Source organism: Eschrichtius robustus, chromosome 11 (assembly GCF_028021215.1).
Source record: "Eschrichtius robustus isolate mEscRob2 chromosome 11, mEscRob2.pri, whole genome shotgun sequence".
Lineage (NCBI taxonomy): Eukaryota > Metazoa > Chordata > Mammalia > Artiodactyla > Eschrichtiidae > Eschrichtius > Eschrichtius robustus.
The window spans coordinates 111,917,411-111,983,866 of NC_090834.1; the positions used below are offsets into that span (position 1 = coordinate 111,917,411).

The following is a 66,456-nucleotide window of genomic DNA, read 5'->3' on the forward strand; positions in this document are numbered from 1 at the left end:
CTGCCCACCAGAAAGACAAGATCCAGCCTCATTCACCAGAACACAGGCACCAGTCCCCTCCACCAGGAAGCCTATACAACCCACTGAACCAACCTTACCCACTGGGAGCAGACACCAAAAACAATGGGAACTGTGAACCTGCAGCCTGCGAAAAGGAGACCCCAAACACAGTACATTAAGCAAAATGAGAAGACAGAGAAACACACAGCAGATGAAGGAGCAAAGTAAAAACCCACCAGACCAAACAAATGAAGAGGAAATAGGCAATCTACCTGAAAAAGAATTCAGAGTAATGATAGTAAAGATGATCGAAAATCTTGGAAATAGAATGGAGAAAATACAAGGGACATTTAACAAGGACCTAGAAGAACTAAAGAGCAAACAAACAATGATGAACAACACAATAAATGAAAATAAAAATTCTCTAGAAGGAATCAATAGCAGAATAACTGAGGCAGAAAAAACGGATAAGTGACCTGGAAGATAAAATAGTGGAAATAACTACTGCAGAGCAGAATAAAGAAAAAAGAATGAAAAGAATTGAGGACAATCTCAGACATTGTGGCGCGCGGGTTCCAGAGCACGTAGGCTCTGTGGTTTGCGGCACACGGGCTCTAGTTGAGGCACACAAGCTCAGTAGTTGCGGCACGCAGGCTTAGTTGCCCCGCGGCATGTGGGATCATAGTTCCCTGACCAGGGATGGAACCTGTGTTCCCTGCATTGCAAGGTAGATTCTTTACCACTAGACCACCAGCGAAGTCCCCAGCCTCCCATGTTCTTAGCTGAACCTGCCATATTCTTGTCCTTGTCTTTACCTCAAGTTCATCAAGCAACGGGTGTTGAGAACCTAGGTGCTAGGCCAGAAGGCAGAGCCAGGCAGGAGCTATAAACCACGAGGAGCCCTGGACCTCAGTGGGAAGGTGCAGCCGGTGCAAGGTGACAAGGTCCACGCTCTTGCCTCTTAGTGGAACTCTGCCACCCATCAGACATGCCACCATCAGTGAGGCACTCCTCTCCAGGGACTTTTGCAAGTTTCTTTATTGTCAAGTAACCTATGGCAGGCAGCCTGTAAGATGCACCCCTGGCTGTTGGTAGCCCCTGTGTAGCCCCCTCCCGTGTTGAAAGGTGCTGACTTGTGTAACCAATGGAATATCTCAGAAGTGGGGGAGCAGGACTTCCAAGGTTAGGCATAAAGGACAGTGTGTGTCTGGGATCACCCACCATGGGGGCCGCCACGTTGTGTGGATATTCAAGCAGCCTGTGGAGAGGCCCAACTGGTGAGGAGCTGAGACCTCCAGCCAACAGCCAGCACCAATTGCCAAATATACAAGGAGCTGCCTTGGGAGAAAGGCCTCCAGCCTCAGTCGAGCCTTCGGATGATGCAGCCTTAGCCAACACCTTGCCTGCAACACCATGAAAGACACTGAGCCAGAACCACCTGCTAAGCCACTTCTGGATTCCTTAACCTCAGAAATTGCGTGAGATAATGTTTATTGTTGGTTTAAGCCATTCAATTTAGGGGTCACTTATAACATGGTGACAGATAATACATAACCCTGCCCTTCTAGGGATGATTTTATGACCCATGAGTGGGTTGCAACCCAAAGTCCGGAAAGCACTGGTGGAAAGCTTTGCATCTGGCCCAGCCCTGCTTCAGGACACAGCCTTTCTAGTTATTTAACAAGTACAGCAAGACGAGATGAAGCTCTAGGGGAGGTGGTGAAGAGCACAGACGCTGGCACCACGTGGAGTTTGAGTTCCAGCTCTGCAACGTATCAGCATGTAACCTTGGGCAGGTCCCACTGTCCTTCTGTGCCTCGGTTTCACCACCTATAAAATGGGGGTGATGACGATCGTATTTAGTAGCTGGGCTATTGTGAGGGTCAGAGAGTATATGTAAGGTTCTCACAGCGGTGGTGGGTGCAGAGTAGGAGCTGGAATAGTCAGCTGCTGACACAGGGCAGACGGTGTTCTGGGGCTGGGGATACATCCGGGAACAAAATAATCAGAAATTTACCCTCACTGATCTTGTATTCTTGTGGGGGAGACAGATAAGCAAGATAAATTGGTAATTTATATTCTGTAACTGGAGAGTAGGTTCTATGAAGAAAAGCAAAGCCAAGTCCTGGGATGAGTGTGTGAGGAAGGCTTCCCTGCGAAGGTGATATTTAAGCCACGTCTAGAAGGTCGTTGAGGGAACCAGACGGATGCCAAGGGGAAGAGTGTTCCAGGCAGAGGAAACAGCCTGTGCAAAAGCCCTGGGGTAGAAGAGTCCTGGGGCCTTGGAGGGCCAGCTAGGCGGCCGGCATGGCTGTTGCCGGGCAAATGTGGGAGAAAGAGCGAGGCAAACCTTAGGTTCTGGAAATGACGTTGGTTTTCATTGTGAGTGACAGGAGACCTTGAGAAGTTCTGAGCAGAGCGGTGACATGCTCTGACTTTCACACCTTAATAGGACAAGTCTGACTGTTGTGCTAAGAACAGGTTGGGGCCGAGAGGCCAGAGGCCGGGAAACCAGTGCTGGGGCTCCTCTTGCTGTCGAGAGAGGGCGGGGCTGGGACAGGGTCAGCACAGAGATGGGAGGGAGTGGTCAGGTGCCGGATGCCTTCTGCAGGAGTACAGGCCGGTTGGGTGAGAGAGGGATAATTCCATGTTCGGGTCTGGACTTGCCATCACCTGAGAGCAAATTCTGGGGGAGAGGTGGGAGTTGCTGATCCGTGAAGTGTGAGAAGCCTTTAACACCCTAACCCTAACCCTAACCCACGTAACCCTAACCCTAACCCTAAGTCTAACCCACACAAGTGAGATAGGGAGGAGGCATCTGGACACGTGGATGGGACTCAGGCCAGAGAGGCATCGGAGGGGGACCAGTGCTTATGGAGGTATTTAAGGCCCCGAGGCAGGTGAGGCTCCCTGGTTACCTGCCTCTCACCGAGAGCTCTCTTCACATCCCTGTTTGTCCAGGTGAGTGAGCTGGCCCTGCACAAGTCTCCAAGCCCTGCCTGTATTCCCGGGACAAGGAACTGGGCGGCATGAGCAGCTCTGTGTGCGGGTCACTGGTGGACAGTCACACGTGGGGCACTGCATTTCTGGAAGCTGAAGCCATCCCGTCCCTGCCTCCCAATCACTGTGGTCTCCCCACGTGACACTCCAGGGCGTGCTTTCGACATCTTTCCCAATAGATGTGGAGATCTGAGTCTGGTGAGGGGCAGAGTGGTTTTGCAGGGTGAGAGCGACCTGCCCTTTCTAGAAAAGAAGCGTGCGGTGTGGACTTACATCTTGATTTTGCACATTCTCTTCAACTCAGCCTCTCACCCAGAGAACCTGGTTGGGTCACTGCCTGGCCTGCCTTCTCATGATCGAAACACCACCCACATCCAGACAGGAGAGCGCCAAGAACTGGAGGAACACCCCCAGGCCTCTGTCCCTCCTGGGATAGCTCTCCCTGAAGATAGCAGTGAAGCCAAGCCCATCGCCGTGGGCAGCGCATCTGCCCTGGACCATCCTTTCCCCCCACCACCTACGCCAGCCTCACCACGCACAAAGGTGGAGCTCCGGGCTCCCCAGTGCTTGCCCGGAGAGGGGGCACTGGGTTTCATCCACGTGCAGAGGAGGTGAGGGAGGGCAGATAAACCTACCCTATTGCACGGGGCGCCCTGCCTCACTGTGTTAGCTGAGCACGTGGAACAAAACAGGTCAAAGCACAGCCCAGCTCCAAGACGCTAACACACGAACGAAACTTGGCAAACTGAGAGGCAGGTCCAAGGTTCAAACCTAGAGCTCTCCCAGGAAATCCGGCTGAGAAACCTCACACAAGGCAAGAAAACAATAATCACCCTTATTTTTCAAACAAGGACAACGAGGCACAGAGAGGGAAGTTGCCTGGCCGTGGTCACACAGCTGTTGAATAGGGAAGCCAGGGTCTGAGCTCACAGCCACCACCCTCCAGCCTCCTTAAAATGAACTCACACAGTGACTGGGAGGAAACGGCAGGGCCCACCGTACTCAGCGCCATCCCGGTGGGAGTTCACTGCTCTGGCCTGGTACTCAAGCCACTTGTGTGGCTGGTGACAATACAAACACCTGGGACCCCCTTTGACCCATGAGCTCCATGGGCAGGGGTGGGGCACCAGCATTGGAAAATCACGGCTCTAAGTTGGCCCAGGTGGGCCCCAAGCTCCAATCCCCTCCTGGCTGTTCAGGAGGTCGCCTGTCTTTGCTCAACCAGTTCCAGATTGAGCAGGGGAGGCGTTGCCCTGCACCTGCCCTCCCTGCCCAGGGAGCGGGTCTCCCAGCATATCCCAGTCCTCAGTTCCTCCAGGTGTGAAGCAAGCCTAGCACTGCCATCTCTGTGGCTTCTCCGTTCTCTTGTTGGGGGCAGGCAGCCAAACTGGGATTTCTCCCTTTGGCAAACAGAATGGATTCTCACACCCAGCACAAGTGCGGCCCCAACAGAGGGCCAACGGTGGGGAAAGTGTGGACCCCTCGCCTGAATCCCGTGATCGGTACCCAAAGCTTTGAGGCAGGACCCAAGCGTCTGATCCAAAGTTCCCTGGGCATCCCTTCTACATACCACAAACTGAGCCCTTGTCTATGGCCAGGCCCCATCGGGAGACAAACCACAAAGAAGTCTGAACAGGGAAGGTTTAAAACGGGAACATCTACTTTATTGTGCTTCGCAGATAATCACGCTTTTTACAAACTGAAGGTTTCTGGTGACCCTGCGTCCAGCAAGCCCACCGGTGCCATTTTTCCAACAGCATTTGCTCACTTTGTGTCTCTGTGTCACATCTTGGCATTTCTGGCAGTACTTCAAACTTTTCATTCTATTTGTTAACGGTGATCTGTGATCAGGGACCTGTGATGTTACCATGGTCATCGTTTTGGCATTTTTTAGCAATAAAGCCTTTTTTAATCAAGGTGTATACACTGTCTTTTAAGACAATGCTATTTCATACTTAGAAGAGTACAGAATCGTGTAAACCAAACTTTTATATGCACTGGGAAGCCAAAAAACTCGTGTGATTCGCTTTATCGTGATAATCGCTTTATTGGGGTGGTCTGGAACCAAACCTGCAAAACCTCCCAGATACACCTGAATAAAGAATTATTAACTCGACTAGGGCAGTAACGTCTAAAGAGAGCTGTCAAGAATACCTGCGGGGACTTCCCTGGTGGTGGAGTCGTTAAGAATCCACCTGCCAATGCAGGGGACACGGGTTTGAGCCCTGTTCCGGGAAGATCCCCCATGTCACGGAGCAACTAAGCCCGTGCGCCACAACTACTGAGCCTACACTCTAGAGCCTGAGAGCCACCGCTACTGAAGCCTGCGTGCCACAACTACTGAAGCCCGCGCGCCTAGAACCCGTGCTCCACAGCAAAAGAAGCCACCGCAATGAGAAGCCCACGCACCACAACAAAGAGTAGCCCCGGCTCACCACAACTAGAGAAAGCCCTCACGCAGCAATGAAGACCCAACACAGCCAAAGATAAATAAGTAAATTGAAAAAAAAAAAACCAAAGCAAAACAGAATACCCGCGGGTCAAGGAGCGTGCCCAAGGTAAGAAAACACGTGAAGGGTGTCCCCTCCCCAAGGCTGGGGTTCAGGTCTCCTTGGGGAAGGCTTGGGTGAGGCCCCCGGATGGTGTGGCCAAGTTCTCTGGGTTGCCTGGGCCAAGTCTGTAAAAGAACCAGAACCAGAAGATGCCCCTACTCCTGCAGCGGCCCTCAGCGCCCTCTACAGACAAATGTAACGAGGTGCACGTGCAAAGGGGAAAAGTCTGAAGGGCACAGCTCACTACCGCAGAGCAGGTGATGCAGGGTGCACCGGGAGCTGAAAGGCAGTCAGCTGGTAACTGGCACAGCTTACGTGTCCACTTCTACTTTATTTAGCAAGAGTAAGGGCAGGACTGACCACGGGGGCTGAAAGACATCCCGTTCAGTGTCGGACTCCTGCTGTCTGGGCAGCGGGGCGGCTCAGACCCCAGAGAAGAAACAGCGTCATCTGCGAGCAGACCAGGTCATCCTCCCACCCTGGGGACACGGCACAGAGAAAGCCGGTCACCTCTGCTGGCGAGAAGGCCGTCGGCGTAAGCCCCCGTAATTCCGCTCAGGACACGTGCCGGGCTGTTTGCCTTTTACAGATGGGGACGCGGAGGCTCCTGGAGCGTGGAGCCGAGATGCTGCTGGCCCGGCGGCCCTGACTCCGGCGTCCTCACTGCCCTGCTGGGGGCTCCTCCCGGGCCGGCCCTTTAGAAGATTCCGGGCAGCAGGCGGTAAGGCACGGCAGCTGTGTAGCGGTCCCAGTCCCGGCCGTACTTGCTAGCGCAGCGGTGCTCGTCCCGCAGGCAGCGGTGGGTCAGCAGGACGGTCATGTAGATGATGTAGAAGTAGGGCAGGAGGTGGCCGCCGCCGCAGGCCAGGCAGTACGCCAGGCTGCCCATCAGGTCGCCGGTGTAGTTGAAGTGGCGGGCCACGCCCCAGAAGCCGGACACCAGCAGCTTGCTGTGGTGCTTCTGCTTATCGGCCGACGTGAAGGAACACTCGATGACCTTGGGCTTCCTGCCCCAGATCAGGCAGCGCCCGTCCGTGCGGCGGAAGAGGTCCTTCTGATGGTTGGCCATCCGGAAGATGTAGTAGCCCAGCAGGCCCAGCAGCAGGACGCCCAGGGAGTAGCGGGTGGGCAGCTGCACGGGGTGGTACACCAGGTACAGACCCTGCAGGGCGAGCGGGAGAGGTCAGCGGGCTGAGCGGGGCCGCGGGCTCGGGAGCACGGCCTGGGTTCAAACCCCTGCTGTGCGCCTGACCGGCTGCCCCTGACCGGCTGCCCCCTTGCCCTGCCTCGGTTTCCTCTCCTGTAAATAGAAGCACCTGCCTCGGAGGGTTGCCGTGGGATCAGACAAGTAAATATGCAAATGTGCATATCCACCTACCTACCCACCTAGCTACCTTCCTATCTATCTATCTACACGTACATACGTACATACACACATATATCATATATAGTATACATATTATATAACAATATTAAAAGTATTATTTGAATATAATATTGTGATGGTTAATTTTATGTGTCACATTGGCTAGGCCATGGGACCCAGACACTTGGTCAAACGTTGGTTGTTATGAAGGTATTTTTTAGATGGGATTAACGTTTCCAATTAGACTGAATGAAGCAGACCACCCTCCGCAATGTAGGTGGGCCTCATCTAATCGGTGGAAGGCCCTAAGAATAAAAGAATCCCTGGAATAAGAATGAATTCCACCAGCAGACGGCCTTCAGACCCAGCTGCAATACCAACTCTTCCCTGGACCTCCAGCCTGCCGGCTGCCCTTAAGATTTTGGATTCAAATGGACCACAGTCACGTAGTCAAATAAACACACATATGTGTGTGTGTGTGTGTGTGTGATCTATTGCTATTGTTTTGCATGCCTGGAAAATGGTGTTCACAGAATCAGGGAACCAGTGAGCCTGCAACCAGCCAAGCAGAGGAATGAGTCCAGAGGATCCGTCCAGAGGATCCAGCGTGGGGACCGGAGTCCATAACTCCTGGCCCCCGGCCCAGGGCTCTCTCCCCTCAACCCCGCTCACTCTGCTGTGATCTTCCTGCTTTCCCAACGCTGCTGCTTCAGGATGCTGCACAGGGAAGTCAGCCAGGTAACGGGGGCCCGTTATCACCGCCTGCAGGACTGGCTGTAACCACCCACCACATGCCCGTGCACGTCCTGGCCAGCCTACAAGGTCTGTCAGCACTGGTCCTCTCCACTCCTGCACAACCTGTTTATAAGGCAGGCCACCGCTAACCACTCAAGTGCCCGAGAACCTGCTCTTTCCCCCACTGCCACACCTCGTCACACCTGCTGACAAAACGAGCGGGTGGGCACCTGGCCAGGCCTTCCAAGCAGTCACCCTACCCAGGAGCCCGCCTGCCATGCAGAGGAAAGCAGGGCTGTTCTCTGAGCTGGGAGGGGTGCGGGGGGCTTGACGATGAGGCCTCTCCCCTACTCCCCAACAGCCTCAGAACACGGCGGGTGCAGGAACGAAGATGCCCGGCCCTAACGGAGGTGACGTCCGCCCTGCTTTTTCAGAGATGCTCAGGGACGAGCTCAAGGCCCCCTCCCCCGGCTGGCAGCCCTACAGAGGTGCAAACCCCGGTCCCTCGGGCTCCCCAGTCGAGGTTTCTACCCTCGACTCTGCAGCGTGTGCTGAGGCTCTCCTGGGGACCCGGGCTGATTCATTACTCGTGGGAACTCTTCCCGGAGCCTGTGCCCCCCAAGCCCCCAGCGTCCTCTTCTCGCCTGGAACACTCCCCTTTTGTAGGCCTCCCACCCGGTGCTGGCCTCGGACCCTCCAGGCTCCAATTGGGCAAGGCTTCCTGCCACCCCCACGTCCTGTGTCCCAGCCACGCTGAACTGTCTTGTGCCTTAAATGTCCCCCTCTGCCCCCCCTACCCTGATATATTCCCCGATCCACCTTTCTGGAATGCTCTTACCCTGACTCATCATTCTGCTCTCAGCCTGGCTGTGGTTGCTCCCAGATGCTCTTGCTGACCCCCACCTGCTGGCTGGGGGCTCCTCCTTGGCCCTCTCTCAGGGGTCAGCACCCCACCTCCTGTCAAGCTCCCCCTCCCCGCACTGGACTGCCTGTGTCAGGGACTTTCCCTCCCCAGCTGTGAGCTCCGAGAGCGCAGGGCCCCCCCGCATCTCTTCCACTCTTGCGTGTAGATACTCAAAGCTTAAATGCAAACGACGGTAGGAAAGAAGGCCTCTCGTCCTTTCAGCATTAAGATTTGAGCACACATGAATACAAATACCCACCTCCATCCACCCAGATCCCCCAAATCATTTCTTTTGACCCAAAGTTTACTCCGTATCATCTTCTTCTCTCACTCTTATGGGCTGAGCTGTGTCCCCCAGATTCACATGCTGGAGTCCTGATCCCCAGCACCCCAGAATGTGACTGTGTTTGGAGTTGCGTGTCTTTCTTTCAAGAGGTGATGAAGGTAAAATGAGGTCACTAGGGTACGTCCCAATCCCGTAGGACTGGTGTCCTTATGAGAAGAGGAGAAAAGGACACAGACACACACAGAGGGACGACCCCGTGAGGACACAGGGAGGAGACGGCCGTCTACACGCCGAGGAGAGAGGCCTCAGGAAGACCAGCCCTGCCCACACCTGGATCTGGGATTCCAGCCTCCAGACGGGGAGACAATGAACCCTGTTGTTTAAGACGCCTGGTCCGTGGTATTTGTTACAGTGGCCTGTGCTGACTCATACACTAAGCCTTCTCTTCTTCCTAAAACAGGGGAGCAGCCTCCCGTCTCCAGGTTCTGGCGCCACCCCACCCCCCCAAAAAAAACAGACACTTGGGTGAGGACAAGGCTCGGCATGTGCTCCGCTGTGTCTGCTCCGAGGGCAGCACTGGGGGTGCCTGGGGACCTTACAGCTCAGCGTGCTGCTGCGCTGGGCATGCGTCACGGGGGGCTCCCTGCCCCTGCTCCTCACCTGCAACGTGTAGAGGTACGGCAGCCAGACGCAGTCCCCCCAGCCCAGGTACCACCCAAAGTGGTCATGGCAGATGTCAATGGTTTTCAGGTACCAGGTTTCGTTCCAGAAGAAGTCCAGCACATAGATGGCCTGCAACACAGGAGCGGCCGTGTACGGACCACAGACACTGATGGGGGCCCTCGGGACACCACACTGCAGTAGGGGCGGGGGGGGGGGGGGTCACTGGGTGTCCCTGAGCTCCTCTGGTGACGTGCACCACGGGGCTGCTGCTGTACTTCCCGCCATGCTTGGGACATGGTGGGGCGGGAGTCCTTGTCCTCAAAGCCTGCAGTCTGAGATGACACGTTGCCCAGAGAGGGGTGCCCGGCAACACCCCAGACGCTGATTCCCAGGGCGGTGGAGCTGGGAGCAGAGATGGCTCAGGGTGGACGGGCTCAGGACAGGGTCCTTCCAAGAGACATCAGAGCCGTGTGGCTGGGACCACTGACACACCCGAACCGTGAACAGATGTTCACGTGGGCCACGCAAGTCCCCAGGGCCAGTGCAGCACCCGGCAGGTGAGGACACGACTCCTTCGCCTCCCGTTCACTAGCCGGCTCCTCAGAGACACGTGGGAAGGGGGCCGACCCGTTGTAAAGGCGGCAGACCCCTTGTAAAGGCGGCAGATTATGGTCTTTTGAAAACTATCCGGCTTTCAGGCTTCCCCAGCGCCCACCGGGTGTCAGAGCTCCCACCCCCCCGGGCCACAGAGAGGCTACCTGCAGGACGTTGACCAAGACCATGGAGTTGGTCACGTGGCCGTAGAGCTCCTGCTGCTTGGCTGCAAAGGACAGGTTGATGAGGGTCCAGGCGACGATCCCGGGGCGTCCATTGAAGAAGAGCTTGAAGTCAAACCACTTCCCAATTCGGGGGTTAAACTCAACGCCCATCATGTAGTTGTAAAAGAAATTGCCTGTGAATTTGCTTTAAAATACAAAGAACAGATGCGTGTCGTTAACGAGCGCATCTCACAAGTGGCCTACTTGGCCACTAAAAGCACGCTGCTTAGAGCCGGGTGCCTGGCTCCAGGGCCCACACCCATCCCTTGCTGGGCAAGTTTAATGTTTCGTTACCCTGGTTACCTGACCCATAGCCCTCTCCAGGAGTGCTCAGAGAATCAGCCACGATAGCCCATGTGGAGACCTTCATTAAGTATAACTTGCTGTACATACACAGGGATGTCTGTGCTAGTCAGAGAAACATATTCTCGTGTCCATTACCCTCAGTTAGGAAAAGTAGAAAGAAGCAAAATATACAAAGTCTACGATAGGGGATGTGATTATAAAGCAGAGAAAATGATTTCCATGAGTCATAGAAGACCAGCCTCATTATTTGATAAAAAATCACACAAGCTCAAAGTACCACCAACCAAACACATTTCCTAAGAGTTTAGGTGTAACAGTTAAAGGAAACACACCTTATTTCCATTTGGACCCCCAAACTAAAATGTAAGCACCCCGAGAATAAGAATCTTGTTTACACCTAAAGCCCCACTGCCTACACCTGTCTACAGGAGGAACCCAACAAACATCTCTTGATGAATGGACGGATGGAAGGAGGTGGGGAGGGAGGGATGGGGGGATAAGTGGATGGATGGATAAATGGATGGATGGATGAATGGGCTGGATGAATGGATGCATGGGTGAATGGATGGATACAGGGAGACAGGAAGGGAGAGAGGGAGGGAGGGAGGGGTGGAGGAAGGGATGGGGGATGAATAGATGGGTGGGTGCTTGGATGGGGAGATGGATGGATGAATGGATGGATGGGTGGATGGGTGCACGGGTAGGTAGATGGGTAGGTGGATGGATGGATGAGTTGGATGGGTGGATGGATGCGTGCGTGGGTAGGTAGATGGGTAGGTGGATGGATGGATGAGTTGGATGGGTGGATGGATGGACAGATGGGTGGATGGGTGGGTGGATGAATGCACGAAGAACTGGATATATGGACAGATGAAGGAGAGATGGATGCATGGTTGATAACTATCCAACCCAAGGCTCCATGAGAATGGACACCAATCAGTAGGGCTCTCCCTGGGAAGTTGTTACACTAAAGCCGCTGAGAAAACAGGACTCCTCACTAAGACTGTTTCAGGCCACACTGACGTTCCAGAAAAAGAGGTGATGGACCGCCTTTGCCCCCGACCAGAAGCTGCCTTTTTCACCCTCCTGCTCCCTGACAGCCCTACACGACATAGCTCGGCCACCAAAGATGGACTCGGCCGTCTTCAAGTGCATCCTCCCTAGGGCGGGAGAAGCCACCCAGACACTTGGAAAGGACGCTCCCCAGAGCCCATCAAGTTCCCTTAAGCTCCTCCTTCAAGGATTCTCCATCCTCAGGGCTCTGCAACCTCCCAGCCCAAGGTAACAGAAAAAGGCACCTACTCTCCATCTTGGGCTCGACCGGCCGCTGAGGACGTACCAGTCTCGGGCATCAGTGGGGAAGAAGTAGCCCTTGATCATGGCGAAGGTGGAGACGGCGTAGCCCAGAATGTTGGCACACCAGAGCAGCGGGATCCAGTTGTCAAAGATGACGGTGGGAGAGAAGCAGGCGAGGAGGTAGCAATTAACAAACCAGAGGAGATGCGTGATGAGCCAGGCTTGCAGGCCGTTGATCTCATACTTGTTGACGATTCCTGCAGAGGGAAGAGGGAAGAGTGGAGGCGTTTTCCCAGCTGTAGCAGCTCCTGGCTCCGGCCCTACCGCCTTTCTGGGCCTCAGCTGCCGGGGTCCCCAGACCCCAGGCTTGACAGCCGGCCAGCTGCTGCTGCAATTCGGGGCCCCTAGGGTCCAAACGCCAGCAGCACACCTCACGCTGTGAGCCGGGGACTAACCACTCCTGCTCGCTGAGTTCCTGGAAGGGTGAGAGGGTGCAGGATGTCCGGAACCAGCCAGAGGCTGAGTCACCAGCCTGCAGTTTGCCGGAGGCTGGGGCTGAGCCACAGCAGAAGCGGACGAGGGTTCCCTAGGGTACCTGGCGGAGGGCCCAGCAGCCTCCCTGAGGGACCAGGTGCTCTCTGTGTGCTGGGGTGGGGTCTCAGTGACTGTGGGGAATGAATGGGCTGGGCAGCCCCAAGGGCCCCTTAACAAAAGCCCCGCCCCACCAGGTGCCCCTCGGGGGCTTGCCGCCGGGGAGAAGCTCCGTGAGCCCAGCTACACAGCCAGTGTGGGGCAGGGGGTATTCCGTTCCCTGATTGAGAAGGTGACTTCCCACCTCGAATCTGGGGCGGTCCCGGGGTGTAGAAATTCCCAAGCAAAGTTTTTACTTTGTCAGGGGGCAGCCTTTGGGATGGAAGCTGCACGGGGGCAGGGGTGGGGGCAGGCCCCGTGAGATGAAGGGACAGGGCGGAGCTGGCACAGGTGGTGGGGAGCAGGGGCGGAGCCCAGCTTACCTGCGGGAGTCATGGCGCCCTCCTGAACGCCCCCCACGTAGCCCGGCAGAAACTTGTGGCAGAAGTCAGGAAGCAGCATGTACAGAAGCACCTGAGACACAGAGATTTCCAGCTAAATTCCCTGTGAGCTGGAGGGCCTTGCTTTATTAACCGAGATGATAAATGGGGAGGCACCAAAGGAATGGGAGAAAGCCTACACAGAGCCAGTTATTTCTTCCAGAAGAGTTTATAGCTCCGGGAGCTCTGGTTGCAGGCTGACTGCGGGCTTTGAAGGGGACCCTGAACAGGAAATCCATCACTACTCAGAGCACCCAAGCCGTCTCCCCACGGGACTCGGCCACTCCCCTCGGGAGAACCCACTAGTTCGCATTCCGTACGACTCCCCCTTTGAAAGTGTTCACCGAAAGTGTTCAGTGCACTCCCAAGCTCGTGCAACCCTCCCCAATGTCTAATTATAGAACAGTTTCACCCCCCCAAAAGGGAACCCCACGCCCACAAGCAGTCACTCCCTTCGGCCCCTGCCCACCAGCCCCTGACAACCACTAACCCACTTTCTGTCTCTATGGATTTGCCTATCCTGGACTTTTCATATTAACAGAATCAGACAGGATTTGTCCCTTTGTAGCTAATTTCTTTCACTGAGCGTCATGTTCTGAAGGTCCATCCACGCTGTAGCCTGTGTCAGACCTTCATTCCTTTTTATGGCAGAACACCATTCCACCATGTGGATGGATCACATTGTGTGTATCCATATCTGTAGATGGACATGTGGGTTGTTTCTGCCTTTAGGCTACTGTGACTCTCGCTGCTCTGAATCACTTTTTACCCAAAGGGACCAAGAGACCTGAAATGAGAGGGAATCTGAAGCTCAAAAGCTGGGAATGTGGGGAGAAACAGCTAGGAGTGGTCAAAGCCTTCCTTCAGGACAGGAAACCCCGGGGCGGGGAGGGGAGGCATCTCACAGCACCGTTTCCCTGGAAACCTCCTGGGTTCAGATAATAAACATCGCCTGTTCACCAAATTCATGCTGCAGACAGCCTTCTGATGAACTCCTTCTGGCTGGGAGGCCAGTGGGGTCACAGCACAGCCAAGGCTGTCCTTGGACAGGTCTGTGCAACCACCTGCTGGGGACACAGCCTTGGCTTTGCTGAGACCGAGAGCGGCCCTCTGGGGCTGGGTGCTCCTTCCCACAGGCAACCCTAGGATAAGCTTCCCATTGTGCACGGGGCTTCCCTGGTGGGCCACGCCCTCACGCGTTCCCACGGGGTCTTGCTTCCTGCTCAGCAGGTCCCTGCAGGGCTGGGCACACCCCTGAACCTCGAGGAGGCTCAACAGAAAGTGAGTCGGACACTGAAATGCCACCAGGCGCCCTTGATCCGAAGACAAAGCTAAGTCTGCCAGGCTGCAGGTGATCCCCTGCTGGGTCCCGGGCACGAGGATGCCGGTGTGAGCCAGGACCCCACCCCTGACAAGGGGCCAGGACTATCCCGGCGGGAGGGGATGCTCTTGCACAGGCAGAGCCCCGCCCATGGCGGCCGGCGGCCGGGAGGGCTGACCTGGAACGTGACCCATGCCACATAGATCTGGGCCGCTTTCGTTGTCACAGGTGGCGTCTTGGCCCAGATGTCCGAGAGTCGAGCCCGCCCGGTGGCGATGTCCGCCAAGGGGGCCGTCAGGGAGCAGCTGTACTGGTCGCAGGCCATGATGAAATAGTACACGATGAAGGGTGCAAACAGCAGCAGGAAGATGACGCTGGCCAAGGAAAACCAGTCCACCTCCCTGTGGGGCAGACGGACGGCAGGAGGTCACGTGGGGCCCTCCTGACCCTCTGACCTGACGCACGGGATGCTCTGCTCCACGTGCAAACCCGCCAGCACTTCCCGAGAGAAGGCAGTGCAAAGGCCCCCACTGCCTGGGGAGGGCACCCCACCTGCATGCTCCACTGCAAGCAGTCTGAAGGCCGACAGACCCGTGGGCACCCCCAGAGAGCCCAGGGCCCAGGACACGAAAGGCAGAAGGCCTTTCACAACCCAGCTGGCCAGAGGCTTCCCGTTCCGGGCCACGGGGGACATTCACCAAGTCCCCAGCACCCTATGGCTCGACAACCATGACCCCCATGTGCTACACAGTGAGGGCGGTACGAGGGCACCAGCTGTCCTTGGAATCAGTTTTTAGTTTCTTCTTCTTGTAATTCCTCACTCTCTAAAAGGGGAAACTGCTACTAATGACAGTCTTGCTGATAAAAAGAATTTTTTTAATAGGTTCACGAAATCCCAAAGGCTGGCAACCTCTCACTGAGATCCCACTTTACTTTCTAGCTGGGAAGATGGGTGAGAGCCTTACCAGGCACGGCCCCACTGCCCCTGGGTCGCAGCCTTGCCGAAGGTGATGTTGCCAGGACTCTTGGTTTGGGGATCGTTGGACTGCGGTTTTGCAGCCATTGGGCCCTGAGGGAAGGAGACACCCCGTTCAGATCGCCCCGTGACAAACGGACACTGCACCTCCCTGCCACTGTTCACAGGCCCCACAGGGCTGGTGTCCTTCATTCACCTACTCTCTATCTTGTCCTGGATGGGAGATTCCAGGCAGGGAAGAGATCAGTGCATCTTAGACTCACTCCTGGAACCCACAATAACCTCCCACATGGCCCTACTTCTGCTCTTGCTTGTCTCAATTCATTTTCCAACGACAGCAGAACATCCTTCTTACTACGTGAACCCGGACACCTGTGGCTCAGAACCCTCCCACAGTGTGCTCCTGCCTCCCCTCCTCCCCACTTCTGCCCTCTGCTCCAGGCCCAAGAAGGTCTCTACTGATCCTTTTTTTTTTTAATTTTATTTATTTAATCTTTATAAGCAGGTTCTTATTAGTTATCTACTTTATACATATTAGTGTATACATGTCAATTCCAATCTCCCAGTTCATCACACCACCACCACTACCTCCACCTCCCCTGCCACTTTCCCCCCTTGGTGTCTGTACGTTTGTTCTCTACATCTGTGTCTCTATTTCTGCTTTGCAAACCGGTTCATCTGTACCATTTTTCTAGATTTCCCTACCGATCCTTAAATGTGGTCTATCTTGTTCATGACACCTGCTACTTCTCAGCTTAGAACACGCTTTACAGGTCTCCTCATTCAGGTCTCATATAAAATGTCCCCTCCTCAGTATATGACTTTTTATTTTTCCTGGAGTTAATGGTTGCCTCACTTTTTCCATTTGCTAAGGTTTCTATGCATCTATCACTAATTTTCTTTTCTGAATGCTCTAACAGAGCTATCATACATATTAATAATTTTTCTACATACTCCAACACAATTTATCATTTCCATTCCTCTCTCCCACCCATAGCCACTCATCTTGCACCAACATACAAGCCAACCAGTGGTCATAATATGGGGGAAGCGGTGACATCCCCACGTCTAGAACAAGTTCACAATTGTCAAGGTTCAAAATATCAGGCATTAAAAAAAAAGATGATCTTAAAAGCTTTCAGAAAAAATCCAGGATTAAGAATCACGCTAGCAGCAAGCTGGATTCTAGAAAACAAGGGTGGAAAACTTAAAATTCTGACGGAAACTTTTTTCAACCTACAATTCTATTCCCAGGTTAACTATTCTTCAGAGAAGACACAGGATCCAAGAAAGCTGCTAAAGAAATGCCCAGTGAAAGGACAAGACGAAGTCCCAAGATAACAGCTGTGCAGTGGACCAGACAGTAACCAGTCCACACTGGCACAAGATGGATGGCTACAGGGGTGAGGGAGGAATGGAAATGACACATTTTGTTGTGTTAGAGTGTGTAGAAAAATCACTGATATGTATGATGGCTCAGTTAAAACATGCAGAAAAAAAATTAGTGATAGATACATAGAAACCTGAGTACATGGAAAAAGTGAGGCAACCATTAACTCCAGAAAGATTAAAAAGCCATACAAAGGGGGAAAAAAACCCAAACCATAATGATAGTACATTACTTGGCTTAACAGTAAGTAATAATAACTTTGCCAGAACCATGTAAACTCTGATTATTGACTGACTACTAGACGTATAGAAGGAAACGTGTAAAGTTGGCAGTGCTGAAAGGAAATCGTTTAGATAGAAGCAGGCAAAAACAACACAAAAGTAGCTAAGAGAATGAAAAGTATTTGCTTCTGGGAAGTGAGACTATGAGTTACGGAACTGTTCGTTTTATATATAAGCCTCTTAACACTGATTTTATTCTAAATGCGAGCATGAATTACTTTAATACAACTGTATAAAAATTTACAATTTTTCAATAATGAAAACTGCAGCCACATCACTTAATTTAATTTACACAGGTTAGTTTATGGAGCACCTATGATGTACAAGGCAGGTTGAAGAGTTCTTTATGGGCGGGGACCACCCATCTTTACAGCCCCAAAACACAGAATACCGAGCCTGGTACATAGCAGCTACTCTGATCTAACATGCTGGAAAACTGCAAAAGGGCCAGAAATCTATAGGCTGAGAGCTAAATGTGGAAAGCCAAAAGGAAGCAGCGTATCTTCTAGGGATTAAAACAAGCCCAAATAATTATTCTGAGCTTATAATAGCGTTCATTCACCTCTCTGTCATAAGCACTGAATTTTTAATAAAGGTGTAAGTAACATCCTTGGTGGCAGATGGCTGAAAATAGGGCACAGGGTGGTATTCTGGATGTAATTTATTTTTTTGCTAAGAATCAGACAAGAATTGATACCGAGAGCTGATGGACCAGCTGCCTTTACTTTTCCAAAGCCGAAAAGTCACTGCCTTTGCCCAGGAGCAGCGGTGCTGAGACGGACTTACCTCCAACCTCTTACCAAGCGGTTTCATGGCAGAACGCAGGTTTTCCTTCTTGAACTGCCCCCTTTCAAGTCGCTAGATTCCCACGCTCCACAAGGCCTGCTTGATCCTTTTCAACCCGCTGAACAAAGTCCTGCCGGGGACACAAAGAGACTCAGGGAGACACAGGGAGATAAGGACCCAAATGATATTTTCTCGAGGCCCACCGTTGGAACCAAGTGAAAGGCACAAGCTCAGCGCCCAGGGGTTCAAAAGCACAAGAGGCCCCACGAGTGGGGATCCCCCAGGATAAGGCAATCTTATCATGCAGCTTCTCTGCCTGGCACCCACACTGTCTGCCAAAGAGTAAGCACCGATTAACAACGGGCAGAGCTGGATGGAGGGCTTCATGGAGGAGCTGTCTTGCAGATGAGCCTTAACACGGCAGACACACAGCTGGTGAACAGCAATAAGCCAAAGCTGCCTTCTTTGCAGACTCACACCAGGCAGCGCACGTGCCTCTGAACCGTTTCTACAAGCCATTTGTGCCATCGACCCGGATCAAGCCCCGCTAGAGCTTGCACAATCCCACCGCACGTTGTTCTAGGAGCCAGTGAGATCCCAAGAATACAGAACATCACTGACAGTAATCTGGGCTCGGAGGCTGGTTCTCAGCAGACTTACAGGACCCGTGACCTTCCTGAGTGTCTTGGGGCATCAAAGTCCCCACACACACACAAACACACACGAGGTTCTGCGCTTGTTGTTAAAGCTGGATAAAGGAGGTTTCGTGTCCACACCCAGGAAGGAGCCAGGGAAATGCCTGGGGGCTTTCTGGCACCCTGGTCAGCTCCGTGGACCAGATTTTGAGTTCCACAGGCCAAAGACAAAGGGACGTTTCTCCTGAGGGTTTGGGATGATGCAGAGTAAGTGCCTGACAGTAAGCGCCCATTTCAAAAGCCATCCATCTTGAATAAACACACAGCCACCAGCAGAACCACCAGATAAGGACCAAGGCGCCCCCCAACCCACGAAGGGCCCTCATTCAGGAAGTCCGGGGTAACCTAGCGACTGACAGCTTGAGTAACCGCCCTGCTCCCTTCCCACACCCTAATTCCTGTTCCTATGCGTTAAATTCACCAATAAAGAGTGACCCCGTGAAACCCTAGACACCCCGCCCTCACGCCCTCATAAAGGCAGAGCCCAGCCCCACACCCGCACCCTCTTTCTACCCACAATCTGGCTGCGTGTACCCACAGGACCTGTGAGCAATAAATCTCGTTCCTCAACGTTCCATGATGGTTTTTGCCGAAGGCGTCCTGCAATCATAATAAGAACCTCGAGGGCCAGTCTGGCCGCTACGTGGCCCCGGCGGGGGAGACGTCTGTGGGCTCCTCACAGCAAAGCAGTCCGGGTGAGTGCCTCCAATGTTCTATAGCTGAGAACATCACCATCGACAGCTCGGGGCCCACACAACAGAAGGCTTAAGCCCCGTGGCAGTTCTTTCGGCATCTTGAGGGTTTGCTATTTGGAGACGCATCAGAGACCCAGGACCATGGCAGGGATGGGATGGCATGGCGAACCCCCAGGAGGCCCAGATGTCACCCTCAAGGCTGCAAGTTCTCCACTAGGCTTGGTTTCCTCATCCGCAAAGTAACTTACGCTGTCAGGTAAATGAAGTCACGGGGCCAAGAGCTCAGGGCCCCACCCAAGCCCCATCAGAGTCCGCCCCAGAGAGTCGGCTACTGCCGACACCGCCACCAGCACCACCCAGGCCTCAGGAAGGCTCAGCGGGGCTCACGCAGGGCATCGGGGTGAAGTCTGGCCTGGCAGAGGTCTAAGGGGGATGCGCCTGCAAGGCCCAACCCCAGACGGTTCTGTTACCCACTGCACAAGTCATCACTCCTCAACGTAGTGGTTTAAAACAACAATCTTTCGGGACTTCCCTGGCGGTCCAGCGGTTAGGACTCCATGCTTTCACTGCTAAGGGCACAGGTTCAATCCCCAGTCAGGGAACTAAGATCCCACAAGCTGAGGGGTGCGGCCAAAACAAAACAAACAGTCTTTCGTCCTCTTTCATTGTTCCTGTGGGTTGGGCATCTGGGGAGGCTGGCTAAGTAGCTATGGCCTGGGGTGTCCCGGAGCAGCGGTTCATCACGTGCTCACTCGGTGTGGGCTAGCTTGGGCTTCCTCCCAGCATGGCGGACTCAAGGCAGTGGGAGGAGGTGCCCAAGCTGCCTTTTCTGCCCCGTGTCAGCCCAGCACATTCATCTGGCTACGCTGAGTCACAAGCCCACCAGCTTTCAAGGGGAGGGGAAGCAGGCTCTGACTCCAGATGGGGAGGCAGCATGGTATTCAAAGAACGTATGAGATATTGGATGATACAACCTATCACAGGTGGCGACTATTTATTGAGCATCTACCAACTCCAAGCACCCATTAGCTCATAGAATTCCCACCCCAATCCTGGAGAGTTGCCGTCATTAGGCCCATTTTACAGATGAGGGGGTTGAGGCGAGGAAAGCGGAGCAAGTTGCTAGCACAGACCTACAGGGACGGAGCTGGGTCTGTGGGCACGCCACCCTCTGTGACACACTTGGGAGGCTGTAGAGTAAAATTCAGAGTAGTGATGACAATAGCCAATCTTTCTGAGTGCTGTGCTGGGTACTATCCTAACATACATACAGAAACATTTAGTTGGAATGTTATCGGAACAGCAGGGGTTCTGTTTTGGAAATCTGTTAGTCCAAGGAGTGGTAGACACTGAAAAATACAGACATGCCCTAACTTGGACTTAAAGGAGTGATACAATTCAGAACCAGTGAGAGTTGGGCAGCTGCTCTCCTGGTGGGAGAACAGTTTCAGAGGCCAGGTAGACCTTCAGGTTGACCCAGCATTTACTTGTTCGACTTTTATCCTGGGACATATACAGATGGCTGTGTAAACCCACAGGTGCGAGAAACACTGACACACCGGTACAGTGGAATACTCAGCAACTGTTAAAAAGAATGAGCTTAACATGGAAAAAAGTTCCCTGGTATGTTACAGCACAAGGGCAAGCTACAAGACGGTCTATCACTAAAAAGCTATTCAAAAAGCCGTATACCAAAACCCTCAGTAGTGTGGGATATCCACGTGGGCTTTTTCTCCACCCTTTTCCTAGTTTTTCTAGCGGACACTTGTATAATAAAATAATTTAACAATGATGAAATGAGTTGTTGTAACAGCTCTTGGAGTCCTTAGATCCACAATTCTGGGAACATCTGTGGCTCTCTCTGGGGTCAGGGAGGTCATCTGCTCTCAAGGCATAGGGGAGTGATTTTGGGGGTCATTCTTGGGTTTACCTGAAGCTGTTTTGCATCCCCCCGGCCCTCTGCCGATGGTGCAGTCACTCCCTCAACTGGCACATGCAATTCACAAGCCTCAACTGCCAAATGCAGAGGCTGCTCTTGGCTCTTTCCAGTGCTTGGCACTGGACAGCTCTGGCCTGGCTTCCCTGGGGAGGGTTGAGGTCCTGGCTGGGGCACGGCAACCCGCTCCTGGGGCACTTCTGAGGCCTCCAGAAATACGTGTGAGCCCTGGAAGGAAATTTCAGAAACACTGACCTCTAATTCTAAAGGATAAACTGCAGCTTTGACTGCAGATACAGGGTTTCTGTTTTTTGAAAGTTGCAAAATATACGCTCACTGTAACACCATCACTGCAACGTAAGTTTGAAAGTCAGACAACAAATCCCCTCAATCCAGCCCCTGGAGTCACTGAATTTTGATGCGTATTCTCCGGATTGTCTCACGAGCTACTTGTCACACGATACACACCCACTCTCCCTCCTTTTTTTCCCCCAAGATTTGTTTACCTCTAAATTCTTTTCTAAGTTCACTTCTTCACTTTCTCTGATCTTAGCAAGCAGCTTTCTACTAGGTAGATCTGCTACATAAATAGGTAGATCTGCTGCATAAATCTGCCACTTTTTATTTTTAGCAGCAGTTACATAAAAGGATTTTGTGGGAAGTTTTCCAAGAATTAATTGTGCATGGTTGTTTCTGGGTTTCTGCCTGGCAAACCGTCCTGGTTTCTGAGTGGCGAGTGTCCTGCAGGCGGGGTAACTCCATCCTCCTCAGGCCTGATCCTGCCACCTTCCTCGGGACCTTCAGGGTGCCTGGGGCTGCTCAACCACCACCTGGCCTCTGCAAACCCCAAGCTTCTCAGCTTCTCATCCCCACCCCCACCCCCCCAACTAAATGCAGGCATTGCCGATGGGGCTCTTCCCCCAAAACCAAAGTCATGTCGCCGGTATCTCTGGGTTTGAACCCCGGCTCTGCCGCTAAGTACATGACTCTACATGTCACTTCACCTCTCGGGAGCCTCAGTCTCCTCACCTGTAAGATGGGGGCGATGCCAAGTACACAGGTTGTTCTGAGAATTAAGGTCAAAGCACCCAGCCCAGTGCCGGACACTCAGGAAACACCCAGTAAATGAGAGGTCTCACACACCACTTTTGATAAACACGATTCCTCATTTCCAACTTTCCTGTCTCCTTTCTTTACCTTTTGTCGGGAATCTCACCAGAGCAATTCCTACCCTTAAAAACCTTTTTCATAAAATTATAAAACGTCCAGCAAAGAGGCAATACATCATTATTTAAGTTAGTCGGGAAGGCTGGAAAAGAAAAGAGGGCGCGTTTGGTCTTTTGTGAGCACTCCCTGCCCTGCCCGCCGTGCATCGACCCCCCCCACCCTCACCCCATTAATCTATTCCTAGTAAAGCAATTCAGAGTCTCCTGCTACCTGCTCCCACCTTCTCGGTGACCAAAGACAAATTATCCGCGTTCCCTCAACAGAAAACTGCATCCTCTCACGCGGGGCACCCGAGGAAGGAACCGGCCCACCCGGCCCAGGAAGCACCCACCTGGCTCCGCCCCGCCCCGGCTCCCCCGGGATCTCCCGACCACCGGGGGACGGAGCACCTCCGAAAGGCCGGCTTCGGGTGGCCAACCTGCGCCCCTAGATCTCCGGCCTCTGCCCACCTGAGCACGCATCTCCTCCTCGCCAGAGCACTAGTCCCCCTCCACGCTCCTGCGCGCACCCATCCCACCCCTGACCTGCGCACGCCCCCGGATCTGCTCGCCCCCCGCTCCCCTGCGCGCGTCTCACACTTGCGCAGCTGGCCCGCTTACCTGAGCGCCAGTCTCCGCGCACGGCTCCGCACCCGCTACTACCCGTGCGCTCCAAGCCGGTCGCCCCAGGATGTGGCGTAATGGCAGATGACCAATCGGAGACGGGCCCTGTGAGGCCCGGCGCCCTCGCGCCCCGCGATTGGCCGCGGCGCCGCGCCCCACCCCCTGAGCTGACTCCGGGCCACCGCGCGCTCCACTCGGCAGCCGCGGGGCGCGAGATTGACGGCTGAGGGCCCGCCCCGCGCACAGCCTCCCTAAGGGCCGGGGAACCCCGCCCAGGCCGGGGGGCTGGGGGGCTGGGGGGCTGGGGGGCTGGGGGAGGGGGTTCGTCCCCACCGGTGGTCGTGGGCAAGCGGCTTAGCTCCCCAGCCTCAGTTTCCTCTTCTGCCAATGGGGCTTCAAAGGCGCGCAGCCCACGCTGAGCCTGTGGTGTACAGATTGCCGGGTCCACAGCAACCCACAAAACAGACCAAAATCCCTGCTCTCGGGGCGCACGCGCGGTAGTGGTGGTGCGTAATCAATAAACAATCAGGTAGGCATATAGGGTGTCAGATGGTGGAAAGTGGTGTGGGGAAGATCAAAGCAGGGTGTGTGGGTAGCAGTTTTATTCAGGGGTGTCAGGGAGAGCCCGCGGCTAGGAGGCCATCACAGGCCTTCCCCAGGAAGGGAGCGGGAGGTGGAGTTTACGGGGGGGGGGGGGGGCGGGCTCACAGTGTGCAGAGCTGGGCGGAGAGAGAAGTTGAGTGGGGATGCGAGCCCGCAGCTTAGGTCAACCACGTGGGGAAGCCCCCTAATAAGAGAGACCCTCACAGTTGTCCCCTGGGCAGTGATAAGAGAAATGTTCACAGGTCAAGGTGTGCGGGAGTCATTCCGGCTTGTACGTGGCTCAACCTGAACTTCAGGCTCACCAAAACAGCCTGCTTGTGGCCTATTAAACGTGCGGTGTACATCTGCTTTAACCATTAAAGAAGAGAATGCGCTTAAAAACTCAAAAGGGAGTGACTGTGGTTCAGGCATTTGAAATGGATCTGGGTGGCCATTGTGGATATGGTTTCAGGCATGTTCCTACATCACTGAGAACCTGAATTTTCTGAACTGTGCCAGCCTCAAGGACACCACCAGCTGTTCTCAGAACAATAGCTGCTGGCTGCCAGCCGTAACCTTGAAAGGCTCAAGGTCTCCTCTTGTAACTATGCAACCATGTTGGACCCCAACCAATCCTTGCTTAACAAGCACTCTTACTTCTTGCCAACTGCAATTTCGATTCTTGACAAACAACTTTTCTCATTTTGGGGGGTTTCGCCTTTAGAAGCCTCTCCCATTTTGTAGTTTTAATCGCTTCTTGAATCAGCGTCTCCTGGGCTCTAATCCTCAGTTTGCCTCAAATAAAACTCTTCTATTCCTCTTATAGGTTGGTTTATTGATTATTTCTGTGGACAGCAGGAATGGCCAAGCCTCCTTCATGTACCCCTGCCCTTGCAAGGGCATGACCTTGGGTTGGGCAGCTGTGCAACCCAGGCAGCCCCTGGAGAGGAGGGCAGCTGAAGGTGTCTGCTGCTGACCCCAACTTCCAACATCTGGGGCATCGGCTTACTGGCAGAGGGATCTGGATGGCCGTCTCTGTGTCCCTCACGGAGACATTTTTTTCCCCTGTAATTTTTTATTTTGAAAATGTCCAACATGCAAACCAGTTGAATAAATAGTAAAGTGAACACCCACATACCTAGATTCAGCAGCCGTCAACAGTTTGCCACATTTAATTTCTCTCTCTCTAGCTCTGTAGGTGTGTGTATCCCCTCCTTTCCCCCCCACCCCCGAACCACTAATTAGCTACAGATGATACCTCCCTCCTGAATATTTCAGTATCCATCTCCTAAAAACAAGGACATTCTTCTACTTTACCAAAATAGAATGACCACACGCTGGAAATTTAACATCCCTTCAATGCTATTGTCTAATATATTATCCATATTCAGCTTCCTCCAATTGTCCCAATCATGTTTATTGCTCATTTAAAAAAACCCAGGATCCAATCGGGGAACCACAATGTGCATTTAGCTCGTCAGTCTCCCTTAATCTAGACCACTGCCCCAGTAGTGCTTTCTATTTTGTTTTATTGTTTCTTTTCCGTCCCTGACAATTTTGAAGAGTCAAGGCTGGCTTTTCACAGCAAGTCTCTTGATTTGGTTTGGGTGTTTTCCTTGTCCTTGCTTTTAGGTTACACATTGTGGGGCAGGATGATATACTACCCAGATGTCGCATCTTCATGCGTCATAGCAGGAGGCAACACGATGTCACTTTGTCCCTTTGTTGATGGTAAGTTTGATCGTGTGGTTCAGGTGGTATCTGCCAAAAGTCTCCATTTTTCCTTTCATGATTAACGAGTAAGCTGTGGAGTGATACTTTGAGACTGTAAATACACTGCTCGCAAATAACCCTCGGTCCAATTATCTAGCATTTAATGATGGCTCTTGCCTGAACCAAACGTCTTGATGCAAAAAGGGTGATCTTCTAACTTCCTCATCCTTTCAATATTTATTAGTTGGCATTTTTCTGTAAAGAATTTCCCTCTCTTACTTAATTTTTTGTCAGTATGGACTAATAGATTTTTTGGTCATTGAGTTACGATCCTGTACCGTCATTTACTTTTTTTTAAATTCCCATACTGTCCCATACTTGGCCAGTGGGAACCCCTCCAAACTGATTCTTTCTTTTCAAATAACATGTTCCCATCATTTTTGGAGAACATCCTTATTTTCTGCTCCAACCAGACATTGGAGGATTTGCTCCTTCCCTGGCCAAGGCCTAGAATCAGCCATGGTTGGCAGGAGATATTTGAGCATACTGGAAAGAACTGAGGTATTTCTAGCAATGTAAACTGCCCCAAAGGGTCGAAGTGAGGATTAAATGAATGAACATATAAACATTTTTATGCTTTTCTGAAATTTCCAAATTGAAGCTCATGAACAAGCATTACTTTATAAACAGGATACAAGTTTGTCTGAAATGTGAAAACGTGTACAGTATGTATGGCAGAGGCAGCATTGCAAACCAGTAGAAAAGGATGGCCTATTCCATCAACGATGGTCAGCCAGCTACTTATTCACAAGGGGAAAAAAATGAATTCCTACCCTAAGGGGACTAAAGGGTGAAATGTGAAAACAAAACCTGAAAAACTGCTGGTAGTGAATAGGTTCAAATGCTTCAGAGGGGAAATTGGGTAACATTTAGTAAAGTTGCACATATGCATATCCTACGCCTGGCGAGGCACAGGTTAAGTGCAGCTCCGGCGGAAACTGGCAACGGTAGGCATAGAGAAACTAGTTGCCCTCACAGGGGATGCATTACAGGAATGAAAATAGCAGTGCGCGTGTGTGCTGGCACAACGCTGCTAACTTAAATGCCCGCCCGTTATGAACGGATAAAGTGGGCTTTATTCCTACAATGCAGTGACAAACGCAGAAATAACCACAAGAACGTAATTAATATCACGGGGGAAAATAAAGTTGCACAAGCGTATTAAGATGCAGTTTGCGGGGAGGTATGGAATTAAATAGAGGGATAGGGGCACGCGGGCGGGCCGGCCCCTCTCCACCTGCGCTCCAGGACTTGGCGACCGTCCCACCTGCCCGGTCAGAGTCGGGGCGGCGCGGGCGCGGCGCGGGCGGGGGTAGCGCGCTTGCCCCCGTGCCAAGCACTCGCGGCTGCGCGGGCCTCCCTCTTGCGCAGGCGCGGCGGGGAGCTCCGCAGGCTGGGCGGGGCGAGGGCGTGGGCGGGGAGTGGGCGGGGCGTGGGCGGGGAGATCTGGGCGGGGCCTGACGCTGGGGCTCTGCGGTTCTGTCCCTGCAGGGCCTGGCGGGACGGGACGGGGCAACCCGGAAGGACACAAGCCGCGGCCGCCTGTCTCCCTCGGACAGAAAGACCCACTGTCCGGCCGGCCTTTTGCCCAGGCGACTGCAGCCAGGATGGGCCGGAAGGTGACCGTGGCCACCTGCGCGCTCAACCAGTGGGCCCTGGACTTCGAGGGCAATTTGCAAAGGATTTTAAAGAGTGAGTCTAGGGGCGGCGTGGGGCAGAGGGGCGAAGGTCCTTTCTGGCCGCCAGGCTTGCTGTGACGCACACGCAGCCTTGCTCTGGAGAAACTCGCAGCCGTTGGCGTGGGGACAGATAAGATAAGCTATCTTATGACCACGCCTGTGCCCGTAAGTGCCCGGGTCCTCCTCATGAATGGGGGTGTGGAGTGGGTTACACTGCCTGGGGACACGTGGTATGTACACGTGGTAAGAAAAGTCTGGCCGTGGAGGTGGAGATGGGAGGGCTGGGGTGAACCTGTCCTCAGATATCTTTGAGGTCGCCTGTGACATTTCTAGAGCTGAAACTTAGCCAAAGAGGGAAGTGGAATAGGGGTGAGGCCCCCCAGCTTAGAGACTAGGTGTGGTCGTTATGTGTGTGTGACGGGGGTCCCCATACAGTTGTCACTTGCACCAGCTCACCTTTGAAAGCGCATTGCACTGTTGACATCTACACCTGAAGTGGGGCTGCCCTGGGCAACCCTACAGGCTCGGCCACCTCAGACCGGCTGCCCTCAGCTGCTTACTGCAGCAGGGTTGCCAACCGCAGTAAAAACAGAATGATTCAGGTGAGGGCATCTTATCAGCCATGTGCCTCGGACCTTCATCCTTTTTGTTTTTTTTCAATCTCAACCTGCTTTCATCTCATCAGAGCTCAGAGCAAATCTAGCTGGAGTAAAGAGAGGCAGTCTCGGTGGCCAGAGCTGAGTCTCCACTTGGCCAGCCTTTCCTCCCCAGCCTGCTGTTCAAACCCAGAGGCAGCTGGTTCCTGCTGCTGGTGCCTCTGGGTCCTGCCTTCTCCCTACACAGGGTCTTCTGCATCTGCTGGTTAATAAACTACCAGTGTGTGACCCCCCCACCCCGCCCCTGCCCTCCTCCTCCTTGGTGCTGAGGGTCAGCCCTGCAGGCCCTGCCTGTGTCTCATTTCCTGCAGGTGTCAGCAGGGTCTGGGAGATGCCCTTTGGTTTTTTACGACACCTATGGCAGCAGAGGGTTGGATCTGCCTTTGGACCAGTTGTAGGTGCTGAAATTGCCCCTCTTTCTCTCTCTCTGTACATGTAGGTATTGAAATTGCCAAACACAAAGGAGCAAGATACAGGCTTGGACCAGAACTGGAAATATGGTGAGAGCAGAACACACAGACACCCCAGGGTGGGCAGGTAGAGGCGTCTATATCAGCTCCCCTCAGCCGAAAGGGCAAGGAAGGAGGCGGCGGGCATTGAGAACTGCGGACATGCAGGCCCATTTAGGAGACCATCAGAAGCCCGTGAGTGTGCTTGCTTGGCACCCTTGAACAAGAGCGGGCCCAGCAAGGCTGGGTGATCCCAGATTCCTATGTCGGGTAACACAGGAGCTCGTAGAGAGGCTGACATTTCCCAGTCCGGGGCTGATGTCAAAGCTGGCTGGACGTCTGGCAATGCATTGGTGTTTGGTATCACATGTGGCCTGGGAGGTAAGGAAGTGACAGTCTCTGAGGCAGGAGTCTGTCCTTGGAGAGGAAAGGACATCCCAGGTCTCGACCCCGTTTTCATCTAAGAATCAGGCTCTCCCCTTTATCAGAACCAGAGGCCGAGAGGAATGCTTTTCAAGGCATTAAGGATGGCAAAGACCGGTTTGGGGGTTTGTGTTCATGTGTGCAAAGTTTGCTCGGCGTTTGCAACGTCACTTCCGGGCCATGCGTAGTGGGAAGGACCTTGTGAAGATTTAAAAGTGGTTTACAGAGAATTTCCTGGTGGTCCAGTGGTTAGTACTTCACGCTGTCATTGCCGAGGGTCAGGGTTCCATCCCTGGTTGGGGAACTAAAATCCCACAAGCCATGCGGTGTGGAAATAAGATAAAATGAAGTGAAATAAGATAAAATAAAATAGTAAAATAAATAAAAGAAAATAAAATAGTACTTTACAAATTCTGTACATTTCGTTACTGGGACTCCCAGACTGAGAAATTACTCTCAACCCACTTCCCCTGTTAGGACCTCATCGAGCATTGTATTAGTTTTTTCTGGGGCTGCTGTAACAAAGTTTCACAAACTGGATGGTTTAAAACGGCAGGAATTTATTCTCTCACGGTTCAGGAGGCCCGAAGTCCAAAATCAAGGTGTCAGCAGGGCCCTACTTCCTCCAAGGCTCCAGGGGATGGTCCTTCCTGCCTCTTCAAGCTTCTGGTTCCCAGTTCTTTGTCTTGTGGCCGCACCCCTCCAGCCCCAGCCCCGTCTCTTCTCCATGGCTTTTCCTCCTTCTGTCTCATGTAAGGACACTTGTCACTGGATTTAGGGCCAGGGTCATCTCATCTCCAGATTCTTCACTTACATCTCTAAAGACACTTTTTCCAAATGAGGTCACATCCACAGGTTCTGGAGGTTAGGGCGTGGACACATCTTTCTGGGGGACACCATTCAGCCCACTACAAGCTTCAGTATCTATAGCAAGAAACTCAGGAGTAGCTGTGTGAGTGGCATTCGAATGATTATTCATGGTCCCTTTGCCTGAGGAATGTTTTTCTCTGGGTCCAGCTTTGTTTCTTTTGCATCCCTTTCTTGTAGATTAGTGGGATTTGGGCTACATTGAAGGTTAAAAAAACAAATCCAAGAGCAGACACTTTGTGACATGAGAGAGAATTTCTCGTTGTAACTGACAACTGTGAGAAGTGGGTGGGGCCCAGTCCATGAATTTCCAATAAAAAGCATCGTTTTTTGGGTTTTTTTTGTAGCAGTGATTCTAAGTCTGGCTGCACAATAGAATCTCCTGGGAGGCTTTATAAAGATACCAAGGCCTGGGCTGCACCCCTGCACGTTCTGACTCGCTAGGCCCCTAGGCCCCTGCCCCACCCCTGCCCCCGGGCCCACCCGGTGTGTCTCAGGGGCTCACTGTTCTGCTTCCTCCCTCTGCAGTGGCTACGGATGTTGGGATCATTATTACGAGTCGGACACCCTCCTGCATTCGCTCCAGGTCCTGGCTGCCCTTCTGGAGTCTCCAGTCACTCAGGATATCATCTGTGATGTGGGAATGTAAGTGCCGGCGTGAGCATGGGGAAAGGCAAGCTTGGAAAGAGGCAAGTTCAAGGGCGTCGTATGTCTGGAGCCATCCTAACGTCAGGGAGGTGGAATCTGCACATTTCAAAGATACAGAAGGCCTCTTGTAGAGAAGTGGAGTTTGTTCCTTCTCTAGCCCTGCAGGTACCTAACTCCCCCAGCGGAGGCAGCTCTTGGGAGATTTTTTTTGTGTGCTCTTCCAGATGCTACTGTGCATGTGGGAACACACTTTGCACAGCTGAGAGCACAGGGTCTCCCTTTCACATGTATAGCTCTTTCTTTACTTAATGGTAAGTCTTGGGATGGTTCCACATCACTCCATATCGACATGCTGACCATATGGTTCCAGAGGGTGTAGGTATATAAATGTAGCTTTCATAGCTGTAGGTTCCATAGGTGTAGGTTCCTCCATATGGTATAGGTCCATGTGGTATAGGTCCATAGGTGTATGTTCCATAGGTGTAGGTCCGTATAGTGTAGGGTCCACAGATGCAGGTTCCATAAGTGTAGATGTATATGGTGTAGGTGCCATAGCTGTAGGCCCACGTTGTCTACAGGCAGACCTTGGAGACCTTGCACGTTTGGTTCCAGACCACTGCAGTAAAGCCAAATATAGCAATAAAGTGAGTCACAAAGTTTTTGGTTTCCCACTGTATATAAAAGTTACATTTACATTATACTGTAGTCTATTAAGCGTGCAATATTATGTCTAAAAATATACGTACTTACGTTACTTAAAAAATACTTTATTGATAAAAAATGCTAACCATCATCTGAACCTTCAGGGAGTTGTAATCTTTTTCCTGGTGGAGAGTTTGAAATATTGCGAGAATTACCAAAATGTGACACAGAGACTGGAAGTGAGGAAAAGCTGTTGGAAAAATGGCGCCAATACACTTGCTCAATGCAGGGTTGCCACAGACCTTCAATTAAAAAAAAAAAAAATGCAATACCTGCAAAGCACAGTAAAGCAAAGTGCAATAAAATGAGGTCTGCGTGTAGGTCCATAGGGTATAGTTTCCACGGGTGCAGGTCACGTGGGTAGGGCTCTGGCCTAGGACTATTCTTGAGTGTGTCTGTGATGTGCTTTGTGTAACCAGAGCCCACTGGTGGGCCTTTATTTTGTTTCTGTTTGCATCCTTCCTTCTGTGTTACGTGGTGTGAACGTAGCCGAGTTTGCTTTCTTTTCCTCGGCCCTGCACGTGTTCTGCACTTCCTTTTCAACCCGCTGCGACATCTGTGTAGTAGGGTCTCTTTTAAGCAGTGAACAGATGAGATTTTTAACCCAGTTTGTTCGCATTTACTATCATTCTTGATACAGGGACCATGTTTGTTTCCTCTTTTGCTGCTGTGTGACAGAGTACCACAGATGCGACACACAGAACCACATAAATCTGTTGTCTTGTGGGTGTGGAGGTCAGAAGTCTGAAATGGGTCAGCAGGGCTGGGCTTCTGGAGGCTGTTGGGGGAGAACTGGTTTCCTTGGAAGAGCCCAGCTTGGAGGGCCGCATCCCTTGGCTCGCGGCCCCTCCCCTTCCCTCCATCTTCAAAGCCAGCGATCATATCACTGCAACCCCTGCTTCCACTGCCACGTGCCCTCCAACTGTCCCTCCTCCCTCACAGAAGGACCCTTGTGGTTATGATGAGGGCCCCAGAGAGTCCGGGATAATCTCCCATCTCAGGGTCTGTAACTTTGTTATATCGGCAAGGTACCCTTTGCCACATGAGGTGACATGCTCACACGTCCTAGGAATCGGGACGGGGACCTCATTGGGGGCCTTTACGCAGCCCACCACATGGACTGATTCTGGCCACTTTATTAAATGTCCTAGTCATCATGTTGTTTTCTTTTTTGTTTTTCCCGTTGTCTTTTGTGTGTTTTCTTTGTTCCACTTTCCTCTGTAGACCTTGAACTTGTAATCCGATTATAATTTTTCTGCTTTTTGCCCTCAAAGTGTTAACAATCATATTTAAAGATATTTTTCTTTGGAAATCCAGCATTTATCTGGATCTGTAAGCACAACTGAAGAAAACAACCGTCATACCATGATGTCATTGATATTCTCTGTCTGAAATTGTCTTTACAAATTATCCTCCAGGAGAAAGGTGCTGAGCCTCCTTCCTGCCCTGTTTTTGAAGGCGTGTTATCCTTAGCGCTGATCACAAAGGGCTAGCTCAAAATAAAGAAAACTTAAAGAAACAAAATAGAGAGAATCTTAAAACGCGCAATAACTTTTTTTAAAAAAAGATCTTATTTATTTGTTTTCATGATTTAGGAAGTTGAACTCTCTTGTTTGTTTTTTGGCCATTTGTGACACTTGTTCTTTAGCCTACAATTGAAGCGTCTGTGTCTAATTTATTTTAAGAGTTCTTTATATGTGAAAAATATCAACCCATTCCCACATATGATAAAAATACTTTTACTTGTATGTTGTTTGCTATTTAACTTTATGTTTTGAGCTTTCAATTTTCCTCGTAATGCTTTTTGTTTGTTTTTGTTTTTGTTCAAGAGGCTTACTCCAATTGGAAATCGGATATTCACTGAGGGTCTCTGTTTTGTTTAAAATATAAGTTTACCTCCTGCGTTGAACACATTTTTGTATAAATGTGAACACAGGCAGGTTTTGGTCTGGCCCGGGGAGGATTAGAAACCACAGCGGTGGGAGTCCTTGCTGGTGGCATCCGTGTGCCGTGGCCACAACTGGGGGCACCCCCACTTGCATCCCGTCCTTCAGTCCCTCTGGGAGGAGGAACCCAGAGTAGCGGGACTTAGCCAGTGCAAAGCGGGATTGGAAGCTGGCCACCTGACTTGATAGCCCACACTATTAATGGTTGGTTTTATTTCCTCTTGCATCACTGCTTTGTTTACTCATGTCCCAGGGCATTTATTTATTTGTCTTATTAGTTTTATCTGACAATCCATCGTCTTAGGTACCCCTTAAGGGCATCCTCCCCTGGTGCCTGATGGCTTCTGCCCTGAGCTCCTGCACTCTCACCCTGAGCTGGGCTCCAACACCTGGGCTCTGCCCAGCTCTGCCTTCTCTGACATCTCTGCCCAGCTCTGCCCAGCTGTGCCCCAGCTCTGCCCAACTCTTCCCAGCTCTGCCCCAGCTCTGCCCCATCTCTGCTCCAGCTCTGCCCCATTTCTGCCCAGTTCCGTCTAGCTCTGCCCCAGCTCTGCCCCATCTCTTCCCAGCTCTGCCCCATCTCTGCCCATCTCTGCCCCATTTCTGCCCAGCTCCACCTAGCTCTGCCCCAGCTCTGCCCCATTTCTGCTCAGTTCCGCCTAGCTCTGCCCCAGCTCTGCCCCAGCTCTGCTCCATCTCTGGCCAACTCTTCCCAGCTCTGCCCCAGCTCTGCCCAGCTCTGCCCAGCTCTGCCCCAAGCTCTGCCCCAGCTCTGCCCCATCTCTGCTCCAGCTCTGCCCCATTTCTGCCCAGCTCCACCTAGCTCTGCCCCAGCTCTGCCCCATTTCTGCTCAGTTCTGCCTAGCTCTGCCCCAGCTCTGCCCCGTCTTGGCCCAGCTCTGCCCCAGCCAGTGGCCAGCAGAGCACCCCAGCCTCTGGAGCTTTGGTCCCCTCCCCTGCAGAGGAGGAAGCTACCAGGTGGTCCGGGAGGAGATGTAAAACACAATGTCTATCCTGAAAAGGGTCCAGACAGAGGGGTGAGCAGATCTGCTCAGCGCCTACCACCCCCCACCCCAGCCCCGGCCCCTCGGACCCGTTGCCCCTGCCCTGCAGCCTGCATTCTGGGGAAGGGGTGTTCGGGTCAGGAGAGGTGCTGGGAGGGAGAATTGGGGAGGCACAGGGGCTAGTGCCTGAGGCCAGCAGGGGATGAAGAGGCGATGTGACAGCAGGGATGTGAGAAAAGGAGGGAGGGAGCCACTGGAAGGCCCGAGAAACTTCCAGGAGGAGGGGAAGAGCCCTGAGCAGGGAGGGACTTGGTGCTCTATTTAGAAGACTCTCTCCCATTTAGAGCCTACGCTGTGGCAGAAACACTTGGGTTTGTTGTTAACTTTGGTTTGAGAAAGCCACAGGGGAGCCTTCTGATTCTCATAAAGGACAGAGAAACTTCATTTCGAAACAGACACATAACTCTGCTCTTTGCCAACAAGTGTGTGCGTCCCCTCTCTCCGCAGGCCCATAATGCACCGAAACGTCCGCTACAACTGCAGGGTGATATTTCTCAACAGGTAGGTGACCGCCGGGAGCAGAGTGACCTGCCTGTCTCCCCTGAGCTCTAGGGGCCTGCGGGCACTCGTGCCAGTGCCCTGGGGCATGGTCCCCGGGGGCCATGTGCAGGGAGGCTTCTTCTGGACCTACCTTAGTGGGGGCTGGTGTACCAGGCAGGTGACTCAAGTGGCACTGCTCCTGGTCTCTGCCACCACTGACACCTTCAGCTATTAGAAAGAGAGAGACCACGGGGTGGGGTTTGGGGACACGTGGCCCCATTGCTGGGAGGTCAGTCCAGGGGGAGAGGCCTTGTCATGCCCCCTCGCAGACCCTGGACATCAGCTGCCCGCAAGTGCCCCCCTGCCGGGTCTTGGCTGCCCTGTCCCCGTCGACTGTCGGGGCGGACGGACCGGCGGCTGCTCCTTGTCATGGGGCGTGTTCATCTCGGGAGTGGCCTTGTCCCCCTGCCTGTAGGAAGATCCTGCTCATCAGACCCAAAATGGCCTTGGCCAATGAAGGCAACTACCGAGAGCTGCGCTGGTTTACCCCGTGGTCCAGGAGTCGGTGAGTCGCTGCCCGACGCGCAGGAGCTGGTTTGTGACCGCTTCTTGAATGCTTATGAAACATCTTCCTGTGCGTAGCTTGTGCAGGTCGTGGGGGAGATGGACGCGAATTCCGGGCGAAGTCCCTGCCCCACAGTGCCTGTCACTTAGATATGGCTGCTTTGACCCTGCTGGTTAATTTATAACCCACTTATCACAGACCACATGAAACTCTCAATCATCAGTCACCCGTCATCCGTCATTATACATCTGATCCTGTATATCAGGGTTTCCCAGCTCCAGCCCCGTTGCTTTGGGCTGGATCATTCTTGTCGTGGGGAGTCTGTCCTATGCACGGAAAGGTGTATAGCTGCATCCCTGGCCTCCACCTGATAGACACGTCCATTTGTGACAATTTAAAATGTCTCCAGACATTGCCAAGTGTCCCCTGGGGACAGAATCATCCCCAGTTGAGAACCCCTGCCCTATATTCTTCTTATAGTTATTCCTGTCTATTTATTGTTGCTGCTATTACAAATGGAATCTTTAACATGATATTTTTAAGTGGTTAATATTTTTATGTAGGAAAACTTGAGATTTTGTGTGTTGCTTTTGTAATTGGCCACCTTACTACGTTCTCTTATTGGGTCTAGTAGTTATTCTATTGATTTTCTTAGTTAGTGTTCTTTTTCAAGTAGAAATTATATAATAGAAAACTAACTTTACTTCTTTCTAATATTTACATCCCTCAGTTCATTTTCAAAACTACTTTTCTTGGCCAGCGTTTCTAGAACAATATTCTAGATCATTTCTAGAACAAATGTCTTTGATAACAGGCATTTTTGTCTTTTTCCCATTTCTTCTTAGCATATGTTGAGATGAACATGGTAAGTCTTTGCATGTCTTTATAAGCTCCAAATGGAGGTGGTATGTTAAACTTTGTTTCCATTTGCTAGTATCTATTCAGGATTTCCCTCTCTTATCTAAATTTATATGCCAGTGTTAGTTAAAATTTAAAAAGATTTTTTTTCTGTGCTCTGAATGCTTTAAATATTATAAAAGTCATGTAGTATCAAGTAGTAATATGACAAAAATTCTCTTTACAATTGGGAATGTTGTATCAAATAGTGTTCACTTTTACACTTTTTTAGTGAGGTATAAATAACATGCAATAAAATATGCAGATTTTAGGAGCTTTCTTTTTTGACAATTGTGTGCATTTGTGCAATCACACCCTGAAGAAGATAGAGCCATGTCCGTGGCACCCCTGCCCCTTTCCAGCTGATGCCCCCAAGGTTAGTCTTCTCCTTTCTTAGATTTCATACAAATGGAGTCACACCATGTACATTACTTTGTAACCGGTTTCTTTAGCTTAACATGATGCTTTTGAGATTCGTCCAGTGGTTTGTTCCTTTATCCATAGTACAAATAGTTTGCTCTTTTATATAATAATATGGGTTTGTAATTCATAAATAATTCTATAAGATTGATAACAAAAAAGAAATACGCAAACCCCCCCCCCCAATCTGCCCCGTCTCCGAGCCCTGCTCCCCATAGCTGTCCATTTCCATTTTCCATTTTTCTCCTTTCTCCTGTAGCCTCTGGGTTCCGCCTTGATATTTCTAACTCATGTGCAGACATTGCCATTTCGTGGCCTCCTGCTCTGGAAGGACAGGATTTGGCACACAGTTCAGCCCTCACCGTTAGTCTCTCTGACCTCCTCTTCCTAACATGGGCACTTCACAGTTTCCTGGTTAAGTTTGTTTAAAAAAACAAATATTCATCTGAGTGAATTTGATGATCTAATTGCCTTTATTCAATGATTCAGGAACTGGGCAGCCTCCCACTAGTAAATAGAAGGGGCTGTACACAATGGAAGGTTTTTATAGGCAGAAGGACAGGACAAGAAGGTATTAGCGAGAGAAAAGTTAGGATAGTTTCAGGCCAGGCCCTCCTCTTTGATACGGAGGGAACAGCAGGGTCTTTTTTTTTTTTAATTGATGTATAGTTGATTTACAATGGTGTGTTAATATCTGCTGTACAGCAAAGTGATTCAGTTATATGTATATATATATACATTTTTAAAATATTCTTTTCCATTATGGTTTATCACAGGCTATTGAATATAGTTCCCTGTGCTATATAGTAGGACCTTGTTGTTTATCCATTCTGTATGTAATAGTCTAATTTGCTAATCCCAAATCCCAATCCTTCCCTCCCCCTCCCCCCTCCCCCTTGGCAACCACAAGTCTGTTCTCTATGTCTGCAAGTCTGTTTCTGTTTTGTAGATAAAGTTCATTTGTGTCATATTTTAGATTCCACATATAAGTGATATCATATGGTATTTGTCTCTCTCTGTCTGACTTACTTCACTTAGTATGATCATCTCTAGGTCCATCCATGTTGTTGCAAATGGCATTATTTCGTTCTTTTTTAGGGCTGAGTAATACTCCATTGCATATATATACTACATCTTCTTTATCCATTCATCTGTCGATGGACATTTAGGTTGTTTCCATGTCTTGGCTCTTGTGAATAGTAACAGCAGGGTCTTCATCGTGCAGAGCCTGCCTCCCCAGTGTGATCAGGACATGTCAGACTGACTGTTCTTAAAGGTTGAAACTGCAGTTAAGTCTTGGTTTCCTGTCTTGGGGCAGATGACTCCATTTTGGGCTTGCTGTTTCTCTCTAACCAGTCACAGCTCAGTGTTTCACGATCGGCCAATATCTACGTTCACAACTGAGCTGCAGATTGTGTTCTGAATCCGTGTTTCTTCACTCATTTCTCCTGCCTGGAGTCGACCAGTGTCAAGTTCCTTTGCTTTCAATCTCTGTTCTCGCCCAACACTCCTCCCACAGACAGACAGGCACTTCCTGCCCCAGTCTGCTCATTTTCCCCCAGGCTGGCTGCACAGCCGGCAGCCCCTCCCTGTCACAGTTCTCTGGGACTTCTCTCCCCTCCTGGGTTTGCTCAGCCTCCTGGATGACTGTCTTCCCCTGTCAGTCACTCATTTGCTGGAACTCAGCATCCAGTAGCCTTCTACGATTCTGCCACCACCAGGCAATGAACTCAGTGCTGATACTGTCTACCTGGAGGTAGTGTCCGACCCCACAGGTTCAGGGCTCAGCCCCACTGAACTGCCCCCCACCCTACTTCAGATGCCAATCACAAGTCTGTTACTGTGGACACATCCATTCGTCCAACATGCAGCAAACCAAATGCTGAGATGCTGAGGTTTGCAGCTGTGCAGTCAGGCCACCCAAGATGGCTGCTCTCTTGGCTCTCTGTACATCCCTGCTGGACCAGTCCCCGCCTCACCTACACCCCACTCACCTGACTCACCTTCCCTCTTAGTCATAGAGCCTAATCAGTAAATGCCTACATACTTGCCCCCCAGCCCCAGCTAGTGACGACTGTTCTAATCTTTAGATCAGAACTATCTCCACTATGACAGTTTATCAAAGGGGCGGTAAGGGACGTGCCCCTTTGCTGGTTTCCCTGGTAACCGATGAGCCAACCTCCACGTTCTTGTAAAACAACTGGGCTACGTGAAGCTGGGAACGTATTCAATTAAAGAGAGGAAAAAAAGAAAGAAAAAAATAACTAAAGTGAGCTACATCAGTAAAGGCGGTTTACAAGCAGAGGGGTTTTAACAAGCTGTTCCCCAATCTGCTGCTCTGCAAGACAAGCTCAAGAATTCCTTTTAGCCATCAGCTTCTGTTAACTCTGTTAACTCTAGGGGGCATGGTTTCAGTCCCCCCGCCTTTTAATCATTCCTGAGTCTTGAGGAAAGGGGGCCATGACCGCTCTGGCTGCTTCCTACTGAAGAGGGATGTAGGCCTAACAAAGTTTTGAGGAATGAAACTGTTTCAAATTTGATTGCAAATACTCACAAATCCCCAGATTAGGCCAAGACTTTGGACTTAAGGATACAAGATGAACAGCAAGTAGAGAGTTATGACAAAAAGCGATATAAATCATAGCAAACACAAAACGATAATACCTAGTTTAACCAGTCCCTCAAACATAGACCTTATTCTTGCTGGGATCCATGAAAAGATATTTCTTAAGAGATCAAATCCAGCTTTTTGGGATGACATTCGTTGGAGCCAAGCTGCCTTTTGTCTGATTTTATCTAAATAGGTTTTAACTTCTGATGTGATATTAATACATACATAACAGGAACTATTGGCCACTACATACATGCCCCCTTTTTCTGTTAAAATATAATCTAAAGCAATTTTATCGTCTAGTAGCCTTCTGGCTAAAGAATCTAGAGCCCTCTGCTGGGAGGCTATGGCTTGAGCTGTCTCGTTTGCTGCTATTCCTAAAGTAAAAGATTTCATAGTTACAAGAGGAGACCTTGAGGACATAAGTTTGCAATTGGCAGCTAGCAGATACTGTTTTGAGGACAGCTAGTGGTGTCCTTGAGTCTGATACAGTTCAGAAAATTCAAGTTCTCAGTAATACTGGAGCATGTCTGAAACCACACCCACAATGGCCATCCAGCTCTATTTTGGATGCCTGAACCACAGTTACTCTATTTTGATTTTTGAATCTACTCTTTTCTTCAGTGGTTAAAGCAGATGTACAATGCATGTTTGATAGGCCACAAAACAGGTCATTCTGGTTAGTATAAAGTTTAAGTTAAATCATGTATAAGCCAGAATGACTTCCCCATACCTCAACATGTGAAAATTTCCTCCATCATTTTCCTCTTTTGATTGCAGATCTTTTGATAGAAAGCATTTATGATCAAAATATTTGTCCCTCGATGCCAGGGTGGTTGCTGCCTGCCATGGGTCCATCATATCACTCGGTGCTAGGCCAGCTTGATATAGATATAAACAAATATATATGCCTAGTTATCCACGTTGGGGAAACTAATCAGACTCAGTGAACAAGCACAGAAGTATGCTAGCAAGGAAACCTTTTATAGGCTATACATTTTATCAATTATACTGAATTGTCACGGAAACACTTTACATGTGCTTTTAGCAGTAGACTTAAAGCAAGCAGTGGTACATGTCACGAGTACTTATACTCTGTGACAACTTCACTAGAGAATTTTCTTTCCATCCGAACTTTGGGGGCAAAGGTATGGTTAGAAGTAAAACAATAACTTTAATGTTGATAGGGGAGACAAATATTTGGTAAACAGTAAATTGAATTAGTAGAATGGGTCTGGTCCAGATTCTTGGGTCAGCTGTCTACCACTGCTGTCTTCTTCTCATCCTGGGGTGGGTGTTGTTTGGGTCAGCAGTCCTTTCTGTAGACCAGTCTGATGCAGAGACCCCTCGTAAGTGGGAAATATGAACTCGAGTCAGTTCCCTTGTTTCACTGTGCTTGAGCTACTTACGAATACCTGATAAGGGTCCTTTCATCTAAGCTGGAGAGAGAGTCCTTCAAATGATGACTTTTTTAGTATGTATAATCCCTGGTTGCAGGTCATGGGGCCTCTGATTTTCATCCAAGGAGAGATTCCTGTGATCAGCTTCTGAAACAAGCTTCCCTCTTCCACTGGTAACCACTAGTTTGTTCTCTATATCTGTGAGTCTGTTTCTTTTTTGTTATATTCACTAGTTTGTTTTATTTTTTAGATTCCACATATAAGTGATATCATACAGTGTTTATCTTTCTCTATGTGACTTACTTCACTAAGCATAATGCCCTTCAAGTCCATCCACAATGTTGCAAATGGCAAAATTTCATTCTTTTTTATGGCTGAGTAGTAGTCCATTGTGTATATGTATCACATCTTCTTTATCCATTCATCTACTGATGGACACAGGTTGCTTCCATGTCTTGGCTACTGTAAATGTGCTGCTATGAACATTGGGGTGCATTTAACTTTTCAAATTATATCTTTGTTTTCTTCAGATATATGCCCAATATTGGGATTGCTGGATCATATGGTAGCTCTATTTTTAGTTTTTTGAGGAACATCCATACTGTTTTCCACAGTGGCTGTAGCAATTTACATTCCCACCAACAGTACCCAAGGGTTCCCTATCTGTTCTGTTCTTTGATGCACCTAATATGTTTTCATATCTTCAAATGTTTTAATTTTTCAAATTATTTTCTTAGTTTTGAGCTCGCTTTTTATCTTCTACTGTCTGATTACCCTTGCAATCTTGCATTGGCTTCTGTTGTCTCTAATTCTATGCCAGTATAGATCTCTAGTTCACTTTTCTTTTTCTCCATTTCTAATGTTGAAATGTTGAATCCTTTCAGACCATCACTCATTTAATGATGCCTGTAGAAAGGGTGACAGTGGATATTGAGCTGGAACCAGAAGCTTTCATTTTGGTACAGTTAAAAAACAAAACAGAGTTTTTACCCTTCGGGAGTTGTGCCAAAATGGTGACGATAAAATGGTTATGTCACTGTGTCCCTGCTTTAGTTATTGAGTCCATCACAGCTTCAAGATGCTATTTCAGGCTTTTGTAGGAAAACAGAAAAAAAGGCCCAGTTCTTGACTGCAGAGAACTTAAGAATCTAGGTTCATTTTCATTAGATTCTTAGGTGGATGCCCCAAATCTGAGCCCAGCAAGACGGGGGTGTTGGGGGGCGGGGGTGTCGAGGGGGCTCTTGTAGCTCCCAGGGGGCCAGAAAAGACTTGAAATCGTCATGGCCAGAAGTGGTTTCTCGGCGGAAACATGCTGCTAGGGTTTCTCCAGGGGATGTTTGCTGAGGAAGAAGAACATCCCATCAGAGGAGCTATGCAGAGCAGGAGGAGTTCAGGTGTGGAGGCAGCTGGAAAGATGGGTCGGGCCAACGTGAAGCCAGCTTGGAATGACTCACTGCCGATCCGGAGGGTTTATTGTTGATACTTTGGCTCGTTAATGAATTGTGCGAACCTCATGAGCCATCCGCTAGGTGTAGGTTGGTTTTGGAGCAGGGGGTGGGGAGGAGCAAAGGTGAACCTGCATCGTTCCCTGGCGGGCTTGCCTGCGTCTGCTTCTGAATTGATCTTCGTGCAAATTGAGGGGAGAGGCGAGGGTGAAGGGAGAAACCTTGGGGCATCTCTTCCCTGTAAAACAAACTGTGATGCAGTAACATCGCCATCAACAAGCCTACCGACGGTGAACTGAGCGCTCATTATGGGATGCCAAGGCAGCTCGGGGGGTCAGAGGACGTCTACAGTCTCTGTTCCCTTGACTAGTGAGGGAGAAACAGCATTGTCCTCTCCATTTCTCTGCTTTTAAAATGTACTTAAGGAAAAGCCGCTAAAATCTCCCAGAAGGTTCTTGTGAATTCTAAGAAAGCAAAAAGAAATCTAGTTAATCAAATGTCTTAATGGTGCATCTGGTAACAGCCTATTTGAGGTCAGATTTGGAAACCGTCTATTGTTCAAGTTCTACCTTTTAGTGTAGACCGTGGGATGGCTTGTACTAAAGTTGTGTATTAAACTCTGTCCAGCTCATACAATTTGGAACGTTGTTTTATTACTTCAGCGATGATATCGGTTTCTCACCGTATGTTGGGTCCATGCAGTGTGATCATTTTGATTCAGGAACTTTGATCAGGAATTCCACCTGGATTTCTCCGTGGGGAAATATGACTTCTTTTCAGATAATCCCCGTGACGTGCCTCTCAGATGCCGTGCATGAAAGTGTTAACGCGAGTTCGTGTGCCCGATGCACAGTGAGGCCAAACAAACTGAAATGTCAGAGTTGGGAGCAGAGAAAGGTTTTTTGCAGGGCCATGCAAGGAGACGAGGTGGCTCAGGCCCTGAGAAGCCTCAAGCTCCCCGAAGGGTTTTGGCGAAGCATGTTTCAAGGCCAGGAGAGGAGGGTCTTGCAGGGTACGTGATCAGCTTGTGCACAATTCTCTGACTGGCTGACGGTGAGGCAGCAGGTCGGTGTCACAGGGGTTAATGTGATCAGTCCTTAGGCTCCAGGAGGCCTGGGGCTATGTGTTCACGGTCATCGAGGAGTTCTTCCGTTTGGTGCTGGTGGTGGGGGGGGGTGTTCACATCTGTAAAACAACTCAGGAAATGTGCATCAAGTACTGTTATCTAGGTACTTCAGAGGGGAGCTAAGGCAGAGGCTGTGGGGGAAGGCCTGTCCCAGGAAGGCCCCCATGGTGTCCTGGTCAGTTACAAAAGTGTGGGGAAGCCAGGCCAATGGTAGGAGAGCACCAAGCATCTCGCTGTCATGCGGCCTGGGAGCCTCATCGAGTCGCCGTATGCTTTCCTTTTTACCTTAAATTGACAGTTCCTTTGCCAGCTCATCAGTTCCAAGCTCTCATTTTGAGTTTCGCTTTACGTTTGGGTGCCGTTCTGCATATTTCCCGAGATGGTCCTCCTCACATCTGTGGTGGTTTACTTTCCAGGCAAACAGAGGACTATTTTCTCCCCCGGATGATACAGGACCTGACAAAGCAGGTGAGTGAGTCTCGGAGAAGAAAACCCGTTCTCGGTCAGACGTCACTCTGGGGGGGACCGTGCGGGCAGGACCCTTCGGGTCAAAGTAACGGGCATCACCATGGCCCGTGTAAGGAGCACAAACAAAGGGGTGATGTCTGTAACAAGTGGGGAGGGTCCCGGGAGCATGGGGGTGGGGGGTGGTGGGCGTCTCCTTTCCCCTGTGTGATGCCTGTCCTGTTCCTGCCCTCTCCTCTCCTCTGGCTCACACAGCGGGGTAGAGGGCTCAGGAGAGCCTGGGGGAGGGGGCTCCTGCCCCACCTCGGCCGGCCGGCTGTTCCCTGCTGGGCTGGGGCTCGGGCTTAGGGACTGCCCAAGAAGCCGAGTTTGGAGGGTTTCTAGTTATAAAACTCATGAAGGACTTTCCTTGGCTGCCTGTTCATTCTGTGAAAACTCAGCATCAGAAATCTGTCTTGTCTTGGCTTGTCTTGTCTTTTGCACCTGGCTGGCCAGGCCTGAAGAGCTTTGACTTTGCAGCCTTATCTGGGGGCCTCGACCATCCCCTTCGTCCTGGAAGCTGCTGAGGTGGGACAGCTGGGACCCGGTGCTGTCCACTTCCTGCGGGGCGTTGAGAGCCAGGGGCACAGAGGGGGTGTTTCGGGGGGGCCTGATTTCTTTGGCTCCTGCTTGAGTTTCCATTCTGGTTGCCAAGTGTATCAGTTTGTTCAGGCCACCATAACCAAGCACCACAGCCTGGGTGGCTTAAACAACAGACATTCACTGTCTCCAGTCCTGGAGGCTGGAATCCGAGGTCCAGGTGTGGGCAGGGCTGGTCCTCCTGAGGCCTCTCTCCTCGGCGGGTAGATGGCCGTCTCCTCCCTGTGTCCTCACGGGGTCGTCCCTCTGTGTGTGTCTGTGTGCTTTTCTCCTCTTCTTATAAGGACACCAGTCCTATGGGATTAGGGCCCACCCTAGTGACCTCATTTTACCTTCATCACCTCTTTAAAGACCCCAATCCCCAAACACAGCCACATCTGAGGTGCTGGGGCTTAGGGCTTCCGCATATGAATTTGGGGGACACAGTTTAGCCCATGACACCCGATTCTCTGCACCCCTCACTGTTGCACTCAAGGTGGCTCACGGGGACACACTGAACCTCCCCAGTGGAGCAGGTTGGCAGGGACGCATCTGGACCTCGGGGATGGATCTGGGGAGGGGGTGGGGCAGGAGTCCCCTTCTCCCCGATCCCACCAGCCCCCAGACCCATTTCCTCTTTATGCCAGGGGTCTCCGCCTGCCTCTCACTTCCCTGGCCCTTGGGCCAAGATCACCTCTGTTCCGGAGCCAGATTAAGTCACTGGCACCGGTTCTGATCCCTAAGAGAGGATGTCCGAGGGGCCAGCTTGGGTTGGTGCCCCCCGCAGGCAGTCAGGGGTGGGCACAGCTGAGGTTGGGGACAGGGGCTCTCAGCCAGGTCTGGTCGCCTCCCATGTGACCTGGAAACTTTTCTGACCGTGAATTGCAGCAATGGGAACAATTTAAGTTCATCGTGATCCAGAACACTGTGTGTGTGTGTGTGTGTGTGTGTGTGTGTGTGTGTAACAAATTTCAGCAGCAATCCCCCTGCTGCGAGAAATCCTCCATTTCATTCTTCTAGGACCCTTTGCTATCCTAAAAAACATACCAAGTGACCCCCCCTAAACCAATCTGGGGGCCGCCTGCAGGTGGAAGGATGCTGCTTGTTGTCACTGGTTGAGAGCAAGTTGCAGAAACTGGCCCTGGGTGCGAGTGGATTAAAGTTCAGGGGAGTTTTCAAGAAACAGGGCAAAGCCAGCCCCGTAACTGCTGTAACCTGGATAATTCAGGTCGGGGACCCGTCACTGAGACCCCCCCTGCATGCTTTGTTTATCACCCTATTGCCCCGAGCCCTGGTCTTGTCACAGGAAGATGGGGTCAGGATTCCAGCCCTACCCCTGTGGTAAGGAATGCGAGGCACCCATTGCAGGGTGTGCAGTGGTCCCGGGACGGCCAGCTCGGGGTCCTGGGTGAGGGCTGTGTCCGTGGCAGGAAGCATCAGAACAGAAAACACCAGGCCTGCCCCTCGGTTCTTGCCCTTGGTCATAAAGGGAGTTGAACTCACTAACACACACGTCAGGGGACGCAACCAAGAGTGCTGGGATGTGGTCCAGGCCCGCGGGGATGATTTCTTGGCTGAGTGAAATGGCAGCGCAGCTGAAACTTGGTCCCCGAGAGAGGAGGCCAAGGTGGGCCCCACGCCCGGGTGACCCTGTCAGCACTTGCTCACGTCAGTGACTGCTCAGACCTGTGTGGCAGCCTCGGGGGCAGCTCCGTCCCTGCCCTGGAAGCTCCCACCCCTCAGGGGTCACGAACGTAGCTCCTAGAGACACAGGGACCTGCGTCCCGCCCCAGCCCTGCCGTTCAGGAGCTGGGTGACCCGTTGGCTGGCGTGAACTTTGGAAGAGCTCAGTCCGTTCGTTTCTGACATGGGGATGGGACCCCAGGGAGCACGGATGACGTCAAAAGAGCATCCAGCGGACGCTGACACTGCTGGCCATCTGGGCCCGTGGAAACTTCAGGGACCGAGTCACAATTAGTTGCAGCCACAATCAAGCTCGTGGCAGCTCAGAGCTCGGCTCCCAGGTGTGACTGAGGCCCTTGGGTCAGCGGAGGAGATGTCTGCTGGCCCCTGGGCTGGGAATGCTCCGGGTCGAGGAAGGATTCATTAGCACTTGAAACGAAACCGTGGCCTTCATGCAAGTCTCATGCGTGACATCTGGCGTCCTGGTTCAGTACATGGCCCAGACGGGATGGCCAAGGGGTCTCAAGCGCTCTGGTCTCCCGACCCAGGAGACCGTGCCCTTTGGGGACGCTGTCCTCTCCACCCGGGACACCTGCATCGGGAGTGAGGTCTGCGAGGAGCTCTGGACACCCCGCAGGTCAGCCTTGCCCTCCGCGCCGTCCATCCCATCCTCGCTGGGCCCCGGAGGGCGGGGGGTTTGCAGCCTTCCTGGCGTCATGGCCTGGTCTGCGAGGAGCTCTGGGCACCCCGCAGGTCAGCCTTGCCCTCCGCGCCGTCCATCCCATCCTCGCTGGGCCCCGGAGGGCGGGGGGTTTGCAGCCTAACTGGCGTCACGGCCTGGGGCCGGGGAGACGCCCTGGGAGCTGCGGGGCTGGGAGGGTGGGTTGGGGACACCGGTCTCTTTCCTTTGCCCTCCTCTGCCCACAGCCCACACGTGGACATGGGCCTGGACGGCGTGGAGATCTTCACCAACGCCTCAGGCAGCCACCACGTGCTGCGCAAAGCCCACGCCAGGGTGGACCTGGTGACCATGGCCACCACCAAGGTAGGTGGCGGCGGGGATGCTGGAGCGTGTCTGTCTCACACTTGCGACCCCGGCGCCCAGCGCTGGGCGGGGCCTGAGCGTGAGGGCGCTCGGTGCCTCTGGTTATAGCCGCAGCCGTCGGTGTGCGTGACTCCGTTTCCCGGGCCCCACTTGCCTGACCTCACTTAACCCTCAAAACCGCCCTACGGGCCAGGTGCTGTTGACACCTCTGCTCTTTGGAGCAGGACACTCGGCACGTGGCGGTCAGGCGGCCCCTGGGCTCACACCCCAGCCATCCGGTTCCTGGGCTCTTGACCGTCATACTGGTCTCAGGACAAGTGACGTGGTGACCGGGAACCAGGATGCCCGTTGGCACCACAGCAAGGCACGGGGAACGCCCACGAGTTTGCCCCTCTTGCTGGCAGCGTGACACCAGGGGCCGCGTTTGCTCTTTCCTGGGACGGAATCTCGGCTTCGTGGCCTGGGGGGTTTGTCTTCTCTGAAGCTGCATCTCTCCTCCTGTCTGGTGGAGGTGACAGCGCCTGCCTTGAAGGGTAGTTGGGAGGCGAGAATGGATGATTCGTGTGATGCCTGGTACCTTGGAAGGCCGAGAGCATCATAGCTGCGGGCATTCCCTGGAGGCGCACATTTTCTTGCTGGGGTGGGGGGCTAATTACGACACAGTCGCGGGGGGGTCTGAAGCTTCATGCGTTTGGGCCAGAAGAGGGTGAAGGTGACGGACCACAGTCGACCATTGCTGTCCCCTGCATTTTCCAGAACGGCGGGATATACTTGCTGGCCAATCAGAAGGGCTGTGACGGGGACCGGCTGTACTACGACGGCTGTGCCCTGATAGCCATGAACGGCAGCATCTTTGCCCAGGGATCCCAGTTCTCTCTGGACGACGTGGTATGAACCAGCCCGCGTGCGATGGCGGGAGGGTCTCTGGTTCAGGGGCTGTGTTCTCTGGTCTCCCCCATGACGGGGGGGGGGGGTCTGACATGGCCCCCGTGGTGGGTCCTGCTGGTTTTGATTGCTCCCTCTTCACCTCCTTGGTGGGGGAGGGGTTCTCACCCCGAGGTTACGGGGACCGCCCGCACAGCACGCTGGACGGATGGGATCCCCGGCAGTTTATCAGCCCCACGTGCCCTGCAGGGTCCCCCCCGAGGCTGCACTTGGAGCCGAGGGAGAGGCCAGGAGCTGCAGGAGGGGCGGGCTTTGTAGTGACAAGGGGTGACCCCTGGTTCCCGGGAGGACGTGATGGGCTTGTTTGAAGAATCCCACAGCCGGGGCTGGCGGGGAACTGGAGCCAGTCCTCGGGAATGAGAAGACACCACGCCTGGTCCCCGTGATGAGAGCGGAGCCCGTCCGTGGGGACGGAGCCAGGAGGGGGCTTGCAGGTGGGCCATTAGGGGGTTTTCCCCAGAGGTCAAGGCAGCACACGTTCCCTGTGGGCCCTGCCCCGCGGGTTCTGGAAGCAGCATTGGAGACCCCCCACCCTCCTCGTTCTGGGGGGCACCCCGGTCTCACTGGGCTGATGACCAGCTGGGGGCACGGGGGGCACGTCCCCCCAACGGGGTCGTAACCTCACTGGAGCCACAAATATGAAAACTGCACACCCTCTGCTTCTGAAAACACATACTAACGTGGGTGCAGAGCTTTCCCATGTGATTGGACATTAGTTTCCTTTACAGAGAGTAAGACGAGATGAAAAGGTGCTTGTAGAGTATTGTGTGGCTCTCCCTGTTGGTTTTTTTTTTTTTTTTTAAGCACCCAAGAAGGAAAATGGCTGTTACTGCCAGAAAAATGGGAATAGATTCCAATTCTGCAGACACAACACAACGTAACTTTCAGTGCTGCCGGGAAGGGTCACTTTTACTGGCCTCAGATGGTCAGTATGGGCTTCATATGGCATCGCCCATCTTGTCTTTGGATCCAACTTGGGTTTTTTTAGAAACGTGTTGGAAATGCTCATTCACAGAGGCAAGTGGTAGCAAAAAAAAAAAGTCTCTGGGGATTGCTCTGCCGGAGTAAGGCAAGCGGTGTCACAGAATAAGGAAGTCTACAGGACCCTCTGTTGTAACTTCTGTTGCTTCACCTCCTTGGCGTCCACGCAGACGAGGTGATGTTTCATGCCTTCCGCAGTCTCCTTGGGGCTGTTGGCAAGGAATTGGTTATGAAACCAAACTTCGGTTTCAAAATGGACCGAGGAATGGAACTTTGAAAAGAATCCCATGGTGTTTTCTCGCCCGGAGGGAAGCCCGAGGTTTGGCAGTCTGGGCGCCGGCAGCGGGAACGCTCCGTCTCCCTGCAAAAGTTCTCCTGATCGTGGTCCCCCAGACCTTGCTTTCCAAGTGGCTGCGTCCCCAAAGGCGTCCTCTTGTTCAGTATTAACCATGTTAAAGACGGAAGGGCTTTGGAGGGGAAGATGAAGTCCATGCAGACGGCTAGGTGTTCATCTGCTCCAAACATGCTTTAGTGCAGGTCGGTTTGGCCAAAACACTCAGCCAAACATCAGAGCCACAGGCACCTGGTGGCAGGATTGACTGGCAGGTGGGTTGGGGGGTCACCTGCTCCAGGATGAGCAGGTGTGCAGGTCACTGCAGGTTCTGGACCCCGTCCAGGCCCCCCCAGGAACCCCCATTTCAGCAAGCACACAGGTGATGCTTCGCCATACAGAAACCTGGGGACCATTGTCTCCCACCCCCTGGAGGGGGCTTTTGAGCCAGAATTCTCTGATTTTGCCTGAGCGTTCGGGATGGAGGTGCCATCACTGCCCTGGGGCCAGGGCAGTGCCCTTCTGTTCTGCCATCTCCTCCGTGGTCAGCTGACCTTCTCGAGGGCACATGCTTCTCACAGCCTCGATCGAGCATTTGTGCAAAGCTAACCTAGTTCTGGGGAAAGGGGACTGGAGCCTCCTTCTCAGGAAGGGTTCACTCCTCTGGCGTCTTCTCACTTTCTGTGGCTTTGTCAAGGCAGCCTGGCGGCTTCAGTGACCCATCACTTGGGAAATGACAGGAGAACCGAAGGACGCGGCAGCTCCTTTTTCTCTGTCTCTTCATGGGCGTTTCCAGCTTGGGTTAGGCCCACTGTTGACACAGGTAGCTGTCCCCAGCCCAGCGGCAGGAGCGGGGGCCCAGCCACCCTGTGTCCCCCAGTGGTGCCCAGAAGCAGTTCTTGCTGTCCTGCACCTGTGTGTATGAGACAATGTCCTCATAATATAATTTGATGAGTGTTTTTTTTCTCCATAAGGGAAGGAATAACGTCTATGAGTTAAAACTTTTCCCTTTTCTGTAATTTGTTGCAAGTGGCAGAACCCCCATCTCATCTGGATTCAAAGGCAATGAAGCATCACCTCCTAGAACACAGGAAGCACGTCCAGGCCAGGACCCCGACGTGATGACTGCCGGGGCTCTGGCTCCACCCCTCTGTCACTCTCCATCTGGGCCTTCCTCTGTGTGGGTTTCATTTTCAGTTGCCTCTTGGTCACAGGATGGCTGCAGGAGCTCCAGCCATGCCATCTTCATGCAGCCCCATTCAAAGGCAGAAAAGGGGCCGTTGCTCCTCATGTGTCTTTTTAAGAAGCTTTCTCAGAAGCCCCAGCAGACATTTATTGACAGGATTGTGTCCTGTGCTGTGATTAACGAATCACCGGCAATTCAATGGAAGTTCTCGTGGCAACGACAAGAGGAAAGGGCTTTGGGTCGGCAGCACCACTGGCTGTCCCCTCTCCCTGGACCCCCAGTCCCTGCCTTAGAAGGCATAACTCATCGGGTGCCATTTGGCACACCTATGAAAACAAATTAGACGTGTGAGTGAAAAAAACAAAACAGGAAATCACGATTTCTCTTTGAAACTCCCTTCTCCAGGAAGTCCTCACTGCCACGTTGGATTTGGAGGACGTCAGAAGCTACAGGGCAGAGATTTCATCTCGAAACCTGGCGGTAAGTGCTCATAGACACACACATGGGATGCGCATCAAAGACCCAGAATTTTTTTTAATAACAGCTTTATTGAGATGTCATTCCCTTACCACACAATTCACTGATTTCGGCACGTTTCAGTGGTTTTTAGTTTATTCGTGGAGTCAAGCAGCGTCACCACAATCAGTGTCAAAACATTCTTATCACCCAAAAGAAACCCGGACCCATGAGCTGCTACTCCCCGTTCACCTCCCCCAGGGCCCCCGGCAACCATCAGTCTGCATTGTCTCTATGGATTTGCCAATTCTGGACGTTTCATAGAAATGGAATCATATCACATGTGGCCTTTTGCGTCTGACTTTTTTCACTGAGAATAATGTTTTGTGGTTCATCCATGCTGTAGCGTGTGTTAGTGCTTTATTCCTTTTTATGGCTGAATAATATTCCACTGATGGATAGACCACGTGCTGTTTTGTCCATTCATCTGTCAATGCACGTCTGGACCATTTCCGCTCTGTCTGTGATGAATCGTGCTGCTGTGGACATATGCCCGGGTGTCTGTGTGGACGTGTCTGCGTGTCCTTTGTTATGTACCTGGGGACTGCAGGGTCCTGTGGTGGCTCCCTGTTTAACTGTAAGAGGCCCTGCCAGACTGTCCTCAGCCACTGCTCTATCTCACATCCCCCCAGCGCTGTGCAAGGGCTCTGGGTTCCCCACATCCCTGCCAGCGTTTGCTACATCCACCTCTGTTCTGGCCGTCCTGGTGGCCGTGAAGGGTCCCCAGTGGGGTTCTGAGCTGTGTTCCCCCCCACTGGCTGCAGTCATCCCAGGGGCCTGTACGGGTACCAGCGCTGAGGGGGTGTCCTTCCCAGGCTAGCAAGGTGAGCCCCTACCCCCGCGTGAAGGTGGACTTCTCCCTGTCCTGCCACGAGGACCTGCTGGAGCCTCTCTCTGAGCCTGTTGAGTGGAAATACCACAGTCCCGCCGAGGAGATCAGGTGGGGCCCTTGGGATGCTGGAGGGGGGTCCTGTTGTCCCCCGGGCACCCCCCCATCCCCTGCTGCACCGCCAGGTGGCGCTGCGGGGCCAGCGTGTCCTGGTCTCCAGAGCCTGCACTTGACGCTGCAGCCGGACCCCCTGGCCCATGCCCAGCCCTGCCGCTCCTTGCCCTGGGCCCTTGGGCACAGAGATGCTGTTCTTGCCTTCCTGTGCCATTTCACAACGGGGCCAATGATAGCACCTGCCCCCTGGGGCTGTTTTGAGATTTCAAATGAGATCATTCACGCGAAGTGCTTAAAACAGAGACCCGGGCGTCGTGCTGGTGGCTCTCACGGGCGCTGCGCCCACCTTGGCACCTGCCCCCAGGTGAGCTGTGGACCAGGTCAGCAGCTCCCTGTCCTAATGCTTCCCATCATTCCCCAGCCTCGGACCTGCATGCTGGCTCTGGGATTTTTTAAGACGTAGCCAACAGGTAAGGCGTCAGTGTCTCACCACCCCCCTCTGCTCCTTCTACCGGTTGGTTTGCGTTTGATCCTGCGGCTGGCTGGTGACTTTTTTTTTAATGCAAGCGTTTCTTGGCTCTGCTTCAGTCGGGAGCCTCGGCTACACTAGCCAGAGCCCAAAGGTCCCACTGAGCTTTGGCTCCGTCTTTGGGGTCCTGTCTGATGACACTGAGTTACGAGACTCCCCGCCCCCTGCCAGTTTCGTGATCGTGCGTGTCTGTAATTCACCGTGGAGACCCAGCCTTAGACCCTCCACAGTGGAGGCCCCTTTGCCTTCTAGAAAGTCCATCCTGGAACGTGCAGGGCATCTTTTCCCCTCCCCCAGGGAGAGTATTTTGTGGGCGCTCATTTTTGCAGGGGGAGCCGGGCTCATCTGGGGGCGCATTGCTTCCCAGAGGCGCTGCTCACACCCCCGTCTGGTCGGCCCGTTCCAGGCGGGGTTCTTCCTGCCCCTGAGCGGCGGGGTGGACAGCGGGGCCACCGCCTGTCTCGTCTACTCCATGTGCCACCAGGTCTGCGAGGCTGTGAAGCACGGAAGTAGGTGACGTCTGGGGCCCGAGCAGGTTCCGGGGGGTCAGCCTGCGGGAGAAGCAGAGGGAAAACCCAGGTCCTGGGCATCGTGGTGGAGGTCGTATTCAGATGTCACAGCGTCACACCCAAGTCCCAGGGCCTGGGGATAGCAAGGCCGTTAAAGTCCCTTCCAGGGCCCACGTGGCTGTGTCCTTCAAGCCACAGGTGCCTGTCGCTGCCGTGTGTCGGCAGTGTGGCCCCAAGGAAAGAACAGGGGCCGTGGGGTCGGGCAAACCAAGGTTCACATCCTGTCACTCTGTGCAGTGACATCGGCCATTCCCTCAGTGTCCGCAGCCGAGAAACGGGCATCGCGGGGCTGATCTGGCGAGGTTACGGGGCGGTGGAGAAGGGATTAAATGGTGCAGGCACCTGGCACACGGCACGTGCGCTTCTGTCCGGTGGTTTTCAGATCAGGAAGTGCTGGCCGACGTCCGGACCATTGTGAACCAGACCAGCTACACCCCCCAGGACCCCCGGGAGCTCTGCGGCCGCGTCCTGACCACCTGCTACATGGCCAGCGAGAACTCCTCCCAAGAGACTTGCAGCAGAGCCGGAGATCTCGCCCAGCAGATCGGAAGGTAGCTGGTCAGGGTTGTCGGGCACGGCCAGGTGGCGGTGACGGCGGGAAGCTCCACCCAGGGCCACGTTTGTGGGTCAGTGAGCACCCCGGAGGCGAGCAGGTTCCCTCCTCGCCCCCCTCCAGCTGGGAGCACAGGCAGGCCCTCGCCCCTCCCGGGAGCGTGACCCGCCCTCTGCCCCTTTCCACCTGGCGGCCTCTGTGCCTGAGGAAGGTGGAGAGAGGGCATCTTTCCACACAGGGAGACTCGGCTCCATCCAGAATGTTCCATTTATTCTGCCTCCAAGGGAAAAACAAGAGGCCGCCCATTCTGTATGCGGAGCTCAGCTAAAAGCCGTCCCCGCCCATCAGTTCTCCCAGGGAGATGCCCAAAGGAAGTGAAAGCAGGGACATGAACAAATATTTACACATCTGTGTCCGTGACAGCGTATTCACAACAGCCAGAACGACTCAAATGTCCATCGACGGTTGAATAGGTAGCCAAAAGGTGGTCTGTTCATACAAGGGGATGGTATTCAGCCTTAGAAAGGAATGAAGCGCTGACACAGGCTACAACGTGGATGAACCTGGAAAACATCCTGAGTGAAAGAAGCCAGTCACAGAAGGACAGATATTGTGTGATTCCATTTCTTTGAAATGTCCAGAATAGGCGGATCCACAGAGACAGAGAGTGGGTCACTTGTCCTCAGGGGCTGGAAGAGGAGGGGGTGGGGAGAGACCGCTCGTGGGCACAGGGTTTCCTTCTGGGCTGATGGAAAGTTCTGGAACTAGAGGTGACGTCGTCAGTGTACTCACTGCTGCTGAATGGGGCACTTGAAAATGGTAAATTCTGTGTTCTGTGTTTCTGTTTTACTGTCTGCACACCTTCGCTTTCTCTTCCCAGCCGCCACATCGGCCTCAACATCGACCCAGCCGTGAAGGCCGTCATGGGCATCTTCAGCCTGGTGACGGGTAAAAGCCCTGTGTTTGCAGCTCACGGAGGAAGCAGCCGGGAGAGCCTGGCCCTGCAGAACGTACAGGTGTACCTCCCAGATGGGGCCGTTGTCCCCACTCGGGGGCCGCAGGGAACCCGGGGGACAGCCGGCACCGGGGTCGGCAGCCTGCCTGAGAGACCCTGAGTGTGCGGCCTCGTGACGAGGATGGGGGTCTGCGTGTGTGTGCGTGCGTGTGCGTGAGAGTGTGCGCATCAGCGTGAGGGTCTGTGAACGTGGGTGTGTGTGTGCAAGTGCGTGCGTTTTCTGCATCTTTGGGGGGCGGCTCAGACGCAGCCCCACCTTCCAGCCGGCTGCAGGGGAGCTGGACCCTGCGTGGTCCGTGGAGGGAAAGAGGGGGCCTGGGCTATAGCTGCCTGGGTCTGTCCTGTCTCTCTGTCCCCTTTCTGCGGGTGCGGGTGGCCTTGCCCAGCAGTGCAGGGAGTGACAGGAGGGACCGCGGCCTCCCCCGCTGGCTTTGCAGCCCTGTCTCACCGCGGCCTCGGGCTTTGGTCCTTCCATCTGTGTGGCGGAGCGCAGGAGCCCATGGCGCGGGTGCGGGGACCACGGGCTCCCGGACCCTCTGGACGCTGGAAGCTCCGGCATCACTTAAACTTTCCCGTCCTCCTGAGGCTGCTGGGAGAGCCCCTGCCCCGGGCGGCAGGGAGGCGGTGTTCGCATGCACGTCCCCCACCCCTGCCCCGCGCGGATGACGTTCCCCTCCTGTGGTCCAGGCGCGCGTGAGGATGGTCATTGCCTACCTCTTCGCTCAGCTGAGCCTCTGGTCCCGGGGCGCCCCCGGCAGGCTTCTTGTGCTTGGATCTGCCAACGTGGATGAGAGGTGTGTGGCCCTTGCTCTGGATGAGTCCCCTGGTTGAACCACGGCCACTCCAGCCGTGTCTGTGTCTCCCGCGCTCTGCCTTAGCTCCTGATGCACCTTTGAGAGCATCCGATGGGGGGAAGAGGCACAGGGGTCAGGTGAAAACGGTCATCTCTTCTGGCCTGTAAATCCTGGCCCTTGCCCACAGACCGGACCCTGTTCCTACCGTCAGCCATCCGTTTAACGGGACAGGGAGTGATGTTACACCCACCTCGGGGTTGCTTGAAGGAGCCCCGCTCAGGGCGGCGCAGGTTTTAATCCCCCTTGTCTGGGACCCAGGGGGTCTTACACCCCAGCTTTGCACCCTCATGGGAACCTGGAGGGCTGAGTGGTTGGTCTTTCTCTTGAAAAGTGGGGAGAGGCCAGCCGTGTGAGTGCAGGTGGGACAAAGGCCAAACAGTACCCACAGCACAGGTCAGCAATGGCCTTGGCGGCGTGGAGCTTGGGATGCGGGTGGAGAGCTGCGGTCATCCAGTGGTCCAGCGAGAATATGGTAGCGGTGGTGGTGGGGTGGAGAGGGACGGACGCTTCGAAGGGGTGAGCGTCGTGGGGTTGAGGTGACAAGTGGGCACAAAGTCGGTGGCTTCAAGACGCAAATGAATTATCTTACAGTTCGGTAGGATAGGGGTTCAACACGGATCTCACTGGGCCAAAGTCAAGGTGGCACAGGGCCGGTTCCTTCTGGAGGCTCCAGGAGAGAAGCTGTTTCTCGCCTTTTCCAGCTCCTAGGGGCGCCTGCGTCCTTTGGCGTGTGGCCCCTTCCTCTGTCTGCAGAGCCAATGGTGCAGATTCTCTGTGCCTTTCCTGTGGCCACAGCTCCCACTGACTGACGCCCCCCTCCCACCAGCTCTCTCTTCCACGTTTAAGGACCCTTGTGATTGCATTTAGGGCCCACCCCATAATCCAGGGGAATCACCCATCCCAGGGTCCTCAGCCTCATCTCATCTGCGGAGTTCCTTTCTCCCTGTATGTGTATGTATACAGGTTCCGGGTATTAGGATGTGGGCACTCTGGGGGCCACTCTGCCCACCACAGGAGGTGTCTAGCAGTGGGGAGGTGGCCCTGCTTCTGTCGGCTCGGCGTCCGTGTGCACTGAGGTCCTGCCCCTCCCTCTGAAGGACCTCCATCCCTCAGCTCCCCGCTCCGCTGGCCCCAGCCCTCCCCTCCCAGACGGGCCGCTTCCAGGCTGCTGCTCAGTCCCCAAGCTGCTTCTCGGCCCAGACGTCTCGTCTGGCTTGCTGGATACTCCTCCTCGGCTGTCAGTAGCCTCTGCCCCTTCCCCAATCTGCCCCAGCACATCAGGCTTCTCCAAGACTCTTGATCTGCCAAGCTCTGGCCCCAGGGCCCTGGAAGAAGCGAGTCTTCGGATGCCCAGGGGCTGGATGGCCAGGCCCCCAGGTTCGTGGAATCTGCAGCCCCTCGGATCTGCTGCATGGACACTGCGTGTTCTTTCTCCTGCTGCAGCCTCCTCGGCTACCTGACCAAATACGACTGCTCCAGCGCAGACGTCAACCCCATAGGCGGGATCAGCAAGACGGACCTGAGAGCCTTCGTCCAGCTCTGCATGGAGCGCTTCGAGCTTCCCGCCCTGCAGAGGTGCGTGTGCGCCCACGAGGCCTCAGCTGTGGCCCCTGAGCCACCGGGTATGCGTCTCAGCACAGCCCCGGGCCCCCCTCGCCCCCCTCAGCCACCTTCCGTAGCTCCCATCTCCTGATGGAAAGAGTCCTGCACTGCAGGGGCGCTTGGGGTCCCGGGACCAGGCACCCCCTTCCTTCCTGTCGGTGCTACCCTGGCTCTGGCCAGGTCAGGCAGCCGCTGCTTCCCTCTCCCCCTCACCACCCTTCTCCCGCCGTCGTAAGGCCGGGAGGTCTGTGTATGCCTCCGTCTTCGGGCTGAGCGCGCCTGGTGCTTTCATGGCATCTGTTGAGTTAACACGCAGGTGTTGTGCTGACCTCTGTGTGTCTTGGCCACAGCATCCTGGTAGCGCCGGCCACTGCCGAGCTGGAGCCCTTGGCCCATGGACGGGTGTCCCAGACTGACGAGGTAACGGCGGTGGCTTTGTCACTGTGCTTCTTCCCCCACCTCCCTGCTGCTGGGTTCCTTCCTGGCCTCCTTTCTGCCCCAACAAGCCATGCTCCATCGCTGGGTTCCCGGCCTGGGAGCCCCGGGCTCAGCGTCATCCATTGCTGGCCTTCAGTGTTCAATTCAGGTCCCTCGAGGTTGGGGCCGGGAGGGAGGTGATGAGGCGAGTGGGGGGGGAGGCCTCGATTCCATCTCCAGCAGAAGTTTTAACCTGTCCCCCAGCGCTGACTTGCTGTCACTCATGAGACGCATCTCTTTTGTCCCCAGGAAGACATGGGAGTGACCTACGCGGAGCTGTCGGTCTACGGGAGGCTCCGGAAGATCGCCAAGATGGGGCCCTACAGCATGTTCTGCAAACTCCTCTACATGTGGAAGGACGTCTGCACCCCCAGACAGGTAAGCCATGTGCAGTGTCCTCAGGGGGTCGGCAGGTAAGGTCACCTGGTGGGTGGATTTGACTCACAGGAGCAGGTGGCCACGGTGTGACCTTAAAATGAGAACACTCGCTCTGTCTAAGGAGCTACGGCCCAGTTTCCGGCTCTCAGCAGCCCGGGCCTTCCTTCTGCCCTGGCTGAGTCCGTCTGAGTGGGGCTGGACCCCATCCTAACCAGCAAGCTCCTCCTCCTCTTTGGGGGGCAGAGGGCAAACTCTGAGGTTGGAATAGCGCTGCTTTTCTGCGAGTTGTCAGGCTCCTTAGGGCTGAAGCCCACAGACGGAGTGGTCCCCGCAGAACCGCCTGGAAGCCTCATGAGATACATCTTCCCGGGACCCCTGACCAGGTCTCCTGATGCAGCTTCCGTGGTGCTGGAGTCAGGAGCCCACGTCTTCAAAGCTCATCCCGCTTCCCCAGCCCGAGCAGTGGCACCGGTCCACTCCTGCCTTCGGGGGGTTCAAAGGCAGCCGCGTTGCAGGGGGCGGGTGCTGTCAGCTGGCACAGCCCAGGGCGGTGCTGCCGGGAACACCAGCCTGGGGTCCTTCCGGCTTTGCCAGCATCAGGCCCTGTGCATCCCTCACCTCCCAGGTGGCCGACAAAGTGAAGCGGTTTTTCTCGAAGTATTCCATGAATAGACACAAAATGACCACACTGACCCCCGCGTATCACGCCGAGAGCTACAGCCCAGACGACAACAGGTTCGATCTGCGGCCGTTTCTGTACAACACCCGCTGGCCTTGGCAGTTCCGCTGCATAGAAACTCAGGTAAATCAGGCAAAAATGGTTTTTCTCCCTGTTAAACGTCTGTTGAGGGAATATCAGCTCATTTCCATTGAGGACTGAGAAGCTTTTTAATATGTACGGTGGCATTTTTTAGCGTCCTTCTTTCTGCAAAGGTTTCAAGTAGGTTTCAAGTCAATCAGGGCATGAGCTCTTTTTGGCTGTGCTGAGGATGCTAAAATTAGGGGCTACAGCACTGTGTCAGCGTGGTACCGATCACCGTGATTTCTACACTACTAGGCTATCCAACTGGCTTCACATCTTCTAAACCATCTGTTTTTCCTCTTTTTCCCTAATTACCTAATAGTAGAACCATCTTGCCTGAGAATTCAGGCTTCTTTTATACTAAAAGGGGAGGGACTAAAGTCAAACATTTCCTGGCTCCAGGGGGGATGTGTTTTTTTCTTCCTCCCTGCAGCCATTCATAGGTGGGCCTGGTCAGGATGTTTCCTGTGAGCTAAACAAAGGTATTTTAGCTTAATGTTCATGACCCGGGAGGCAGGGTTCCCAGAGATGGGCCATTATGTGTAGTTTAAGCTTATAGGCAATATCCCTTTAGTGATGAACTTGTAAAAGAATGAGCGCAGCGGCCGGCGCTAGCCGGCGGGGAGCGGGGAGCAGCCATGAGGAGACGATGGGCAAACTGAGATGGGACGCAAGCAACACCGCACGGCCGTGGCCGTGGCCCTCATCCAGGGGCCGTCAGGCTATGTCTGGAGACATTTTTGGTTCTCATACCTGGGGTGGGGGCTCTGCTGCCACATATAGTGGGCAGAGTCCAGGGATGCCGCTAGAACGCCCCGTGGTGCACAGCACAGCCTTCTCCCCCCGCCAGGTATTAGTCAGCCGTGGGGCCTCGCTTCCACCAGTACACACTCAGCAGCGGGTCCCCTCACCTCAGGCCTGTGGCTCAGAGGGTGTGCAGAGACCCTCAAATGGAGAAAAACACATGTGGGTAAAGATGGAACTCACCTGGAGTCTTCTAGCCCAGCAGTGACCCCCGTGCCCGGGCCAAGGCACATCCTTCCGGACTCCGGATCCACCCACATCTCATCACTGAAGATGCTGTCGGAGGACCTGCTTTTTCAGTCCCGTGACCGCGACCCTCTTTCGGGTGAATCGGTGCATTGTGACGGCCTAGCCGTTCAGGTCCTCGTGGTGGCGCTGCATCCTCTCTTCTAGGTCCTCCAGCTGGAGAGAAGACAGCGTCAGGACCTGGACGGCGTGGACTGAGCCCGGGTCCTGCGCAGAGGGCTCCCCTCCCGCGAGGACGCGCGTTGCACGCCTGCCTTGCTGGTGGCTGTGAGCGGGAACGGCTGGCGTGTCCACAAGCTCCGTCCGACATGTCTCGAGGAGAGGGATCTTTTCAGCCTAGTTTCTTTAAAAAAGGCTGAAATACAAGAGGATGCGATTTTAAACCCTCTTCTTCTCTTTTTTTTAAATTAAAAAATTAATTTAAAAAAATTAATTTTTAAATTAATTTTTATTGGCGTATAGTTGATTTACAATGTTGTGTTAGTTTCTGCTGTACGGCAAAATGAATCAGCTGTATGTATACATATATCCGCTCTCTTTTAGATTCTTTTCCCATAGAAGGCATTACAGAGTCTGAGTAGCGTTCCCTGTGCTGTACAGCAGGTATTGGGATGGACATACACAAACTACTATATATAAACCCTCTTCTTGAAGCGAGCGCTTTCCCCAGCCCCTCTGGCCCTTGTGCAGCATCTCCTGAGTGTCACCTGAGCCGAAGGAGGATTTTCCAGGCGGGGATGGAGGAGGCCCTGGGGGGTGGAGGGTGGTTCTAGAATGATTGTCCCCACCCATCACCCACCCTTGCAATCTTCGTAGTTTTGCAAAGCAGCCCTTTCTCCTTTTCTTCCTCTGTCCTTGTGTATGACTCTTCTCACTATAAACTGGCCCATTTCCCTGATTTCTGTGTCCTGGCCACCGTCATTGTCATTCCGAGGACCTAAACTTGCAGGGATGTAGATTTGCCTCCATCCTGTGCCACCAGGGAAGGCTTCACATGCTCTCGGGGCAGGCTGTGCGGTCACCATTCCTGCCCCCCGCCATGTGCTGCCCTAAGGAAAGACCCCGCCTGGGGGGCCAGCTGCCTGCCGTCCTTGCCAGCCTCCCCCTCCCATTTCGGTCTCACCGTCCTGGGTCAGCACCCAGGTTAAGTGGGACGGTTCCAGTGTGGGCGGGAGGAGAGAGCTGGGCTCTGGTTGCGGACCTTGCGGAAGGTCCAGCCTTGGGCCCGAGCAACACAGCTCAGCCCCCATTCTGCTGGAACACCAGGAATTCCTAAGGATCCCCAGGAATATTTACAAACTGCATCAGCTTGGACTTTCTGCGTGTGTGTTACCAAAAGCCTTACTCAAGAAAAGAACCTGGTGAACAAGGAAAGGAATTTATTGATTGACGTGCTGAGCAGTCCGGGGGAGTGACAGCTTCAGGCCTGGCTGGACCTAGGGTTTGTGCCATGTCATTGGAACTTGTTTCTCTCTTCCCCTGACCCTGTCTCTGTGTGCTGGCTTCCTCTTGTGGCTCCAGTCTTGCAAACTCCCAAGTTCAGATCCAGCAGGAGATTAGCACATGTGCCTTCCCCGTTTCTTCAGTACAGGCCCTGGGTTAGCTCAGTTGGGTCATATGCCCATTTCTGAACCAGTTAGCTACTGCCCCGAGGTCCTCCAAAGAGGACCACGGGGTGTTATGAGAATTAGGAAAAATAGATGGTGAGTTCTCCAAACAGGAACGGCCACTGCACACACCCTCAGGCCCTGGCCCGGGCCCAGGCTCTGGACGATGGCTCCTTGGATCTAAGTCCACGTTTCCTGGCAATGCTACCGCAGGCCCTGGGCCTGCAAAGCACATGCACAGACCTTTCCTCAACTTCCCACAGTGACAGCAACACCCAGGGACGTATTAATAAGACTCCAGGCTTGGGCGGAGGGAAGGGAACAAAGGCACACTGCCCTCTTTCCCCGAAGGCTGCCGCCATCTTTGTATCTCCCACCCCCAGAATCCAGAACCCCTCCCGCAGGCTCGGGGACAGAATAACCCCTTCTCCCTCACCCCACCGAGGGCCACTTTTCTGTGATGTAAAGTCACTCGACGTAAAGACAACATTTTACACCACGATGCGAAGCCACGTCCTGCTTACCGTCTCCGACTCGTCTTCCAGAAGAGAGTCTTGGCCGTGTGGAGCCAAATCCCAATGCTACGGTCTGAATGTTCGCATCCCCCCAGAATTCATATGGGAAATCCTAACCCCCCCATGCGATGCTGTCAGGGGGTGTGGCCTCTGGGAGGTCATGAGGGCCTGAGGGTGGAGCCCCATGAATGGGATCGCTGTCCTTATAATAGAGGCCCCAGGCAGCCCCCGGCCCCTGTGCCACGTGAGGACCCAGCGAGAAGTCTCCAACCCAGCCCAGAAGAGGCCCCTCCCCCGACCCTGCCCACACCTGGCCTTGACTTTCAACCTCCAGAGCTGTGAGCAGTGCCCTTTTGTTTATGTGTCACCAGGTCTGTGGCATCAATATTTTGTTACAGCAGCCTTCACGTACGTACTGAGACCCCCGTGAAGGTGTTTCTCCTAAAACAAAGGAAAAGTTTACGCTTCAAGGAGAATTCAGTCCTTCACCTTCGGGAGAATCTGGAAAGAAAGCAAAACAGCAGTAAAAGCTATTCTTTGAGCCGATGTGGCCCAGGTACGCTGATGAGTATTTCCCTAACTTGAGGACAGTTTTGGGGACGGCCGGCGAGTGGATGGGTGCATCCCGTGCGGGCAGACCTCCCTGACCCTGAGGGTCTCATCCCAGCGTTTGGCCCCCCTGTGTGACAGCTCACACACTGCTGTCACCTTCTGGGATGGCTGTCACCCAGGGTGACGGCCAGGCCCCTCGGGGCAGGTGTCGGCACCCCACGGGTGTCCCCCGGGGGAACCTGCACCTTGCTGACACCCTGGGGAGGAGACATCCTCCTCTCTGCCGCCCCCCTCCCCAGCCACGCATGCCCTCCTGAGGCCGCGGCTCCTGCACCACATGTGCTGGGAGCGGGGTGGGGGGCTTCTGCTCCAGGGAAGGGAGATGGAGGGGGCGGGGACACTGAGGACGGCCAGTCGTGGGGTCAGTGGCAGCGTCCTGAACATTGTCCTGCAAGCGCCTCCTGCACTCAGGGACCCCAGGACCCTGGCCGCTGGTCATCCAGGTATAGGGTAGGGTCCCCCATTTATAAGGTAGTGTCCCCCAGTTATAGGAAGCATCCCCCCAGCTATAGGGTAGTGTCCCCCCAGTTAAAAGATAGTCACCAGAGCTTGGCTAATGAGGAGCTATGGGTTCCTGTCTGCAGATCCAGCTCGTCGTGTGGGGTCCTGGCTCTTTTCTGAGACCCAAACATAGACAAGCCCGCCCACCCCAGCTCCTGGAGTGGGCAGTGAAGCCTCATGTCAAACCCAGAGCTAACTCGGAATCTCCTGGGGTCGCTCCTGAGAGCAAAGACTCACCAGCACTTTCCTCTCGGTTGGACGGTCGTACAAGCCTTGGCTGAAACATTTCACTCAACAATCAAAGCAGCCTGGGGGACCACACGGAGACCTGAGTGTCACTGCAGCATGAGCTACTGACGCAGCCGAACCCGCACCCAACTGGACGTTGCCCACCCCGCCCCCAGACAGCATTGGTCAACAAACCTTTATTTCGCTGGAATTCTAAAGACAAAAGGAGAGAGTTTTGAGAGAGATGATAGTACATCCCACGAGGTCAGTCCATTAAAAGTCAAGGAAGAAAAAAAATAAAACACTGTATTCAGACCCTAGAACATGCTGGAAAAATGGGCGAAGACAAGGGTGCGTCATTTCCAAGGACCAGTCTACATCCGAAAGGAATTTAGCAGCGTTTGTTATCCAAAACTGAAAATGAGCAGAATTTTAACAGTAAGTCAGAGGTTAAAATCGACTTTCTGAGGTTGGTGAGTGTGACTTCACAAACTTTCTGAAGGTTAATTTAACAGGTTTCAAAAGGCTCAAATGTGTGCATTTGGTTTCATATACATACACACAAAAAATTCTGCTTCTGGCTATTCGTTCTCATTTTTCACAAAGAGGAGGCTGGGAAGGGAACTATTTGGGGGTGCTGACTTGGGGAGCTCCGTCCCACTGGCAGCGAGGCATGGTTACCACCAGGAGATGGTAGGGACCGTGCCCCAGGGACACGGATCCACTGGGAGCCCCCCATCCTTCAGAGGTCCACCGTCTCCACCTTGCCAGTCAGGGGCGCCTTCCCATCCTCACCATCCTCTGTTTCCTCACCCAGGGCTATTTCGAGGACCACCTTGAGGGGCTCCCTCAGCCGCTGTCTCTGAAGGCCCCCAGTGAAGAAGTCAATAGCAAGGTTAGCGGTGCTGTTGGTGCAGGACAGGTGGATGCAGACGTCGCTGAGAGTGTGATGTTTCATGTCAGCTACGAGGCAGCTGACGATGCAGAGGGGCAGGCCGAAGAGAAAGAAGCCCAGGACCGACAGCAGAAGGACCAGGTAGAGCTTTCTGGGCCAGTGTTGCTGGGAGCTCGCCTGGGCTCGGAGGAGCAACAGCAGCCTGGACAAGCCCAGGATGGAGAACGGGAGGAGGACCCACACGGTGGTGGCGGTCGTCAGTGCGGGACCGAACTTTGTCCTTGGGATGAATAAACTGACCACAGGCATGACCTCTCAGTATACTAACCGAAAAGATCAGAATCCAGAGCAGGGCACTCACGTTGCCTGACAGGTGCTTGGGACAACGACACCGATACCAAATAGGGAAGAAGGAGGACAGACAGCGCTGGAAGCTGATGGCGGTCATGATGCCCAGGCCCGTGAAGTAGAAGAAGAACCTCAGGACCGTAAAGGTGTCATGCAGGTGAAAGGAATAGTGAAGGAAAAGCTTCAGGATTTGGCAGACAGAGAATACAGTCTGGAAACAAAGGTTCATGAAATCCTCGACGGCCAGATTGAGGCTGTTGATGAAGAAGGCATTTTTCTTGGCGGACAGATGGACAAACCAGATTACTATTCCATTTCCCACCAACCCACAAAGGGCCACAACCACAGTGATGGACCGGAAGATCATGTGGTCAGTGTTCTCTGATCTTGGAGCCAGAGCTGTGGCGTCAATGCTGGAACGATTGCGTGTCTTGCGGTACTGGTCCATGGTGAGGAGATCCGAGCTCAGCAGGACTCTGCTGGGTTCCTCTGATCCCTGATTCCCGGCACTCCTGGGGGTGGGGTGGGGGGAGTCAGAGACGGAAATACAGAACCTCAGGCAAGTAAGGTGGGCTCTTGCTCCTCCCCACTCTCCCTGTCTCTCTCTTCTCTTCTCTCTCCTCCTCCTTCCCTCCTTGCCCCCCTTCTTCCCTCAGTTTGTCTCTTTCTCTTCCCTTTCCTTCTATTTCCCACCCCCAAGCCCGGCCACAAATGAACCAAGTACAGGTCGTTACTGTGGTTCTTGTCTCTCCCTAGAGGATGAGATAAGAGCTCAGCTTCATCCTCTTCAGCTGGGCCCCTTGGGCATCAGTACAGCTCATTCATTCATCTCTGTACTCAACAAACTGATTTGCTGGATGTCCCCTCCAGCTTAGGCGCTGAGCAGAACACAGGGTGGGGGAAGTTGGGGAGACCTGGTTTCTGCCCCCAAGGAACCCAGGGGAACAACCACTTACAGGACGGTGCAACTGGAGCTCTAGTACTCAGGGGGGAGTTGACCCTTGAAGACATGGTAGACGTTACCAAGAAAGATGATACCCAATGCAGAGAAACCGCTTGAAGAAGGTCCAGAGTCTTGGGGGAGCTTGTGCACTCAGGGTAGACCTCTTAGTATGGTTAGGACCTGTAGAGCAGTTTAGGATACAGGGGAGAGGACGTCGATGATGTAAAAGTGGGTGGAGGCATCTGGTCTACCTCCTTACTTAGGACCAGGTGGCAGCCCAGATGCACTGATATCTGTAGGGCGAGCTGTGCCTGAGTCCCTAGGATATCTCATCTACTCCATCTGCTTCAATACCATCCTGTACTAATGACTCCGAAAAGCTGGTCAGCCGCGTGAAGGTGCTCTGTGGGCTCCTAGGGCTGTGGGTTCTCCTGTCTCAGTGGCTGTGGGACAGAAGGATGGCTCCTCTCAAAGACACCCACGTCCTAATCCCCAGAGTCTATGACGATTGAGGTAGGAGAGAGGGGATGAAGATGGCACATGGAATTAAGACTGCTAACCAGCTGAACTTAAAATAGGCAGATTATCCTGGGTCATTCAGGTGGGCCCCACGTGTAATCACAAGGGTCCTTATAAAAAGGAGGCAGAGGAGGAGAGTCAGAGAAAGAGATGTGAAGAGGGAAGCAGGGGAGGGGTGATGTGATGGTTGGCTTTGAAGAGCACAGTAGAGGCCACCAGCCAAGGATGCAGGCCCCTCCAGAAGTTGAAAAATGACCGGGAAACAGCTTCTCCCTTGAAGCCCTGGGAAGGAATATAGCCCTGTCCACACCTTGATTTTAGCCCAGTGAGACCCATTTTGGGTTTTGGACCTCCATAATTGTAAGGTCATAAATTTGTGGTGATTTGCTACAGCAGCCGTAGGAAACTGTTACATAAGGTCGCTCGTTCCGTGGTTGGGCTCAGGTTCCGAGAGGTCCTTTCTGCCCTTTGGGTTTCACGCTTCTTCCCTTTCTCATCCCTTGTTTCCAGCTTCTCCTTATCTTTTACTCAGACCAATTCAGCTCTTCTCCTTTTCTCATCCCCTGGATGCTGCTGACGTTTTCCAGGTCACATTTCTCAGTATGCTGTTCTGTTGTAGTTAAATGACGCCCTTGAATCTATCTCACCCATTCACATGGCGTTCTGTGGACCACTCGGTTCCCAAACACACCTCTTCAGCCTCCGTCTCTCTTCAACCCTGACTTGCTCATCAAACTGCCGACTAATAACACCACGTATAACACCACCCCCCAAACGTGTGCTCTCCACTGTGCTTCCTTATTCCTACAAATCACATTGCCACACAAAACCCAGTCCCCTAGATATGAAATGTGGAATCACTGGAGGGCATCAGGGGCACTCTGGGGTCAGGCTGTTTGGGTTGGATTCCTGCCCTTCCCACTAATTAACGAGTGCCTTTGTGTGATGTACTCAGTCTTTGTACTATATATAGTAGATACACGCTACTGTATAAAAAATAGATAAACAACAAGGACCTACTGTATAGCATAGGGAGCTACATCCAGGGAACTAATTATCCAAGATGAATAATTATAGGTTATTAATCTTGTAATAACCTATAATGGAA

At 53.1% G+C, this 66,456-nt stretch overlaps 2 protein-coding genes across 4 annotated transcripts; one reads left to right on the top strand and one right to left on the bottom strand.

Moving 5' to 3' along the window:
- Window positions 1–5,863: 5,863 nt before the first annotated feature.
- DHCR7 (7-dehydrocholesterol reductase) lies at window positions 5,864–22,973 on the bottom strand. Of its 2 annotated transcripts, none has more exons than XM_068554248.1 (9): window positions 22,903–22,973; window positions 17,751–17,880; window positions 15,283–15,386; window positions 14,496–14,718; window positions 12,940–13,030; window positions 11,970–12,183; window positions 10,265–10,469; window positions 9,504–9,635; window positions 5,864–6,714 (listed from the first exon to the last, which is right to left on the bottom strand). In XM_068554248.1, exons 2-9 carry the CDS (start codon window positions 17,775–17,777, stop codon window positions 6,250–6,252), a joined length of 1,461 nt encoding a protein of 486 aa, XP_068410349.1. In that variant the 5' UTR covers window positions 17,778–17,880; window positions 22,903–22,973; the 3' UTR covers window positions 5,864–6,249. The 2 variants fall into 2 exon arrangements, with proteins under 2 accessions (XP_068410349.1, XP_068410350.1); XM_068554249.1 differs by lacking the exon at window positions 22,903–22,973 and adding an exon at window positions 22,635–22,758.
- A 3,766-nt stretch (window positions 22,974–26,739) lies between these two features.
- Window positions 26,740–59,613, top strand: NADSYN1 (NAD synthetase 1). Of its 2 annotated transcripts, none has more exons than XM_068554668.1 (21): window positions 26,740–26,952; window positions 28,035–28,095; window positions 29,863–29,979; window positions 34,142–34,195; window positions 34,650–34,739; window positions 43,055–43,106; window positions 45,953–46,041; window positions 46,332–46,449; window positions 47,206–47,337; window positions 50,298–50,372; window positions 51,224–51,348; window positions 51,773–51,821; window positions 52,287–52,389; window positions 52,832–53,000; window positions 53,883–54,018; window positions 54,705–54,811; window positions 56,315–56,446; window positions 56,824–56,893; window positions 57,200–57,328; window positions 57,954–58,130; window positions 59,328–59,613. In XM_068554668.1, the coding sequence occupies exons 1-21, from the start codon at window positions 26,868–26,870 to the stop codon at window positions 59,376–59,378; spliced, it is 2,121 nt and encodes a 706-aa protein (XP_068410769.1). In that variant the 5' UTR covers window positions 26,740–26,867; the 3' UTR covers window positions 59,379–59,613. The 2 variants fall into 2 exon arrangements, with proteins under 2 accessions (XP_068410769.1, XP_068410768.1); XM_068554667.1 differs by lacking the exon at window positions 59,328–59,613 and adding an exon at window positions 58,981–59,317.
- Window positions 59,614–66,456: the final 6,843 nt, after the last annotated feature.

What these genes read in the sequence shown, in the direction of transcription:
- DHCR7 (XM_068554248.1), bottom strand. Translation starts at nt 17,777, where the DNA reads ATGAAACCGCTTGGTAAGAGGTTGGAG. An exon ending in CGCTTGGTAAGAGGTTGGAG is followed by an intron (nt 15,387 to 17,750) that starts GTAAGTCCGTCT and finishes TCCTTCCCTCAG; the next exon opens with GGCCCAATGGCTGCAAAACC. An exon ending in GGGCGCCATGACTCCCGCAG is followed by an intron (nt 12,184 to 12,939) that starts GTAAGCTGGGCT and finishes TTCCCTCTGCAG; the next exon opens with GAATCGTCAACAAGTATGAG.
- NADSYN1 (XM_068554667.1), top strand. Translation starts at nt 26,868, where the DNA reads ATGGGCCGGAAGGTGACCGTGGCCACCTGCGCGCTCAACCAGTGGGCC. An exon ending in GAGCTCTGGACACCCCGCAG is followed by an intron (nt 46,042 to 46,331) that starts GTCAGCCTTGCC and finishes CTCTGCCCACAG; the next exon opens with CCCACACGTGGACATGGGCC. An exon ending in CGAGGCTGTGAAGCACGGAA is followed by an intron (nt 52,390 to 52,831) that starts GTAGGTGACGTC and finishes GGTGGTTTTCAG; the next exon opens with ATCAGGAAGTGCTGGCCGAC.